The sequence below is a fragment of the Engystomops pustulosus genome, chromosome 1 (assembly GCF_040894005.1).
Source record: "Engystomops pustulosus chromosome 1, aEngPut4.maternal, whole genome shotgun sequence".
Classification (NCBI taxonomy): domain Eukaryota; kingdom Metazoa; phylum Chordata; class Amphibia; order Anura; family Leptodactylidae; genus Engystomops; species Engystomops pustulosus.
The window spans coordinates 144,529,406-144,591,286 of record NC_092411.1 but is presented as its reverse complement, the minus strand read 5'-3'; the positions used below and the strand labels follow the sequence as shown (position 1 = coordinate 144,591,286).

General features: G+C 41.2%; 1 protein-coding gene across 1 annotated transcript; it reads right to left on the bottom strand.

Annotated features, from left to right (window-relative positions):
* Positions 1-6,468: 6,468 nt before the first annotated feature.
* SLC49A3 (solute carrier family 49 member 3) lies at positions 6,469-42,500 on the bottom strand. Its single transcript, XM_072155383.1, has 10 exons — positions 42,115-42,500; positions 31,800-31,958; positions 24,136-24,355; positions 22,039-22,115; positions 21,817-21,954; positions 20,852-20,968; positions 15,204-15,356; positions 11,146-11,303; positions 10,414-10,526; positions 6,469-7,540 (listed from the first exon to the last, which is right to left on the bottom strand). Exons 1-10 carry the CDS (start codon positions 42,304-42,306, stop codon positions 7,401-7,403), a joined length of 1,467 nt encoding a protein of 488 aa, XP_072011484.1. The 5' UTR covers positions 42,307-42,500; the 3' UTR covers positions 6,469-7,400.
* Positions 42,501-61,881: the final 19,381 nt, after the last annotated feature.

Below are 61,881 nucleotides of genomic sequence, written 5' to 3'. Positions count from 1 at the left end.
GTAATTAAAAATGTAATTAAAAAATGTCTTGGCCTTCAGCAGTAATTCATTGCAGAGTCCACACCTACATAAAACATCTTTCCCCCACATAGGACATAGCTACAAGAGATTGGAAGCCTTATCCAGAGGCTAATATGGAATAAAATAAAATGTCAAACAGCACTTCTCACAACTACAGTGACAGGGAAATCACATATAAATAAACGGCCGCTGTCTGAAATGAAAGGGTTTTTCAAGGCCTAAAGGGGCACAAAATCTGCAATCTGTCTTCCTTCCCTTTGGCATACAGTTAATTTTAGTGTGTTCTCAGCAATTACCAGGAGCAAACTCTGGGTTCCTGAAAAATGTCTACTTCCCATTCTCATTCCTGTATGTGAAAAGCTTTTATCACGTGGCTGACTTGTGTGTATGTATGTGTGTGTGTGTGTCTATGTATACTTCTGTGACCCTCAAGGTTGTCTTTATTGTATATCAACTAAAGTATATTGTGCAAGACAGAAACCACTTTAAACATTCTTTGTATATTAATGTTTTTATTTCTTACTTTACCTGACCCGATGGATCTTCTATTTGAGGCATCTTCGTTTAGAGCATTGCAGACATTTCCTGACCGTTTAGGGGGTTTCATTGGTGGCTGCTTTTTAATACACTTATAGCAATATTGTTTTATGAGTAACACGGCTGTATACGCTGGCATACTACCTGTTCTTTAGAGTTGCCCTTACCAAACCACTGTGCCATTCTTTTGTGGAAGAATTATGCTGCCTTCATTTTTTTTTTGTTGTTGTATTCATCACACGTTTACTTGTGGTTTAAGCTTGAAAATTACTTCTGTTATTGTTCCCATTGTCCATCTTCTCATACCATTTTGAATTGTTACTTAAATGTAAATTTTGTATTTAAAAGCATCAAGCTTTAGTAGAATTTAAACCTAAAGACTGTATTTTTTGCAAGATGGCTTATATTTATGTATGTTTGTTTTTTTGTTTTAATTTGCACTGATTTCAGTCTTGTATTAAGTGTATATGATATCAGAGATCTATATTAAATTTAGGTGATAAATGATATTATTTGACTGTTATTTCTTTTTCTTCAAAACCGTATTTAAGGATAGTGCTTTGTCTTAAAGAGGACCCGTCACCCTTACTAAAGTAAGCAGCTCGAAGTGCTAAAACAAACTCAGCAGTGCTACAATGTGAGTTATCGGAGACCACTTTCAAAGCGGTGCAGCGTATTCATGAGGGGGCGAGATTAGGGCCGGTGACTACCACATGACACACGGCAGTCACTGCTGGCCTATGGAGCGAGCAGGGCGGTCCGGGAATATATTATTCTGTTATATTGTATATGTTTAAGTGCATTTACCAGTTCTAATATGGAACCAATTCATACAAAATGGCAAATAATCAAGTAACTATAGAGTAAAAAGCACAGTTTTCAGGGATATAAAAGGGAACCTGTCACTAGGAATGTCAATTTAGTTGGTGACTAGAGATGAGCAAAACCAACATATGCACATTCAACTGCGGGACCAGAACATATGGCCGGACTGACAAACAAACAATACCATTGTTGACATTCTGAATCAAGAATCAAGTATTCAAGAATAAAAGTATATTAGGATGAATTGAGACCTGGCAGTTTGATCTGCATCCCCTCTTTTCCCATGACTCTCTGGACGGTGCTGGCAGGAAGCCAGGTCAAGTCTAATACATTTTTATAAAGTACTGAAACACATTGGAGAGGCTATTGGAACCTGTCACCAGCTAAAAATTACATTCCTGGTGACAGGTCCCCTTTTGACTTAATTTTATATTCCAGAACTCCCACATAACAGCCTATTATATGGAAATCTGAATACATTGCTATCAATATATCATATACAGTTGTACTCAAAAGTTTACATAGGCCTCCAAAATTTTATATTCCATAACTTTATTGGCTCAATTACAAACATAAGTAACATCTCATGGACTTTACATATCTTTATATTGATACCATTCTATGCACATTCCACAAAAATACTTCTGTATAAGCCACTCCAAGATTAATTCAACATTATTTGTATTATATCACATGAATCCAACCTTACCCTCCCCTATCCCCCCCCCCCCAAGTACCGATGGAGAAAAAGAGAAAAAAAAACACACACCCTACTTATCTTGGAAGAGAGGCCTAATTTGATCTCCACTTACCCCAGATATAGTTCCACTTCTCCCCTCCTCTCCTACCCTGCTTGTAGAACCATACCTTCTCATATTGCTTAATCCTATCCGTCAGATTCAACCAATATTCCTTAGTTGGGGGTTCTGCAGTACCCCATTTCCTGGCTACACACACCCGACCCAGGTGAAACACCCTTTGGACCAGCTGTTGTCCTTCCTGATCCAATTCAACCCCTTCCAGATCCCCCAAAACAACATTCTTGAGTGTGAATGCAACATCTATCCCCAGGACTGCTATCACATGAGTACAGATTTCCTCCCAGAAGATTTGGATAATCGGGCAATGCCATATAACATGTAAGAAATTTGCCTCAGTATTGGAACATCTTAGGCACTTACTGTCAGCTCTAAGTTTCATTTTCGATAGATCTAAAGGCGCATAATAGAGCATATGAATAATGCTAAACTGTATGAGTCTATGATTCCATCCTATTGAGCAGCTCTTCAAATTCCTGTACACTCGCTCCCACCTAACCGGTGCATTCCCCTCCATCGCCCTTTCCCATTTTATACAAGAGTGATGTTTACGGTTAAAAGACACCCCCTTTATTATTTGTTTATAAACCTTAGAAATTATATTCCTATTGATTCCTTTATTTCTAACTACCATATCTAGACACTCATGTGCCACCACCCTCAAACCTATTCCCCTTTTTTTTTTAATAAGTAACAAGTGCGTGCACAACTTGACCATATCTCAGAAAATCCCCTTTCTTTAAGTGATAAACTTCTTCAAAGTGTGTAAAAGGTCTGATCTCCCCCTCAGACAAAAATTGTGATATATATTTAACCCCCAACCTTTTCCAAAACCCAGAATCCGGGATACTTAATAACTCTTTAATCTGATAATTTCCCCATAACTGTGTTTTTTCCAAAAAAACGTGAATATTCAACATTTTCTTTATCTCTATCCAACATTTAAATAATAAATAGGTAGTTCCTTCTTCTTAAATTCTTCTGTGCTCAAAATACCACTCTCTAACATCTCCACTACTGAGTCCTTTGAAAATCGTGTATCCCTTAACATCCCCAAAATTGCCGGATTCCCTTCCCATTTTACCAGTCTACTGATTTGTGATGCAATGAAATAACCCTTAAAAAATGGGACTCCCAGCCCCCCTTCCTCCACAGGCCGATATAGATGACAAATCTTTATGCGCACTTTTTTCCGACCCCATATAAGGTCATTCAGCATTGCCTCAATGACCCTGAACATCGACTCCTCTATCCAGACTGGGCTAGCTGAAAGAACAAATAAGATTTGTGGGAGGAGAATCATTTTTATAAGGCCGATTTTGTCTGCTCTTGATAGCGGTAACCTATCCCAGCAATGCATTCTTTCTCTTATAGCCTTCAGTAGTGGCACCAAATTAATTTCCACAAACCTATCCAGCTCTTTGGCCACTTGTATACCTAGATATCTGAAACTATCTTCGCAGATGGAGATCCCATAATCTGCTAATCCCCTTTCAACCTTCGAATCCAATGGGAGCAATTGTGACTTTGTCCAGTTTATTTGGAGTCCTGACCATTCCCCGTATTCTTCTATCACCTCTATCACTCTGGGTACTGCTGATACGCTGTCTTGTAGGTATAGGATCAGATCATCTGCATATAAGCACAGCTTATCCTCTTTACCTCCACATCCCCCTCCCATTATACGCTGATCCTCCCTAAGAAGAATTGCCAGGCCTCCAAAATTTTGACTTTCATGGCCTCTTTTTGATAGAATATGAATGATAACACACAAATGGTTAGTGGTTGGGTGAAGCCATTTATTGTCAAACCTACTGTGTTTTCTCTTTTAAAATCACAATGACAACCAATAACATTCGATTCACCTTATCAAGTTCACATACCCCATGCCATGTATTACCCCCTCTAACCTCAATGACAGCTTGAAGTGTTTTGTGGTATTTGTGATTGAGGCTCTTTATTTCCTCAGATGGTAAAGCTGCCCATTATTCCTGGCAAAAATCTTCCAGTTTCTGTAAATTCTTGGGCTGCCTTTCTTGAACTGCAAGCTTGAGATCTCCCCAGAGTGTCCCAATGAAATTGAGGTCCGGAAACTGAGATGGCCACTCCAGAATCTGCTGTAGCCAATGACGGGGCGACTCGGTCTTGTGTATAAGAACATTGACATTTTGGTCTCATCACTCCAAGCTACCTTGTTCCAGAAGTTTAGTGTCTTGTTTCTGTGCTGTTTGGTGTATTGTAGGCAAGATACTTTGTGGCCTTTGCACAGTAATGGCTGGATGAAGTTACCAGATGGTCATTGGCTGGATCAGTCTGTACATAAAAGCTGATGTTGCTGAACCTTAAGTAGCCGTTCAAACCCATTTGTGTCAACTTCTGTGCATATTATCAGACCCAAATCACCAGGGTATGTGAACTTTTTATCAGTGTCATTTGGATGTTTTTGGTTGTCATTCTGATTCAACCCCTTAATGACCTTGTCATTGTAGGGGGTTATACCTTTGTAATTGTTTTCTCGCCACACATTGTACTTTTAAGAAATTGAAAAATTTTGATATATTTTGTATTCTATTTTGTATTTAGTTATGAAAAAAATTGAACTCTGGCAAAAATTTCTAAATATTATTAATTTTCAAAGTTCAAATATTTCTGCTTTTCCGGCAGCTAGTCATAGCACCCAAGTAACTTTATAACTAACATTTTCCAAATGTCTACTTTATATTGACACAGGGTTTTTATGCATCCTCTCTTTTTTCTAGGTTGTTAGGAGGTTTAGAATTTTGGGTGAAATTTTTCAGATTTTTATGAAAATTGGCAAAACCCTTATTGAGAGGAACCTGCTCAGCTTTAAGTGAATTTCAGAGACCTAAATAGCAGTAAAACCCCACAAATTATGCCATTTTAGAAACTGCACCCTTCAATGTGTGAAAAAACAACTTTAAGAAGTGTGTTAGCCCTTTAGATGCTTCACAGGGGTTAAAACAAAATAGAGTTGTATTTACAAGCTGTAATTTTTTTTAGACAATATATTAATTTTGTCCAAAAATAAACCATCACAAAGTTTGATAACCAATTTCTCGTGAGTATGCCCCATATGTGTTGGTAAACTGCTGTATGGGCACACGGCCGGGCATAGAACGGAAGTAGGTGCCATTTAGACCAGATTTGCCCATAGCGGTCCCTCTAATTTGCCAAAAGAAGGACCCATCATAGAAAATAGTTGTGTGTATGCGCAAATTATAAATATTTTAAAACAAAGCTATTATGGGCCTAATATTGTGTACCCCTAGTGAAAATAAAATGTGAAATAGTCTCATGTGTATATAAGGCTTTAACATCAAATGATGCCAGCAGAGCATTGTAAGCTAGTTCAATATCCTGGATGGATATGCTATCACATCTTGGATGGGGCTAAACCATGGCATTTTGGGTGACATTGTCCAAGACTACAGGTCTCCCAGGTATTAGAAGCCTGCTTTATGTAGATTAGGTACTGCTTGAACTGTTACATTTGTCATCAGGAGGTTAAAGAGAACCCGTCATGCAAAATAACCCTCCTAAACTAAATATATTTTCATAAACTGCCATTAGAGAGCATTGCCTCTATCCCTTCATTGTCCCTCTACATGCCTGTAAACCTAAGAAATGAGGTCCTAAAGCTGTATGCAAATGACCTGTGAAATGTCCAATGAGTCATTAGCATATTCAAGCTGTCCAGCTTATTAATGAGTGGGAGGCACCACCACACCCCCAGTGCTTGACTGACAGCTGCTCCATGTAATGGCTGCTCCATGTGCTTGCTGGTGGCCACGCCTCCTGCAGCCTGTGTGTGTATAGGAGAGATACAACAGCTCCAGGCAGCCATGTAAGAACATGTCAGGTACTTGTGTAGCTGATGTCTGTGTCTCTGTGTATTAGGAGAATGCAGCATGTCAGCAGATACACTAGCAATGCTTTACTATACATTACACACAGACATGAGCAGGGAGAGGGGAGGGGTAACAGGGGTGACATCACTGCCTCTGACCATGTGACCAGCCTCATTTACATAATAAAGAAAGGATGATTTTAGAATGATTAATGTATGAAATAACTAGATAAAGGCTGTGATGGAATCCTTGTGAACTGCTCCAACAGGTAGTGGTGACAGGAATAGTGACAGAGACCTGATGACAGGTGTCCTTTAAAGATGACTATTGTAGGGGTACAGCTCACTGGTGAGAGCAAAGACAGTTCAGAGGCAAATAGGCAGATTTGTATTTCCACACTGGTTTGTCTACAAGTCTTTATTAGAAGATTAATTACAGGCTGAATATATACAGGCTCATCACGTGAAACAAAATACAAATAAAAGACATGCTCGTCTGGGCGCTAGCTATTACAGTAGCATTTTCTTTCTAGCTACTAAACACAGGAGATAAACATAAAGGCAGTCTGTACCTTGATGCTTGCTTTACTGAGCACAAGATCCAGCTCTGGTCAGAGACCCTCCCATGGTGCAGCTAGGGTTTATAAACGAGCAGCACTAAGGCTGCCCCAGAATCTGGATTTATCATCAACGGCAAACCCTTTACCAAGCATAGGTGAGAAATCTAGCTGGAACATAGATTGCATTGATGATTTTTCCAGCCACTGCCTTACACCTTGTATTTGTCTTGTGAGACAGTGTTCTTGTTTTAGCTTCCTCTTTTATTAGCTGATGTTCTTGTGTTTGGTTGCATCTTTTGTAATTGTCATATAAAGGTTAAGCCTAAAACATTTTCAAAGGCCTCTTCTTCCCTACTCACCACAGTTCATCATTAGGACTATTCATAGACTGGACCTTATGGAGGGTATAAATATCTTTCATCCAAGTGAAGTCATTAAATACAGGAGTAGGGATAAAAAAATTCACTTTTTCAAGAGTGAGATTTGGCTATTAGTTAATGTTATAGAGCAGAGATCATAGACCACCACTACTACTTCTTGGTATTGTATGTACATTTGTCCCACTCATGTAACTTCATACCCTGTGCTCCTCAAAAAGATGGGGACAATCATTGTAATCAATGCACACAATCATTACATTTTTGTGAAAGCGGTCAAAATGAAGTGACCCCGTTTACACTTATCCAAGTCTTTTCAGGATATTCAGTATTATATGATTCACATGATCCAGTGTCAGGACGCAGCAGCCTTTGCAGTCTATATAAAAACAGGTCATTCCTGGACAAGTGCATCTTCAGGTCTTTCCTCTTCTGTTCCAGCCTCTGCTTTTAACCTTTTGTAATCCGTATGAAAAAAGATGATAAATATGCAGGCTCCAATGCTGCAAATCCCTGCCATGACTAAAGTGGCCACTGGTTTTAAGAAAAAGAAAAGTGCCATCAGTAAGCAAGCAAAAGTTTGATGGAAATAACAATACCATACCTGAGTGAAGTTGCCCCCCCCCACCTTGTTCAAATCAAGCAAAATTGGTGTCAAACGTTTGTGCTACGTTTGTGCTGGTTTGTGCAGCAGAAATTTTCGTTTGTGCCGCTATCGTTTTTAAGATTTTAATGAAAGTTTCCAGAGGTCATCAGAGGTCAACCAGCCCCCCCACATTGCCCAAATGAAACAAAACTGGGACCGAACAATTCTGCTACGTTTGTGCTGCTCAAATTTTTGTTTGTGCTGCTTTTGTTTTGAATATATGAACAAAAAAATTAAAGTTCAAAAGTTCAAGCAGCCCCCCCACAGTAACCGAATCAAACAAAACTGGTGTCAAACGTTAGTGCTACGTTTGTGCAGCAAAAATTTTCATTTGTGCCGCTATCATTTTTAATATATTCATACTTTTTTGCAAAGGTCATTAGAGTTCATTTCTTCCAAAGTACAATGTGTTTGCTAGCTCCCCCTGGTGATCAAATCAGGGAAGTGTCACTAGGTTTGTTTTTTACCAGTTCATCCTAAACACCTTGAACACCTGAAGATACCGTAAAAATTATAGCGGCACAAACGAAAATTTTTGCTGCACAAACATAGCACTAACATTTGACACCAGTTTTGTTTGATTCGGTTAATGTGGGGGGGCTGCTTGAACTTTTGAACTTTAATTTTTTGTTCATATATTCAAAACAAAACCAGCACAAACGTAGCAGAATTGTTCGGCACCAGTTTTGTTTGATTTGGGCAATGTGGGGGGGGGGGGGCTGGTTAACCTCTGATGACCTCTGGAAACATTCATTAAAATCTCAAAAACGATAGCGGCACAAACAAAAATTTCTGCTTCACAAACCAGCACAAACGTAGCACAAACGTTTGACACCAATTTTGTTTGATTTGAACAAGGTGGGGGGGGCCAACTTCACTCAGGTCAATACCATAGCTGAGGGGATGTTCCCTTTATGACATAATTCTAAAATTGGAGAAATGAAATACATCGTTATTATATCTCAGAGCTTTCAAAACATTAGTACAGTGGGACATGTTCACTGACAGAATTCTGGTAAAATTTACAACTAAAAGAAAATATTCCTGGCTTGTCAAGAAGACGGGGAATAGGGTAACTTAGGTGGCTTATTTGAAAAGGGGCTAACTTAACTTTTAACAAAATTCTATAACTGAATAACGCAGATGATAAAAGTAAACTTTGAAATACACTTAAAGAAACACTACCTCCATCCAGGTTGGCAGAGGGGAGGGGGCTCGACTCTACAGTACTGATAACCAGGGGCAGACATCCAGGAGGAAGAGAAGGATGAGAGGTAGCGTATACGAGGAAGGCAACTGAGTTAAAGCGGTATTCCAGGAATATGAACGTCTGATACCAAAACCCATGATGCTATTAATAAATGAATAGAACAAAACTTAATGTTATTAATCACAAAATGGAGCTTAAATAGTTTGATTTTGTGATTCACAAAATGTTATGGCCTCTCTAAAGTAGGCAGAGTGATCACCAAGATGGCCGCCACTGGAATCCTTAGTTCTCAGTAAGTCCTCGCTTTTATGCTCTGCGCCCAGTGATGATGTAATAGACTGTGCTGCTCTGTTTACATAGTAATTATTCGGCAGAATTATCAAGCTTGTCTGAAAGTCAAAATATTTCTAGTTGCCCATGGCACTGGTAAAATGAAAGCTGAACTGTAATTGGTTGCCATGGGCAACTAAAAATATTCTGACTTTCAGACAGCTTGATAAATCTGCCCCTATGTGCGTAACTGCAAATACCTCACTGAGATGATGTCTCACCACAAAACTGGATTCACTGCAACCAACTACAAACTAACAAAGTGGTAATCACTTGACCTGCCCAGGCAGATGCAGGACATGTGATGTGGACATGTGACCAGCAGCCATCTTCTGTTCGGTGTCTGTTCTGCGCAGAGGAAATCAACGGACTGATTAAAGGGCCAGTAGCCATTTAATTCTTCATTACAGTCTATGTCCACAGCATTTTTCTGCTAAATGGAGCAAATTTTAAAATAACAATTAATTACATATTAGCTTATATTTTAAGTACCCATTTGTATATCAACTATGTTGATTCCTGGAATACCCTTTAAGGCCCCTTCCACACTAGCGAGTGTGATGCGATGAACTCGCATCACACTCGCAACGCAAGCTGCCGGGAACGCACGGCCCGAACGCTGCACCGCGGGAGTGAACTCAGCATGTCAGTTCACTCCCGCAGTGCAGCGTTCGGGCCGTGCGTTCCCGGCAGCTTGCGTTGCGAGTGTGATGCGAGTTCATCGCATCACACTCGCTAGTGTGGAAGGGGCCTAACTCTTTCAGTGGCCTTAGCCTAGTGGACCACAATTAAGTGTTTCTTAATGCATAGCCCACTGGGAATCCTCCTGGATGCAGTTTGCCAGTCTGGGCACTTGTTGCACAGTGTCTGACACTGGCCTCTTTTCCCACAGCGGGCGCCCCTGCCTGCAGCAAAAAAATCCAGAAATATTTTGGCACCTTTTTGTGTACACAGACTAAGCCAACTAATAGGTAGAATAGACTAAACCATCTAAAGATATACTTTGTGCCTATTACACACTTTAGGTTGCACTATAACCTGCACAAGTTGCTTGTTGATAAGCAGCGCGGCTTTGAACACCCCACTACATGCCCCTCCATGCAAACCCTAGTTATGCAGAAATACAACTTTACCAAGGCTTGTGTGCCAGCACAAGCCATGCTAAATGACCTCCAAAATATATTTTATTTAAGTTGACAAAGCAAACAGGAAAATACTTACTTGACCAGTCGTATATTTCAGTCTGATTCATGCCACATGAGGATAGTGGAGATACCGCATAAGGTTTGGTAAGTGACTGGAATACCACCATAAATATTAATCCCTGGACTTGACTAGAGAATAAAAACACATGTACTTATTAAAACAAAGCTCTTGATTTTTATTATATGTCAATACCCTCATCTCTTTTCAACACCGGCACAGCAACCGAAAGCCACTCAAACTGAAACCAGCCCCCACACCCCCTTTCCACACTCCCTGCTTCTTCCTAACCTTCCCTCCTTCAGTCTTACCATCTTAACTACTGCATATGTTAAAAGGTGAGCAAATGTTTGTCTTGCTGACAAGCTGTTGATGCGCAGTTAACAGGGTCCTGTCTGCACGGCAGTAGTCAGCTATGACTCCCGGCTTCTACATGCATTTGGGATGTTAGTCCAGAAGGTTGTAGTTTTAGGAGGAAATGGGGTGGCAGGAGTGAGTACACCCATAGCCTAATTTACATATGCTTTAAACTGCTATTTTTTCCAAATTGTTACTTTAGTATGTGAATAAAGGTAAGTTTGAGTTCAATGTGCTGGATGTCTGTAGCCTATATACAGTGTGAGGCCTATTTCATATGGACATATGCTGAAGAATACCACTGCGTGTTGGAGGGATGAGCACTGCTCATCCCTCTTCAAAGCGAGTAGATGTAGATATACAGACTCAGCAAGTGTGAACTATTCCACTTACCCTGATATAAAAGCCAAGCCTGTTGAGCTGCCTTCACCAACTGGGTATGAACATTCCACAGCTAGTTCCATAGCAATTGGATAAATTGCAAATCCAAAAAATCCAATTAAAGAACAGATAACCACCAACAGAGGAGCAATTTTCTTTAAATTAGATGCCTAAATGAAATAAATAGGTAAGATTTTTATACAATTATGAATCTAAGACACTAATGGAAATATATTTCATATATTTTATGTCAATTACGCCCACCCTCTCCATATAAGGTGGGCATATTGCAGTTACACCCGCAGCATTAAAAAGCCAGTGGCCATAGTGGCTTAGATCATCACTCCCCGTGACGTCATTGGGGAGCTGCGGTCTGTTACCATGACAGCCTCGGGTCATACAAAGACTATTTACACATTGTAATAGACGATGTGCAAAATCCCCATATACTGCTATACTGATTATGGTAGGACCAATTAAACTCTAGCAGTCCGGATCGGAACGGAGATGTTAACTCGTTCAATCACGCAGTCAATGCTGTGTGACCGTGGGATCAATGTACCTGCAGAGGGCTCCCTCCCTCTCTTCCTGGTGACATCTTCTTAGCCGGGTAGCTGGGGACCTAACAAAGGTCCCCGGGTCTGCCATCGGCACCTGCCTGCTCCTGGGCCGAGTGGATGCAGAGGCTGACATTTCTAATGCACTGCAATACATGGTTATTGCAGTGCATAAGTATGAACTAGTGATCACATGATCACTAGTTCATATGATAGTAATGTGAAAATAATAAAACACAAAAATAAAAGAATTTATGAAAATGAAAAATACATATAAAAGTAAAAAAAAAAACACAACAACATGTCAGATATCACCGCGTCCCAAAATATCCAATCAATTAAGATATAAAAATGGTTATTCACAGCGGTGAACCCCATAACGGAAATGCACTCAAATGTCCGCTCAACACTTTTTTGCTGCTTCGCAAAACATAAAAAAAACATAATAAAAAGTGATCTAAAGGACACACAGTCCCCAAAATGGTAGCAATGAAAATGTCAGCTCGTCCCGGAAAAAATTACACCTTAGCCAAATCTGTACTCCTAAGTATGAAAAAGCTATAGGAGTCAGAATATGGTAAAGGTAAAAAATTTTTGGGGAGTACATAAGTTTTAAATGTACACCTAATAAAACATAAATTTGGTATTGGATATCAGTGGCACAGGGTTAATATACCACATGATAAAAAGTTTACAAATTCTCTGGGATAAAGGTTTGTGGTTTCTGAGGCCACGTTCACACATGGCATTTTGGTTACGTTTGGAAAAGCAATCCAAAGGCTCCACTCAAGATCACATATTTTGGTAACATTGTGTTTCCAACACGTTAACTAAACACGAAGGAAATGCAATCTCACCTCAACGTGTGATAGCAGGTGGAGCCTTTGGAAATTGTGTTACAAAACGCAACCAAAATGCTACGTGTGAACATTGCCTCAGGGGGCTCTACAAACATGTCATGGCACCTGAAAACTATCCTGCCTACAAAAGCTCAATGGTGCTCCTTCCCTTCCGCGCCCGGCCATGTGCCCTGACAGTGGATTACATCCACATCTGGGGGGTTCTTTTACTCGGAAAAAAACTGCACAATATATTCCTAAATGAGTTTTTTTTTACTTTTATTCAGTTAATGTGGGTAAATTTTGCAGCTAAATGACTGTATTAATGATAAATATTAGTGAATTCCAAATCAAACCTTCATTTTGTTTGAATTTCTGTAAAATACATAAAGGGTTAACAAGCCTCCTGCCTGGAATAGTTTGAGGGGTGAAGTTAATAGAACAGGGTGATATGTGGGGGCTTCTATTAACAGAACTTCCAAAACCTCTATAGAAATGAAATGGTCCCTAAAATAATTAGTTCTAAAATTTTCCTGAAAATTTGAGAAAATGCTGTTCGATTTGTGATCTTTCTAGCATCATAATAAAACAAAAGGATACTTCCAAAATGTCACCAACACAAAGCTAAGATATGGTAAATGCTACTTAGTCATACTACCCAAATTAGTTACTATCAGTTTGAAAAACAAAACATTTTGAAGTTTGAAAATAGCTAATTTTTTTCTAAATGTTTACCAAATTCGCCTTTTTTTCATAAATAAATGTTAAATATATGAACCAAAATGTCCCACTATTTTGAAGTAGAAAATGTAAAGGAAAAACATACTCAAAGACACTTGGGTAAGTTAAAGCATTCTAAAGTTATAACTGGATAAAGTGACACATGCTGGTTTTGAAAAATAGGCCTTGGTCATCAAGGTGCAAATGAGCTTAGTCACTAAGGTGTTAACAAACATATCAATAAAAATCATAAAAATGCTAGGTATCGCTGAGCCCAAAATATCTATTAAAATATAATAACTGTTACTCTCGACGGAAAATAACGCTCAAAGTTGAAAATGGCACTTTTTTGCCATTTTGCTAAATAGAAAAAAAGTGATCAAAAGGCCATACAGTCCTCAAAATGGTAGCAGTGAAAATGTCATCAAAACAAAAATTTGACACCACCCACAACTCCGTACACCGAAGTATGAAAAAGTTATTAGTGTCATAAGATGGCAAATTGTAGATTGTTTTTTTTGTTCAGATGATTTTTTTTTTTTTTTTTATACATCATATGTATGAAAACATTATAAAAACTATATAAATTTAGTATACCCGTGATTGTACCGACCCGAACAGAGAAAGAGACATGTCATTTGGGGCGCTGAGTGAAAGCCGTTAAATCCAAGCGCACAAGAATATGGCGCAAATGCTTTTTTTCACCAATTTCATTGCATTTGGAATTTTTTTCCAGCTTCCCAGGACATGGCTTGGAATACTAAATACCATCACTATGAAGGGCAATTTAATACGCAGAAAAAAAGCTCTCACACAGTTCTCTACATGGAAAAATAAAAAAGTTTTTGATGGTGGTGAGTGAAAAATGAAAACACAAAAACAAAAAAAAGACGCAGCATTAAGGGGTTAAGTGGCATGTTTAGGTGCAGGGTAGGTATTGTAACTAAATTTGCAACTAAACTTTTGCCAAATATTTGCCTCCCCCCATTTCACTTTCCTTAAAATTTAGTGTGTCTGGGGTGGGGCTTACCAAGAGCGGAGGGGCCTCCCACAGGCAAAAGTACCAAACAAATAAACAAAGGTTAATATATATATAATAACTGTAAATCTGTAGAATAGTCTGCTTTTGGAGAATAAAAGTTATAACGTTTTATTTCACATTACCTGGCCTATGTGCATGTGTCTCAGTCTCCTCATGCATTCTTCATCTACTCCACACCATCCCACTCCCTCCCCTGCCTGTTTAATGCACATGACAGGAAGTGGGGAAGGGAGCTGGATGAGTGTGGAGGAGAGGAAGAATGCATGAGGAGACTAGGACACTGCAGCTGCGATCACCCCTCCATCCAGGGACTTACCACACGCTGCTGGCAGGGAGCCAGGTAATGTGAAATAAAGTACTCTAAGCTGCCGTACACTTCATATGGAGTTGTACTATTCTTTTTTAATACATTGAATGTGGTTGAAGAAAAGCTATTTTCCAGATAGAAATAGACATTTTTTTAGATAACAAATTACATAAATATTGGCAAAACTTAAGATCCATTGTGAGTTACCGGTATGTCTCGGAAGATCCATAGGTGTTTTTTTTTGTCTCTTTTTGCAAAAGAAGCACTAGAGTTTTACAAATGTAATATGCCTTCTACATTATCCCTCAGTAGATGCCTGGTCAAGGTGGGAAGGTAGTCATCTGACATATATTATGTGGATGATGTGCTCTTCTCTACTTGACTACTGTAATCGACCTTTACTTTTGAATAGGTTTTTATAAGTGGTGACCATAAGACAACTGGTTTCTGATGATTGCAAAATGGCTGTGAAATTACAGCAAATGTAAATTCCACAGCCATTCAGCTATAGCTTAACTGTGAATGTGTTGGAGACAGCCCCCGCAAAGGAAGTGTTGTTTCAGATTTCAAGCCCTTTTTATCTCAATACATTACTGTTTACTCACCACAGCAAAGGCAATGACAGTTAAAGATGTCAACGCAAAACAGATTTTCACAACTTCTGTGAACTTCTTTGTCCGGTCAACATACAATCCGCATAGTAAGGCACCAATAGCCCCAAACACAATGAAAAGTGCTCCACACAAACCTGCAATGAACTGGAAAAACACTGAATTAACACTTTTGTATATTACTTAAAAAAGAAAAAAGATTTATGCATAGCAAAAAAAATGAGTGATATGTAACACACTGAAAACAAACTGTGGGATACCAATATTCTGGAGCCACAATGTATTTAGTATTGGAGAGATTTGAACGCAATAGCCGTTGTTGTAATTCACAAGTTCTCATTGTTGCTTTTCTGTTTTTAAACAGAAATCACAAAATATGGTCACTTATTCCACATAACTGCTGGCATATTCTGCCACATAATTAAACAACCAGAAAACCCCACTGACCTTTTGTTTTTTTTTTGCCTATGTGTTGTATTAGGGATGAATTCCAAACCCATTGGCCCTGGGTGTATCTCATCTCTATAACCTGCTCATGAGGATATTATCATGATATGAAGAAAGAACTACATGCCAACACAACATGCCACAATAATCAAATAATTAGTCTTTTCCCTTCACCTCCACAACGGCACTGACAGGAGGGATTCTCCTCCCCCAGGGACAGGAAACGGCACAGAATCTGTAAAAGGAAGTGCCTCCTCTCCTACTTCAGTTGTTTCCTGTTCCTGGACACGGATGGAATCCTCTCTTATCAAGTGCCAGGTATTGTTCAGCCTACCTGTTAGGAGCCTGGTTGGAGTGTCACGGAGCTTCGGCTCCCTCCAGACTCCTGACTGTTAGTCCTCTGTGGTATAGGGGCATGTCTAGGCAGATTGTAGGTTTGATGCCTCCGATGGAGTTTGCTGCTAGCACGGCTTGTTGCAGCTGAGATGGGGCTGGAGCGGTACCTCTCTCCTCCTCTTTCTGAAGTCCGGTGTCTTCTACTATCAGGAAGACAGGAAGCCATGGCGGACGGAAGTAAGGGGCAGAGCTTAATGACGTCAGCAAGTAGGGGGATTTAAAATTTTAGGCGCCAGTGTCTCGGACGCTGGTGTGTGCAGAGTATTTAACTATTATTTCAGTGTACTGGATCTCAATATCCCACCTTTGGTAACCAGGAACAACATAGAGCTGATGAAACTCCAGATGCCCCTGCCCTGGTTGGTCCCTCCTCATTTTTTTACCATATTTAGCCTGCTTAAAATAGTTGAAGTGGTTCTAAAGTGGTTGTCATGGACAGACAAGTTATTTAAAGGTCTGGAAGAAAAGAGGACAAAAGTATTTCCAGTTCATGATAATATTTCAAGTATGATTAAAAAAGAGTGGAAAGACCCTGAGAAAATTCCTTTAAACGCAAACCCATTTGCTGAGGAAGATGCTCTGTGATGGAATAAGGTGCCAAAAGTGGATGCCTCAATTGTGGGGATACCTAAAAAAGCCTCGTTGTCTTTAGAGGATGAAGGTCTCTTAAAGGACCCAATGGATAAGAAAACTAAAGCCCTTTTAAATACCGCTTTGTTGAGACAACACCTGATTTCAGGTACTTCTATAGAAGACATTCTATCATCCCTACCACAGTTTAAAATGGTAAGCAACTATATTGCAGATGCATCAGCCGATCAAATAAATCTGCCAGAGCGTCTGCCTTGTCTAACTCGGCTAGAAAATATACTTGGTTAAGAACTTGGTCAGGGGACACAGGGTCCAAAAACAAGCTAGTAGGTATTCCTTGTGAAGGAGACAGGCTTTTTGGATCTGAATTAGATGATATTTTGGAAAAAGTGTCAGAAAAGAAGTGGTTCCCACAGGAAACAAAATTCTTCAACCAGAGAAATCCTTTCATAACCAGAAACATTTTCATCCCGATCAGTCAAAAAGAGAAGGTCAGACCAATTTCCAAACCTTCTGAAGAAAGAGCAGAAACATCTTTGTCAACAGGCCACAACAATCAAAAACCAGTTCCCAATAATGATGCCAGGCAGATGATGGGGGGCAGATTGAGGGATTTCTACCAGGCTTGGGAAAGAACAACATCCTCTGGGTTCTAAATGTCATCAAATGGGGTTATCGGATCAAGTTCCAGGCTGCTCTCCCTACGGACATTTACAGCATCGTTCATCTAGGCCGTCTAGAACAACAGGCTATGGAGATGGAAATAATTTCCCTGATTCACAAACAAGTATTAATTTAGGTACAAGAAGGTTTTTACTCATCAAAGTTTCTGGTAAAGAAACCAAACGGCTCATATCACACAATCATAAACCTGAAGAGGCCAAACAAATTTCTTCTGTACAAAAAATTCTGAATTGAAACGGTGAAGACAGCACCAATCTCATATCACAAAATGCTCAGATGGGGGACTTTAGACTTTGAAGATGCATACTACCATGTGCCGATTCATCCTGACTCTCAAAAATTTCTCAGAGTGGCAGTATTCTTAAAGGGCAGGCTAACCCTTTTAATGTTCAATGAATATATTGTAAGATGAAATTTAATTTCTGTCATTTCAGTTTCATTTATTTTTCACCATCATGAAACACTCATAGGGTTAACAAACTTACCAAAGGTTGTTTTGAATATTTTGAGGGGTGTAGTTTGTAAAATGGAGTTATTTGATTATGATTTATTGTACATATTGTTACGGATGCGGCGATACCAAATCAGTGGGTTTTTTTTTTGTGATTTAGTGGTTTTTGTACTTTATTACTTGTGTTTAGGGAATTGTGGTGTATGGGGGACTTTCACTTTCTTTTATTATTTAATTTTGTTTAAAAAAAAAACCTTTATTGTTTTAACTTTTATTTACATTTAGTAACATGTGAGCTTAAACAAGTGATCTTCTGATCACTTGTTTAAGCTCAGATACAGCTTACACAGTGCAATACACATGGGGGAGGGATGAGGGGTCCGATCTACGTCAAAGCACCTAAAGGGGTTAACACCCGTGATCGGTGGAACCTCCGGCTGCGGGGATGTTAGACAGGTGTCGGCTGCGATATGCAACTGAGACCCGTTCTGCATTTATCCAGGACGCCAAGCTCTAATGTCTGCAGGGGTTTCACCTTTTAGCTCAGAATTCAGACACCGTCTGCTTGCTGTGCTACAATCTCCATCTCTTGTGCAGTCAGGCAGAGAGGATGGGAAGGGGCTCCCAGTTCTCATCTGTTCTGTGATTACTGAATGGAGCAGAAACTGCAGTGCTACCTGTGCCTCCTCCTCCTTACATGTTAACTGCTCTGAAGTTAACATGTAACAAGCCCAGAAGACCTCCGCCTCCACTACCAGGGGTAATTGTAGGATAGTAACTTTGTGCACAATATAAGGGTGTCGGATGTATTGTATGTGTCTGCAGTATTAGTGTATGATATGAAAAGACATGAGGACATATGAAAAAACAAAAAAAATATTATTTAAAAATAAAACATAAAATTTTCCCAATAAAATGAAAAAAAAGTCCCCCACTACACAATGAAAATCATTTTCATAGGCGATCCGTTTGTCAAAATGAGAAACTTTAACCCCTCAAAAATATTGAAAATGAAAAAAGGTCCTTTAACATTTTATAATTTTTAGCTATCCCGGTCACAAAAAAAATATGGAATGCAGATTTTTTTTTTATGTGGTTCTTCCGCCTGCATTTTTTTTTACCTGTTTTGTTTAACCTAGTGCAGCTTTTCACTATCCCAAAGACTTCAATGGCCAAAAAAACTGCGAGGACACAAAAAGGAAAGTAACTAGATCCTCATGTTATTTTCCGCACTGAGCAGCAATTTCCACGCCCAAAAAACATGAATCATCTTCATTAATTTTTCCAAATCACATGCATTTCAATGCTGCTGTATTACGCTGCAGAATTTCCGCACCAAAATATGTGTGTAAAATTGGCCAAGCTCCTCTCGCACAGTCTTTAAATTGCATTTCAAAATGCAAGTCAAAGGCTGTGTGTGAATGCAGTCCATGACAGTCCAAGGAGATATAAAAATTGGTGGACACAGCAGCAGAGGGTGTATTATGAGTTTCTGCAGCAGCTGATGTATGAATTACAAAGTTCTGCAGGTGTTGAGATTTTTGTATTGTGATGTTTTGTAGTATCCGTGGTGTGTATTATGAGGTTCTGTAGCAGCTGAATTATGTGTTGGGGGGGGGGCTGCGCTTTGAAAAAAAAAAACATCACTAGGCTCTCACAATGGGCCATAACTGTGTCACCAAGGATTTTCAAGAGGTTTTTTGTTCGGTTTAGATCAGGACTCTGGGCCTGACATTTCATTGTTCCAATGTTTCAAGGAACTGCTTTACCGGTTTGCTGTGTGGCTCCAGAAAACTTTCCCCAAACCATTACACTTTTCCACCACCTTTACGTCTTCACACAATTTGGGTGCAGTCTTTTCCCAGAATGAACAGAATATTTCCCATCAGACCCAAATGATTACCAAAATTACTAAATTTATTACTTAAATGAACTGTGGACCACTTCCCTTCTGTCCACACAACATGCTCCTCACTAAAGGTGAGTCTAGACTTTTAATTATTTCTGCCAATGAGAGGTTTAAAACACAAAATTAAATATGTGGGCCTGGATGTGATAGGGTTATTACTGTAATCAAATATATAACAAGGGCCAAAAGGGGCTAACTTAACCCTTTTATCACTAAGACTTAACTTTTATAACATTCTATTAAAATGGATAAAGTGCTCTTTCCCCAACAATGATATAAAACTAGCAGCTGAGAATAGATTTAGGCTTATATATCAAATGTTATAATATGAGAGCAAGGTATAGCTGCTTTTTCTTTTTATCCTGATTATGTATATAACAGCGAGAAGAAGCCTAATGATACCATTTTACTTCAGTAAATTAGTTAATACTAATTATTGGCCATTAATGAAGCAGTCAAGGTCTGAATCAGAGGAGAAACTGCAGCTTACCAACTCCACAGCCCTTCAACTTTTAACTAACCCAAAAGATGGCTGTAAATTGCTTAAATTTACATATGATATCTGGTGTCCATGGTAGAGAAAGTGCTTTATGCAATGCAGAAATAGACTTCTATTACTAAAAAGCCCACTATTGTCCACAATTGAAGGTGAACAATAAAATGGTCACTAATTTTTAAACAAACCATGTCTGAATCAGTATAAATGACTCCAAGAAAGTTTGCAATATATCTTATAAGAGCAAAGTGCTTCATTGTGCACTTGAACTGACAATACTTCATGCAAGTTTGTTAAAATACAAGAGATAAGAGTAAAAAGATCAGCACTCACTTGTTCAAATAAATCGTGGAATTTTCTTTATTTTTTCAGGATAAAAGTTGTACAGTCATATCATCATGAGGATTTACAGTGCCATCTGACGCGTTTCAGACCTATTGCGGTCCTTTGTCAGATGTATCTGTGTCATAGATCTATGACTAAGGAGGTCTGAAACGTGTCAGATAGCACTTTATATCCCCATAGTGGTATGACTCTAGTGCTTTTGAAGAAATAAAGAATATTTTATTTACCCCAGGGCGTCTGGGGTAAAGCTGATTTTTCCCCTGTCTTTTAAGCAGTGAAAAACAAGAGACACTTAAATAATAAGAAATAAGTGTTATGCTTACATTAGAATAGCCATTGAAGCACAAAATTTGTTCAAGGAATGCAGAGAAGGCTGTGAAAATGCCAAGACCACTTCCAAAGCAAATCATTAATATAATGTAAGCTCTATTTTTCATGAGCTGCAAAAGATAAGACAAGTGATTAAAATGCAATATTTACTGTATATGTACTGTGAATGTATTTCAAAGCAGTTATGTAATATGTATTAACTTCTTTCTTATTCCTTATTCTTTCTTATTTGACAGTTTTGTGCAGCTAATTAATTCCTTCAATATGTATCACAAAAGCTAATGGTCATTAACCTACAGGAGTTCAACATTTTTTTGCAAATGATAGCTCACTGACAAATACTTTTCTAATATTTTGTGATGACAATTTTGAGCATCTTATATGAAAACGTTCAGCCTTTTATCTCAGAAAGTGGAGGAAATGGCTTGCCTCCATTCTGTGCACACAGGGGATACTCCTTTTTGAAATGTATATGTGCAACTGCTGTATAGGAAACTCATCCAGAATTAGTGTCCGTCTATTTTTAACGAAACCTGTCATCAGGATAAAACAATTTCACCTAATGAATGGTTCCCATAGACATATTAATACTAATTCTCAATCTACTTTTATCATTATCAAAATCAAGTCGGTGGCAAAGGTACAGAATTGTATAGCAATAGAATGGTCAGTACACAGAGCAGGAGTCAAATACACAAAACAGCAAACAATACATAGCAGAAATAGGTCTGACTAACCAGCACCCTCTGAAGGAACTGGGCAGAATAGGTTTTATAATGTTTTCATAAAAATTAAAACCTCCTGTACAAAAAAGCCCTTAGAAAGCACCATACACAGAAAAAAGAAGGGGAGCAAAAAATGGTAAAACCAAAAAGGGCATCAGTGGGAAGGAGTTAAGAGCTTGTTTTACAAGAGACATACTTTAGATAGAAAAACCGCTTGTGTCTACAGTGCTTACCTGTTTTAAACCAGTGAAGAAGGGCTCAGTGGCAGAATTGACTGCACTGATTGAAGGCGGGGTCAGTGGGGCTTTTTCATTAACCCCTGCTGTGGCTAAAATGCAGGCTATTACAGCAGGGATGCCATAGACACCATGCTGTAAAACAAAAACACATATATGTTAATTTTAGGTGTTGATAATAGATAGCCTAAAAAGATGTAAGCAAATCATTGTACTTACTAATAATGGAATGTATTTTTCTTGAGATGCAATTACTGGAGACAATAAGTTTGCTAAAAATATGCCAAATGGGTTGGCTAGAAAAAAAAACAGGGATTAAAAAAGAAAATTAGACTTCTGCTTATAGATATATACTAGCCCTCAAAAGTTTGGGGTCACTTAGAAATTTCCTTATTTTAAAAAAAGGACATTATTTTTCAATGAAGCTAAAATTAAATGAATTATAAATACCCTATATACATTGTTAATGTGGCAAATGACTATTCTAGCTGCAAACGTTTGGTTTTTAATGCAATATCCACATAGGTCTATATAGGCCCATTTCCAAAAACCACTACTCCAGTGTTTTAATGGTAAATTGTGTTTGCTAACTGTGCAAGAAGGCTAATGGATGTTTAGAAAGTACTAACAAAACCATGTGATAGCACAGCTGAGAAGAGAAGCTATAAAACTGACCTTCATTTGAACTGATTGAGAATCTGGAGAATTACATTTGTTTGTTCTATGAAACTCTCACAATGGCCAGAACTCATGTAAAACTCAACCGTATATTCTAGTTCTTAGAAATGAAGGCTGTTCCATGCAACAATTTGCCAAGAAACTGAAGATTTCCTACAATGGTGTTTATTACCTTCAGAGGAGATCACAAACAGGCTTTAACCAGAGTAGAAAGAAATGGGAGGCACCGCTGCACAACTAAGCAACAAGACAAGTACATTACAGTCTCTAGTTTGAGAAACTGACTAGGTCTTCAACTGGCAGCTTCATTAAATAGTACCCGCAAAAATGCCAGTGTCCACCTCTACAGTGAAGAGGCAACTCCAGGATGCTGGCCTTCAGGGCAGAGTGGCAAAGAAAAAGCCATATCTGAGACTGGCTAATAAAAGGAAACAATAAATGTGGGCAAACAAACACAAACTCTGGTCAGAGGAAGAAAGAAAAAAGTGTTATGGACAAATGAGTCTGCAGATAAATATAAGAACAGTAGAACATTTGAGAGACGCAGAACAACTAAAAAGATGCTGGGAGAGTGCCTGACGCCACCTGTCAAGCACGGTGGAGGTAATGTGATTATCTGGGGCTGCTTTGGTGCTAGGAAAATGGGAGATTTGTAAAGGTTAAAGGGATTATGAATAAGGAAGGCTATCACTCCATTTTGCAACACCATGCATACCCTTTGGACAGAAAAAAAGAGAGGAAAACTGATTGGCTACTGCTTTAATATTAGTGAATCATTGTTTCCCGTATAAACAGATTTTTTTGCACTAATGAAGACAAATGGGAGCAAATAAAGTGTTGTCAAGGTTTGTGCTGTACTCTAGTAGAACTTCTCAGTATGCAAGCATGTGAGAGAATGAAAAAATGGAATCGCACTCGCCTTCTAAAAACTTTGTGCCCGACATAACCCCATTGCAGGGAGGGAGGGAAGGAAATCATGTGCAGGACATCACAAACAGACAAAACGACGGACGTTTCACGCTGAACAGCACTTCTTCTGGTGCACTCGTGTTTTTTCATTCTCTCACAATGCTTGCATACCCTTTGGACAGCCCATGATTAGAACCAATTTCCTCCTAAAACAGGACAATTACCCAAAGCACACCAAATTATGCGTGAACTATTTAGGGACAAATCAGGCAGCTGGTATTCTATAGGCAGTGGAGTGAACAGCTCAGTCACCAGATCTTAACCCCATTGAGCTGTTGTGGGAGCAGCCTGACAGTGTGGTAAGCAAAATGTGCCCATCAAGCCTATCCAACTTGTGGGAGGGGCTTCTGGGAGCATGGGGTTAAATAATTGCAGCAAGGGGAGAATTCTTTAACGAAAGCAAAATTTGCAGTAAATTATTTCAAATTAAAAAAAAATGAAAACTTGTCAATGTCTGGACTTTATTTTCTATTCATTTTGCAACTCATTTGAAATATAAAAGTATGAGTTTTCATGCAAAACAAAAAATTGTCTGGGTGACCCCAAACTTTTGTGCGGTACTGTAGATTTTGTTACAATCACAAGAACACAGAAAAGGATCTAGGTCAAAAAGGGATACCTTTATATAGGATCATATATGATGAAGTGAGTTAAATAAATAATACTTACACATGGATGCAATCATATTTGCTGTGGCACGTTGGTGTTCAGGAAACCACACAGCAGCAAGCTTAGCAGGAACAAAGAGCACAAGAGGCTGGGCCACAGCACAAATACTCTGGCCCACAAATAGGTAAATCAAGTTACTTCTCCCAGAATTTAGAAAATTGATCTCACTGGCAGAACGCACAATGCTGCCAGTCATATTTAACCAGGAACCGATAATTATCTGCAGGGACAAGAATGATATGTTCAAATAAGTTGTCAGAATTTCCCCAAAACATCTTACAAATTTTACCTTTTTCAAAATGACTCAAGTGTTCTAAAGGAACACTAGACATATGTTAAAATTCCCAACCCTTCCTACCTTTTATGTTCTTTTTCCTTATACCTGTTTTTATTTGTATGAAATGTTTCATTGAGGTGCACAATGGAGGAGAGGTGCAGTGCACTCTTTCTCGCACAGCTTCAGTTTCAAGTACCTTCCACTCAGCCATCATGGACGATGCCCAGAGTAGGATCCATTGACACAACATGTATAATGATGTGGTTCATTGGATCATATCTACAGTTGTGGCTGGTGCATTTTTAAGTACACTTATATGTGCAATGGTTAATCAGGAGAATAGGACAAGTGGCTAGTGAACAGCAACCTGCCCCGTGACAGTACTAAAGGCCCGCTAGCGATGTTCTAGGGTCATAATACCATATCAAAGCTGAAGGGCACCTACAACTTTAAGGATGCAGTCTAGTTTTGGCAGCAATTACTGCATTACAAAGCTCAACATGGCAAGGGTGGTGCATGTACTGAAAAGATATTAATAAGGCCTCTAGCCTACAAAAGCTGCAACTTTATTTCTAGATTGATGAATATGTATGTGGGTATATTTATTTAGCATCTAGTCATCATAATTTATTTAAAAAATATGTTTTTAGGGGAACGAAACAACAATAATAAAGTCTTCTTTATTGATATCATAATTCACTTCTTGTATGGCAGTGTGAAGTACACAATAAAAAATTTGTCTGGAGCTACAATTATAAAATATACAGTTTCGATTTGCATACAAATTGAACTTAAGAACAGATCTATGGAACCTATCTTGTGCATAATCGGGGACTGCCTGTATACATAAATGACATGCAATCTTCACAACTGTGTTACGGCTATATACATAGTATTTGCACATGCCCCTTGCAGATAGCACATACAGTATATACACATCAAGACAGTGTGGACATGTCTCCTGAAACGTGGCACCTAGGAACACAATTCCAGTGTCCTCTTAGAGAGGAGAATCTCCTTTTTTGCACCGTTAAAGTAGAGGTAAAAAAAAAAATCAGATTTTTAAATACAGATTTCAATTACTGACTGTAACTTTCACCTAGAAACACAATGCTTAGAACTGTGATTGATTGACACTGTACATATTCTGTTTATGTCATATTTTGGCAAACGTTTATACAATTTTACGACTTCACTGGGACTTCAATTGTCGCCCATGAAATGGTAAGTTAGGGGCCGTGCAGCACCAGGACACTATAGCAGTTGGCCCTCGGGCCACGAGTTTGAGACTGGACAATGGCTGGACATTAAGGCACCAATGACCCTCAGTCACAAAATTACAATTACATGAAAAGAATATCTACATAATATATTAATTTTACACTTAACAGAATAAATAAAAATCTTCTTTTCACACATGACGAGAATGTAGAATCTGACTATAAACTGCTAGTGATCTGCATGTAATACATGCTGCTTTGTTGCAGATTATGGACTGAATATACCTTGAAGGACGTCTATATCAGAATATATTTAAAGATATAGTTGAGGTCATTTCTCACCTCACTAAAATCTTCAACCTCTCTCTCTCTTCTGGTGTTGTTCCACTTCTTTCAAGCATGCGGTTAACCCATTACTAAAGAAAACTTCCCTGGAACCATTCAGTGCTACTAACTACAGACCAGTCTCTAATCTCCTTTTCATCTTCAAACTCCTGGAACATCTGGTCTATTCTTGACCAACCCGCTATCTCTCAGCTAACTCCCTCCTTGACCCCCTACAATCTGGTATCCGTACTCCACTGAAACTGCTCTTTCTAAAGTCTCCAATGATCTCCTTACTGCTAAATCCAAAGGTGACTATTCTCTCCTCAATCTCCTTGATCTCTTGGCAGTGTTTGATACTTTGGACCACCAGCTCCTCCTCAGGATGTTTCGCTCCACTGGCCTAAAGGACACTGCACTCTCTTGGTTCTCTTCCTATCTCTCTGACCACACTTTCAGGGGGAGACTTATCACTGTTTCCACACCATTGATAAGTGAAATTTGCTATTAAAATCACGAAGACGCCAACTCAACCCCATGTGGACCTGGGGTGGGTGTAAAGGGCCGCGGCGGCCGGTGGAGGAGGCAGGCATGGCCTGTGCCTGCTTTTTTTTAGCAAAAGCAGCAAACAAAAGTTTGCCGGTTTTTACGAAAGACTCACCGGCAGCGCCGCTCGCCTGCCAGATATATCAAGAAGCTTCAAGCCTCTTGACGTATTCAGTACGACTTGCGGGAAGTGGCCACTATCATACGCCGGCACATGGATGCTGGGGTATGATAAATCTCCCCCTCAGTGTCTCTTTTTCTGTGTCTCTCTATTCTCCTAGGGGGCTGGCTGTATACTACTAGGGGCTGGCTGGCTGTATACTACTAGGGGCTGGATGTATACTACTGGGGGCTAGCTGGCTGTATACTACTGGGGGCTTGCTGTATACTACATGGGGCTGCGTGGCTCTATACTACTAGGGGGTGGCTATATACTACATGGGGGCAGGCTGGCTATATACTACTGGAAGCTGGCTGACTATATACTACTGGGGGCTTGCTGGCTATATACTGGGATGGGGCGGTGACCAGTGCATTTCCCACCTTCGGCTTATACTCGAGTCAATAGTTTTTCCCAGTTTTTTGGTGGTAAAATTAGGGGTCTCAGCTTATACTCGGGTTGGCTTATACTACTCGTATATATATATACGGTAATTGGTCTTATACTCACTAAGCTCTCTCATCTACAATCTATTCTTAATGCAGCAGCCAGACCAAATGCTACATGGATGCCGCCAGTCTATGCCAGCCACTGCACTGGTTGTCCGTTTCCTTCAAAATACAGGTTAAAATAATCACCATCATCCACAAAGCTCTGCATAATGTTGCACCTCCCTTCCTCTCCTCTCATCTCAGTCTATTGCGCATCCCTGCCAGTGATCTTAGATTAACCTCTTAGCGCGGAGATGCTACTACTGTATGAAATGGGTGAGCCCTAGTCTAATACTAATAGCCGCAATTGGTTGCATTAACTTTTTGATTGCCGCCGGCTGCATTTAAAAGGCAGTGGTGTGGCAGTGGCGCCGGCATCTTTGTTGAGATCGTGCCATGACCGCCTTAGGTCTTAGTAGGACCCAAGGCTGCTTGGCTTCTACAGATTCACATTGTGATGAATCCTTTCTAAAAACGCCATATATTGCATTACAGTAGTATTGCAATATATAGGAGCAACAATCAGACCATCTTGGGTTAAAATACCGTAGTAGGTCTAAAAAAATTGTAAAATAAATAAATAACAAAAAACCTAAAAATTCAAATCGCCCACTTTCCCTATAACTCATTTAAAACTAAACTGTAAAAATCACAAACATGTTAGGTATTGCCGAGTCCCAAAATGCCCGATCTATCAAAATATAAAAACTATGCTCGTCGGTAAACCCCATTACGTATAATTCCGCTCAAGTATCCTGAACGCCACTTTTATGCCATTTCACATCACATTAAAAGTTTACCTTATATACTCGAATATAAGACGAGGTTTTCAGCACAATTTTTGTGGTGAACAACTGTGACACGACAATTGTGCGCTGGTCGTGTGTACAGAGCTGCGTGGACCTGGAGCCGGCACCCGCAAACAAGAAGATAGCAGAGGAGCTGCCTGAATGGTAAGTACTCAGTTAATTTATTTATGTACTGGCCAAACTGTGGGCTGGCTGGCTATATACCATAATAAAGGAAGCTGGTTGGCTGTATAATACAGGGGGGCTGGCTATATACTACTGGGGGTTGGCTGGCAATATACTGGTGGGCAGGGCCAGCTGGCTATATACTGGGGAGGCTGTGACCAATGCATTTCCCACCCTAGGCTTCTACTCCAGTCAATAGGTTTTCACAGTTTTTGGTGGTAAAATTAGGTACGTCGGCTTGTACTGAGGTATATACGGTAATAAAATGTGATAAAAGGGTCACGCAGTCTTGAAAAAGGTAGCAATGAAAACATCGGCTTATCTCACAAAAAATGACACCTTACACAGCTCTATATACTGAAGTATAAGAAAGTTACTGGCGTCAGAAGATGGTGAAACAATTCTTTTTGTGCACATTTTCATTTTTTAAAATGTATTAACTCCTTGTCCGAGAGTTATGAAAAAAAAACAAAAGGTGGCCGGGAGGGTGCTGCTTAAAAAAATAAAGATGCACCTTCCGACGGCCTCCGCGCTTCTGTCGCTCATGTGAACAAACATGGCCGCCGGAGCAATGCTGGATTCAGGTTCCTCGCCCACTCATCCCTATTCATAGCACTGTGTATGCGGGTTGTCAGGTCCAGCTGGAAGCTGAATCCATGTTTACATGACGCGCGGACCGTAGCGACGCGCAGGGTTCGGCTATCAGTCACAGCCGGCACCCCGTGTATCCCGATGCCAGTTCGGCTCAGATTTTGAGCTGGACCGGCATCAGCTCAGCGTCCGATATATCGGACACTGAGTGCCAAGAGGTTAAAACACAATAAAACCTATATAAATTTGGTATCATCGTTATTGTACCGAACCAAAGAATAAAGTAGATGTATCATTTGGAGTGCACAGAAAGTAGTAAAAACTGCCCACAAAAATGGATGAAAATGTTTCACCAATTTTACCACATTTAAAAATTTTTTACAGCTTCCCATTACACGGCATGGAATAATAAATAACGTCACTGAGAGGTAAAATGTATTACAAAGAAAATAAGCCATAACAGCTCTGTACACAGAAAATGAAAAAGTGCTAGATTTTTGAATGAGGGGAGCAAAAAATAAACCTAAGGCCCCTTTCACACGCATTTTCTGCGCGTGCTTTTGACGCGCAGAACTTGCATTGCACTCTGACCCATTGTAAGCAATGGGTCTTTTCAGACTTGCATTTTTTTTTCACGTGCACACACGCGGTTTTTTTAACACGCGTTTAAATCTCGACATGCTCTACATTTGCAAGTCACACGCGTGAAAAACGCACCATACAAGTCTATGGAGATGCATCAAAAACGCATCGCACTCTGAGACACACGCAAGTGCAATGCAAGTGCAATGCGTTTTTCACGCATCAATTGCCATAGAAAAGATAGAGCTCAGCCCGGAGTCCAAAAACGCATTGAAATTGCATTGCAATTGCATTGAAAACGCGCATGAAAAACTGAGACACTGAACAAACTCTGACTGAAAACTGATTGCACTCTGGTGCAAAATGTGCGTTTTTCACTGACCAAACCCTGATCGCACCCTGATCAGACTCTGACATGATCTGCAACGCAAGTGTGGAAGGGGCCTAAGACTCCAGACTGTCATGGCACCGATTGGCGCTCCTCAATGACGTCACATGGAGTGACCATCGCAAACAAGATGGCGGTGTGTCTTTTAAATTGGCTAAAGTATTAAGTATTAGCAGTGGGTGTTTGCTACAATATACAGCAAGCCCCATGTCTGTATGACGAGGGCTCACCCCATGAGCACACTTCATACAGCATTAGCAGCTCCACGCTGTACTGTTACGGCTCAGAGCGCTAAGAGATTAACCCATTTTTTACTCCAGAATTGTGGCACAGGCTGCCAAAAAGGTGATACATATCCATAGAGGGCACTGCAGCCTCGTATTATCTACCTGGGAATGGTAAAGTAATGCATGTTTCCCATTTCTATTATCTCATTGTGTAACCTTTGTTTACCTCTTAAGTAGCAACGTACTTTCACACCCATGCAATATGTATATTTTTCTCTTCATTGAAAGGAAGTCTGTGATATTGTATGTGATTCTGTTTTCACAAAATTCTGTCAAGTGTCCCATTTCTAACACATTTCTAAAGTGTTGTAAATGAAAACTTTTTCTGAATAAACACAACAAACCACTGCTCTATCTCTTCTTTGATATGTGGTCTAGCTGGACTTTCATCAATAGCATGCACATTCTTTTCAACAAATATCTATGGGTGAGCATTATTCATGCTTGTTCATGCCACTGATGATATGAAAAAAAAATGGCAACAAATGATTCAAATTGGTATTTTTGGCTTCCCAAAAATGAGTGATTGTAGCCATGTGGTTATTAGCAGCGTTGCTCCAGTCCTATCCTAATAAAATTAAAGGGCATCTATCACCAGATTACTGTTGGTAGAGTGTCCTAATTAAGCTGCTTCTTCAGTCTACAGCAGGTAGATGCGCTCAGGCAGACGGCGCCCGAGCACCTCTCGGCTTCCCCAGCTTTTAATTTATGCCCACCGTCGCTGCAAGCCACCTCCTGCTCTCGGCTGGGGAACTAGGAGAGAGCCCACGCCCCTCCATGCCCTGGCTCTGACGTCACCGGTTGGATCAAGGTGTAAGTAACTGTTTAGTATAAAATGCATGAAAAATTTCACCCATAAAAGAAACAGGGAACAAACAGTTGCAAAAAAAAGAGTAATGATTTACCAAAGGGAAATCAGTCCTAAAATAAATCTAAGTGGCAGAAAAGTTTTGGATAAAAACACACTAATCCTGCCTAAAAATGAATCACCCAGTAGTCTTTACTTGTCTCCAGAAGTAAAGAGAGTTAAGTTATCACAATCTGTCTACAATATACATAGTGTAACACTGACAAACTGCTTTCTATATAGCAATGGGTAGAAGAAGCTTCTCACTTCATGAGTGAACTTATTGCCGAGGGGGAAAAGTGTACTCAACCACAGCCAAAAAAAGCATGTTAACTCCACCTTCCCTTGATATGGAGTATGAGCAGAAAATGGGGTTCATTTATTTCACAAAGGAGATCAAAACTCCATTCACATGTAAGAGATTAAACATACTGCACATTAAATTTGATCATTTTAGGTCAAATTTAGGTGGTAATTCGCAAGGGCTCTCAAATCTTTAACAGCTGCAAATGGATTATAGCTATATCATTATCCATTTACTTATTCTAACTGTGAATTTGCAATTTGTATACATCAGTAATATATCACAAATATGCATTGTGTATTTTGCCACCTTGTGTCAAAAATGTGTATTGCATGTTCCCAGCAAATATGGATGTCAAAGGGAACCTGTGACCAGATTTTACCTCATTAAACTACTTTGCTGGTTCGGTCGCCTGGACTTCATTCCCCCACCCACCCCAGTAAATGTTGCTGCCAATATTTAAATGCGTTTATATGCGTGCACGCAGCCATTTTCAAGCCCCCATCGCTGTCATTTCGGGGAGGATTGGCGCTCCACAATGACATAACACGGAGTGCTCATTCTCCCTAAAATGGCAGCACACAACTCACCAGATCTATTTAAATATCATATAATGTATCTATTACTCTTTGATACTGATAGAAAATTAGAAAAATTATTTTATTGAACTTACGGCATAGTTCAAGCCGAGTGTGTCCAGCAGCCAGGATGCCAGAAAACCAATTGGTATTGATATTACAAGATACACAAGGGACAAGTAATTGACAACATCTAGAGAGCACTTCAAGTGTGTGGCAGTCACATCAGCTACTGGAGCAAAGCTGATCCATAACTGAAACATAAAAAGAAAGGTTTTGATAGGTTTAGTAGTATAAATGTTTCCAAAGTAAAGGAAAAATCATGAAAAACAACGATCTACAAATATTTACAATCCAGCATGAGATTGACTTTCCGCCAACTTCTTAGACATGCCTAGTTTATAGAAGGATCTTATTACTTATCCAATCGAAGCAGCATGTTGTTGTATGATTATGTATGAACATTTGTGTCTCTGAAATTAAAATTTTAACGCTGGACAGTGAGGAGAGTTAGTGCTTAAAGGAAAACCTGTCAACAGAAACTTCCCTAACAAACTCTTACCAGTATATTGGTGCACATTTACTTATCCGTCTGGAGGGGTTCACAGAAATTGCATTGTCCGACAATCATGTACTCTGCGGCGATTCACTAAGATCGTACGCCTGATAACGGGCATGTGATGCTTCCCTGCTCAGGTCTGCCCGGGTTCACCTTATTCCTGGTGCATGTAAGTGCATTGTCTTGTGACACAATTTGAAAGTTAAATCCCGTGCTCAATCCGAATCAGTTGCATTGTCCGACCGCCCGCCCACCCCCCATTTCTGTTGCATGAAAGCCAGTGCAGCTGCGCCAAAATCCAATTGTGTGCAACACAATCCCCTGTTAAATATCTGTCACGGCCGTGCAAATTCTTTACTGACCCAGTGTGGTGCCATCATCCAGAAAATCTACTTTGAAGTGAAATGTAAAATGGTTGTATAAAGTCAGAGAGGCACAGAGTTTAGCAGTGAAGTCAGAAAGTCTCCTGAGCTGTGATTGACATCATGCACTGGACCTCGGGAGAGACGGTTACTGATGTTCATTGATGCAAGTTAAAGCAAAGTAGAAATTCTGAAATGGGGAGAACTTGACTTCCCTCTGTCATGCCCTTAGCACCCTTCCATAGTGAATGGGGATTTGCAATGGCAGAACCATGCACTTTTGTTCTGTGCTGTTTTTAATCATTCTTAAAACAATCAAAATGTTAATTGTGAATGTGAACAAAGCCTTACATAATGATGATACCTCTTACCTCTGGATGCAGTCTTTTTGAGATTACTTATGTTTCTTCATCAGACATGACAAATGTGTACACAAAAGAACAATGGAGAGGTGTCATAAAATAAAAACTAAATAACAGAATTAGCTAAGAACAAAGTCCTTAATGTGCTTACAGATAAGCTGTGTGAAAGTTTCATTGTCTTTTTCATGTGACCCCAGATAACCTCAGTCCTATTTGATGTTTTTCAAAAAGAGTCATAGGGGAGATTTATTAGGGCTTGTATGCCAGCCACGAATAATCGCAATTTTTTGCGAACTCCCTAGTTATAGGCTTAGTCTGTTCAGGCATAGGTTATAGCGCAATTCTACGCCAGGCAGGACTTTGTGTACAATTGTAGGAGCATCCTGATGTATCCTATGCAGTGGAAGGTGACCAGTTTAAATCATTCGGTAATGCACAATAAGCAGGCGTATGATAATTTCCCCCACTAACTTGTATTACCAGACTCTTGTCTCTTTGGAACCCAAAATTGCCCATGCATCATGATGCATATTTACATTAGTAGCGGTTGATTAAAAAAGATATTACAATACTGTTGTGGTACAGTATATTGTATTAGCGATCAGACCCCCATAGGGACCAGAAAATAATTTTTAAAAGTACAAAAATGATTTTAATATATAAAAAAAATGTTTACAAAAAAAAAATAATACAATTTCCTTGAATGCATACATAAACAAATAAAAGCATAAGATATAAGGAATCCTTGCATCACGCATGCACAGAACGCCAGCTTTGAAGAGGGGACCGTGGACATCGATAAAGGAGGTGCCGGTAGGAGGGATCACACAGGTTACTGGGACGTGGAGTAGCCTTTGCGACTGCTCCCTCATGAGGCTACTCCATGCCCCAGTAGCCTTTGATGATAATTTGCATAAAGATAAAATTATCTTTTTTTCTGTTTCTACTAAATTAAAAGATTAGCCAGGGACACTATAGGGATACAGCAGAGAGTAACAAACTACCCTCGGATCTACCTTATTAGGTAGATCCCTAATAGTAGGTTTCCTATAAGAGAACCTGTCACATATACATATACAGCTAGTGACAGGTTCCTGTAGAGCCCTATTAACTAACTGACACCCTTCTTTTAGCAAAAAATGTTTTCCCTTACATCCCCAAAAATCAACTTTATCTTACATTACCTGGCATCAGAGAAGGCTTGTTCTGCTCAGCCGACCCTCAAGTCTACTCCTCCCCATATCTTATTATGACTCTTATTAGCATGCCATGTTACATAGTTTAAATGGTTGAAAAAAGACATAGAGTTTAACCAGGGTAACATAATCGCAGGTCCTTTAGTCTCTAAACATTAGTAAACTGTACACCATGTATGTATCTGATCACGTGAAATCACAGCAGCCTCCATGGACATCTGCTCGTCTCCATCCTCCATGGACTTCTACTCCTCCCCATCCTCCATGGAGGCTCAAGTATTTTTATGTCATCAGATGTAGGAGGGCCTTAGATTATGTCATACCTGGTCACTTGACTTTAAGTGCCCAAAAAGCTCTCTTTCAATGTTCCATACATCAGAGTACCATAGCCCTGAGACCTGTCAATCAGGAACAAGGAGACAGGGAGATGCAAGTAACTCATGAATATGCGTGACCAGGACCACATGTGCCATGTGGCGAGATGAAAATATTGCCTCAGGCGTTAGCTAAATAAATTGCGCCTGTCTCTTTAAGACACAGGCGCAATTCATATGCGGAGCGACGCAGTGCCTATCCGGCTGCTGGCGTCGCTCCGTTCTAAGCAGTGACACAGGCGTCATGACGTCACGCCGCCTGTGTCACTGTGTGGAGCCGCGGCTCACAGAAGAGCAGCGGGAAGACCGGAGCCGCGCGCCGAGGGAGCAGCTGCCTGCAGGTGAGTATGATTTTTATTATTTTTCATGTAATTTCATTAATTCTATGTGGCTAAACAGTGGGAGTAAGGAGGTGTTGTGTTATACTGGGGGGAGGGGGGTTACTGTATATACTATATGTGTCCATGATTGCTTTATACTGGGGGGGAGGGGGTACTGTATATACTATATGTGGCCATGATTGTTTTATACTGGGGGGAGGTGGTACTGTATATACTATATGTGGCCATGATTGTTTTATACTGGGGGGGAGGGGGTACTGTATATACTATATGTGGCCATAATTGTTTTATACTGGGGGGGTGGGGGTGCGGTATATATTATATGTGGCCATAATTGTTTTATACTGGGGGTGGGGTGCTGTATATATTATATGGGGCTATATTGTTATATACTGGGGGGGTGTTGTATATATTATATGGGGCTGTAATTGTTTTATACTGGGGGGTGTTGTATATTGTTTTATACTGGGGGGGGGGTTGTATATCTTATATGGTTCTATATTGTTTTATACTGGGGGTGGCGATGCGGTATATATTATATGGGGCTATAATTGTTTTATACTGGGGGGTGGGGGTGCTGTATATATTATATGGGGCTATAATTGTTTTATACTGGGGGGGTGCAGTATATATTATATGGGGCTAGAATCATTTATACTGGGGCAGGCGGTTGCTGTATATATTATATGGGGCCAGAATAATTTTATACTGGGGGGCTGTATATATTATATGAGGCCAGATCTTCTTTTCCTGGGGGGGTGTTATATATTTATATGGGGCCAGATTTCAGCTGGGGGGTATACAGTATATTACTAAGCTGGGGCTGTGTATGGGATACAATATATTACTAAGCTGGGAGGGGGCTGTATATGGGATACTGTATATTACTAAGCTGGGGCTGTGTATGGGATACAATATATCACTAAGCTGGGGGGCTGTATATGGGATACAGTATATTACTAAGCTGGGGGGATGTATATGGGGTACAGTATATTACTAAGCTGGGAGGTCTGTATATGGGGTACAGTATATTACTAAGCTGGGGGATGTATATGGGATACAATATATTACTAAGCTGGGAGGTCTGTATATGGGGTACAGTATATTACTAAGCTGGGGGATGTATATGGGATACAATATATTACTAAGCTGGGAGGTCTGTATATGGGGTACAGTATATTACTAAGCTGGGGGGCTGTATATGGGATACAATATATTACTAAGCTGGGAGGCTGTATATGGGGTACAGTATATTACTAAGCTGGGGGGCTGTATATGGGATACAGTATATTACTAAGCTGGGGGGATGTATATGGGGTACAGTATATTACTAAGCTGGGAGGTCTGTATATGGGGTACAGTATATTACTAAGCTGGGGGATGTATATGGGATACAATATATTACTAAGCTGGGAGGTCTGTATATGGGGTACAGTATATTACTAAGCTGGGGGATGTATATGGGATACAATATATTACTAAGCTGGGAGGTCTGTATATGGGGTACAGTATATTACTAAGCTGGGGGGCTGTATATGGGATACAATATATTACTAAGCTGGGAGGCTGTATATGGGGTACAGTATATTAATAAGCTGGGGGGATGTATATGGGGTACAGTATATTACTAAGCTGGGAGGTCTGTATATGGGGTACATTATATTACTAAGCTGGGGGGATGTATATGGAATACAGTATATTACTAAGCTGGGAGGCTGTATATGGGGTACAGTATATTACTAAGCTGGGGCTGTGTATAGGATACAGTATATTACTAAGCTGGGAGGCTGTATATGGGGTACAGTATATTACTAAGCTGGGGGGATGTATATGGGATACAGTATATTACTAAGCTGGGGGGATGTATATGGGATACAGTATATTACTAAGCTGGGGGCTGTATATGGAATACAGTATATTACTAAGCTGGGGGGGGCTGTATATGGGATACAGTATATTACTAAGATGGGGGGCTGTATATGGGGTACAGTATATTACTAAGCTGGGAGGCTGTATATGGGGTACAGTATATTACTAAGCTGGAGGGCTGTATATGGGATACAGTATATTACTAAGATGGGGGGCTGTATATGGGGTACAGTATATTACTAAGCTGGGAGGCTGTATATGGGGTACAGTATATCACTAAGCTGGGAGGCTGTATATGGGATACAGTATATTACTATGCTGAGAGGGCTGTATATGGGGTACAGTATATTACTAAGCTGGGAGGCTGTATATGGGGTACAGTATATTACTAAGCTGGGGGGCTGTATATGGGGTACAGTATATCACTAAGCTGGGAGGCTGTATATGGGGTAGAGTATATTACTAAGCTGGGGGGCAGTATATGGGGTACAGTTTATTACTAAGCTGGGGCTGTATATGCGGTACAGTATATTACTAAGCTGGGAGGCTGTATATGGGGTACAGTATATTACTAAGCTGGAGGGCTGTATATGGGATACAGTATATTACTAAGATGGGGGGCTGTATATGGGGTACAGTATATTACTAAGCTGGGAGGCTGTATATGGGGTACAGTATATCACTAAGCTGGGAGGCTGTATATGGGATACAGTATATTACTATGCTGAGAGGGCTGTATATGGGGTACAGTATATTACTAAGCTGGGAGGCTGTATATGGGGTACAGTATATTACTAAGCTGGGGGGCTGTATATGGGGTACAGTATATCACTAAGCTGGGAGGCTGTATATGGGGTAGAGTATATTACTAAGCTGGGGGGCAGTATATGGGGTACAGTTTATTACTAAGCTGGGGCTGTATATGCGGTACAGTATATTACTAAGCTGGGAGGCTGTGTATGGGATACAGTATACAGGCGGTCCCCTACTTAAGGACACCCGACTTACAGACAACTCATAGTTACAGACGGACCCCTCTGCCCACTGTGACCTCTGGTGAAGCTCTCTGGATGCTTTACTATAGTCCCAGACTGCAATGATCAGCTGTAAGATGCCTGTAATAAAGCTTTATTGATAATTCTTGGTCCAATTACACCAAAAATGTTGAAACTCCAATTGTCACTGGGGCAAAAGAAAAAAAATTGTCTAGAACTTCCATTATAAAATATACAGTTTCGACTTACATACAAATTCAACTTAAGAACAAACCTCCAGACCCTATCTTGTATGTAACCCGGGGACTGCCTGTATTACTAAGCTGGGAGGGGGCTGTATATGTTGGACAAGATTTTATTTAAGCTGTAGGGAATCTGTATATGGGAGTTGTATATAATTTAATTGGGGGGGGGGGTGCTGAATAATGAGGCCTTTAAATATATGAGGCCAGGGCTATATAAAAATAAATTATATATATACAGGTGGTCCCCTACTTAAAAACACCTGACTTACATACGACCCCTAGTTACAAACCGGCCTCTGGATCTTAGTAATTTGCTGCACTTTAGTCCTATGCTACAATAAACAGCTATAACAGTTATCACACGTGTCTGTAATTAAGATTTATTGTTAATTCTGGTTTTTATGACAACCCAACATTTTTAAAATCCAATTGTCACAGAGACCAAAAAATTTTTGACTGGGGTTACAATAATAAAGTATACAGTTCTGACTTACATACAAACTCAACTTAAGAACAAACCTACAGAACCCATCTTGTACGTAACCCGGGGACTGCCTGTATATTTATAGTATATATTCATTAGGGGGTTCTATATATTTACATTGGTCAGGGGAGTACTTTATGTAAAATCATTTAACATAATAACAGGGTGGGATATATTAGTTATATATCATACCATAGATTACTTTGCATCATGTAAACCAAATGTTGGGGGGGTCTGTATTAATAAATTAGGGGTGTTGTATATTGATTGGTGGCTGTGCATGCTATAATTCCAGTAGAATATATATATAATGAAGAGATGTTTTGTATGTGGGGAGAGTGTGGTCAGTTGTGTTGTGAGGGATATATATTATTTAGGAGCGCAGTGTTGTTATCCAGGAGACTTTATACTGTAAGTGACTTTGGTATTTTTAGGGACCCCGGGTGGAGATGTGCTGCACGGAGCTGAAGACATCCGGCCGTGAATTCACCTTTGATACTTCATGGATTGGAGAACCCGGAATAAAGTCCTCCTGATGGAAGAGATTGTCATCTATAAGGTACTAGATGCCACTAATAACTCCAAGAACCTGTAGTCAGTCACACAGTGTCAGGGAGCTGCCTGTGGGGATGTTAATTGTTAGTAAAGTTTTCAGCATTTACTTAACAGGGAGCGGGGGGCAACATTTTAATATTCGCCTCAGGCAGCAAATATGCTAGAATCGGCCCTGTGCGTGACTCAATGTTTACAAATAGATTTTGTAATATTGTAGCCATGGAAATGAACCATTTTAGGAATAAGAGCAATGCATCTTAAACATAGTTTTTAATGAAGTCTTTATTTTGGGTGGGTTAAGTTATCTAGACTGTCTTATTTTATTTGTAGACTTCTCCCTAGATTAGCATCGATGACCCAGGTCATCATTATTCATGACTTATGTGTAGAATTGCTCAGCAATTTTAGATCTATAGAGGTGTGGCATCCTCACTAATTAGCTGCATCAAGTATCAGAAACATAACTCCGAAAACTCCAAAATTCTGTAACTTATTTTTAAAGGGACTTTTCCGCGAACCAAGTTAGGCCCTTTCTGTGCATGACCGTTCTACTCCATACATCTAAATGGAGCTGACAGAAATTGCAGAGCACTTAACTTGGTTTGTGGGAAAACCCCTTTTACTGCTCTGTCCTGTCACAGCTTTCAATCGTATCATCATCTAGAGAACAACTACACATAGTAGGATAGAAGAAACTATACGTAGTATATTGTAGGAAAAAGGTGGGCAAATTCTGATTATCATTGTAGCTTCCACCCAGGTTCTCTTGAACAGGAAGAATCAGAAAGCCAGGAACAGGAGCCACAATGATAATCCAGCTCAGTCCTCACTTTTTTGCCCCTCCATTACTCCCAGGCAGTCAAGGATGTCCAGCTCTGTCCCCAGCTTCTCACTCCCCCGGTAGTCCCAGGAAGCCAAGGATGCTGGTAGATTCCTTGTTTGCTGAACTCTCTGCAGGGGTGATGGTCCTGGACCTGGGCTCTAAGTGCTGCCCCTGGCAAGCGTGCCATAGGTTGGCACAACTGTTTTAGGATTTATCAGGTTTATTTCCTTATCAGAATTTAGTAAAAAGACAGTGGGAAAGGCATTTATGTCCAAGTATGTGAAGTTCTTTCGCTTTTATTTACAGGGAAATGAAAGTAGTTAGATTTTTTTGCAGAAAAGTAGCACTAAAGTAGAAAATTGCATAGTCAGCAATAATTAAGCGGAAGTAGTAAAATTGACTAAATAACATGCAACCAAGACACTTATACGTACTCATAGTCCTAATTTCTATACGGCTGAAAGGTTGGCTTGTCACATCCAATGTAAAATAAAGACAACCCCATAACAGACTACATAATTTTTAATGAATGTTGAAAAACCTGTTTCCACGAATTATACAAAGTGTTTCCTCTTAAAACAACTAAATAAAAGCGATGTTTTAGTGCTATTCTGACCACTGGGTCTCAATGAGGTCTTTTAGACCTTTTTTGGTAAATAAAGGTTTGAGTATATGGACCCAGTCATTGTTTGTCCACAATCTTTGGGTGTCAACCATGACACTTAAGCCCCTTCTACACTGGCGTTTTTCACGCGCGAGTTCTGCGCGTGCATTTGACGCGCAGAACTTGCATTGCACTCTGTCCCATTGTATTCAATGGGTCTTTCTTCATTAGCGTTGTTTTGCACCCGCGTGCTTGCGTTCGTTTGCACGCGCGTCAAAATCGCAGCATGCTCTATTTTTGCGAGTCACGCGCGTTTTTCACGCCCCATTCAAGTCTATGGAGATGCATCAAGAACGCATTGCACTCGCAATCATTGCAAGTGCAATGCGAGTGCAATGCGTTTTAAACGTAAGGGTTGCTAGGTGACCAGAATAACAGTATTTCCCCTGCTCGCGAACGATCATTTAATTAAAAAAACACAGTGAAGAACAGTGAAGAATAGAATAAAACCAGTGAACACAGTGACCACAGGATCATTTAAGTGAAAAAGACAGTGAAGAACACAGTGAAGAATAGATTACAGATGTTCGCCACATCTGCTTACTTGTCGGAAGATACGCGCGGAACGGTGCGGCCAAAATAGCATGTGAAGAAATGTTTAAATACATCTGCAATGTGTTCTTCACACATATATATTGTTCTTCACATGCTATTTTGGCCGCACCGTTCCGCACGTATCTCCCGACAAGTAAGCAGATGTGCCGAACATCTGTAATCTATTCTGCACTGTGTTCTGCACTGTGTTTTTCTCTTAAATGATCCTGTGGTCACTGTGTTCACTGTGTTCACTGTTTTTATTCTATTCTTCACTGTTCTTCACATCTGCTAACTTGTCGGGAGATAATATACACGGGGAACAGTGAAGAATAGATCGCAGATGTTTGCAACTTGTCAGAAGACATTATTTTTCAATTAAATAACACATTTTAATCCCAAACCATGGTCCCTTTGAAAAATGCTCGATTCTCCCATTGACTCGCGCGTGAAAAATGCACCGAAAACGCAAAAAAAGGCTAACAACACGCGCGTGAAAAACGCAAAAACGCTAATTACTCCAAGGAAAAATGGAACAAAAACGCAGCCAAAAACGTCAGTTTTTCACGCATTGCACCCTGACGTGAAACGCAACGCTAGTGTGGAAGAGGCCTTATACTACACAAACATGAGAAATGAGATGTCTGTTTTCAGATATGATTTCCCTGCAGTAGGGAGGCAAAGCTTCAATTCTGAACGTTGAATCTGCAGCAATAACTAATGAGGTTTGTACTTCAGAAAGTGAATGGGGTTTGCATTAATCCATCCACCATGTCCCGACTCTGCTGCAGAAAACAGTAAGTACATGTAGTGATCCTGTGCCATAAAGCTTGAGGGGAAATGAATGTGCTTTTCAAAGTGTATACAGGCAATGGGCAAGTCCTTGTTTGCCACATTCAAAACTACAATGCTTTTTATATGTATGTACAAAAATACAAGCTGAATGACACATTTCTAGCAGGTACCCGTTCATCTACAGCTTGTTACACGTCTATGTACACATAGTCCAGCACTTATGTACAAGCAGTGTACATACATGGCACTTACCATAGCATTAGAGGAGTTGAGCAAACACACTACGATAAGGATGAACCACCTCTTCTTGTACAGCCTGATGTGGCTGAGCTTCCTCAGTGTCTGGCATCTGTCGGAGTTTGGGTGTTCCTCAGTGACTGGTAAGAGCAAGGCATCTTCTGGGGCACCGTGCTCCGGGTCCTGCACTATGTTAGGCTCAGCCATGTCTCTTAGGGTAAATACCTCATGTCGTATATATGAATTACCACAGAAGAGCAGACTCGGTGCTGCCCTGCCAGGACAATGTCCCCTCACAGTCACACACACAGGCTCAGCACTTGTGTCCCCGGACTGATCAAGCCCCGCCCACTGCACCCGGCACCGACAAGGAACAGGAAACTCCACACAAACTCTGAGAAAACACTGTACAATGCAGTCTCATGACACAGACAAGCCCGGCCCACAGGCAGCACAAGGAAACATACAGCGAGCTATGGTGTCTCACAGACACTGACCTGTACAATGCCTCTCCCATATAAAACACCTGATGGAAAGTGGGAGAATTGACTAACCTTCTCTTCACTAGCAGCACCCGACCCTCGCATATGAAATGTCCCAAAACTGAAGGAGCGGACCAGCACTACTCAATATTATGTAATGTAGTGACCATAGCATGCCAAAAATTACCATATAATAACATGCAACAAGGTCAGAAAAATACAAGAACCTTTATTAATCAATTTACACCACAAGTCAAAAAAAAATAAAAGCATTTAAAAATGTGAACACCAATGAATCAATCCCCAGGACGAAGCTCAACACATGATAATGCTGGCTGTCCTAGTACCCCTTCCTAAAATTCCAACACTTTTCTCCACCAAAGTGGAAATGAGAAAAGAAGAGTCACTTTTAGAGGCTGCAAGCAGGACTGTCACTTCAGGTGCCCCTATTTTCAGTCCTATTGAACAAAGAAACATTATGGTGTCATGTTAAAAATAAGAATCTCATCTTTAGGATCACAACAGACTTCTATTCTATGATTCTGGTAGCTTAAGACATTGGTGGAGATTTATCAATTCGGGGTTTTCATTTTATAGAAATGAAAACTTAGCTCTGATTGGTTGCCATGAGCAACTAGAAACGCTTTGATAAATCTCCCCCACAGTTCGTAATGTGAGCTGCATATAAAAATCCAATTCCTGTCCTTTCTTTTACTGCCTGTATCTCACAGGACCACAAACCTGATGGGATCTAAAAGATGAGATCTAATATCACACCAGGATCTAGTTTCTAGATTATATAGAAAGGTAGGGGCATCTGAAGTAACAGTTCTTCTGCAACCTCATTTTCACACTACTTTGAAGGAGTTTCTTAACTCCTTAATGACATGTGACATAATAGTACGTCGGCTGCCGCTGTATGGAAAAGTCTCACGGACTGAGCCCTCTCTGAACAAAAAATCCAATTGTCACAGAAACCAAACAAAAATTGGTTGGGGCTACAATTGTAAAATATACAAATTCAACTTAAGAACAAACCTACAGGACCTATCTTGTACGTAACCTGTAGTATGGCAGTGTATGGTAGCATCAATCAGACATCCTAGGGTTTAAGTACTCTAGGGTGTCCGAGAAAATAGTAAAAAATAAATGAATAAACAACTAAACATTTAAATCACCCTTCCCTAGACTTTATATAAATATAAATAAACAGTAAAAATCATAAACAAGTTAGGTATCGCCCCATCCCAAAATGTCTGATGTATCAAAATATAATAATGGTTATTCCAGGCGAACATACCACTTTTTTGCCATTTTGCTAAATATTAAAAAAAAACTTTTAAAATTACACCCACGCAGCTCTGTACACTGAAGTATGAAAAAATTATTAGCGGCAGAACATGGCAAAATGAAGAATTTTTTGTACAGGAGATTTTAATTTTGTCTGAAAAATCCTGTATAAATTTGGTACCCCAGTGATCACACCTACCTAAAGAATAAATTGGACATGTCATTTGGGGTGCACAGTAAAACCCAAGCCCACAAGAAAATAGAGCAAATGCATGTTTTTTTTACCAATTTCACTGCATTTGAATTTTTTTATTTTTTTCCTGCTTCCCAGTGTAGGGTATGGAATATTAAATACTGTCACTATGAAGTGCAATTTGTTACGCAGAAAACAAGCCCTCACACAGCTCTTTACATGGAAAAATATAAAATTGATAGATTTTTGAAGTTGGGGTGGGTTAAATTAAATCAACACACTAATATAAAGTAAAATGAAACTATACATACTCGACTATCGCCCTTAAACCTCGACACGCTGGGATCGCTGAAAAAAAAGAGTCATAATGGCGCTCCAGCTGTTATTATTTACACCTCCTGCGCAATAGATACCTACCTTTTTATGACTTTTTGTTCAGTGATCCCAGCATGTCAATCTTGAAGAAGACCAGCACGAGGTCGGTAAGAAGAGGCCGATATGTTGGTGAGTATGTTTAGTTTTATTTTACACTAGCTGTAAATCCTGGCTCTGCCCATGATAGGAAATAACTGCTCTTAGCTATATTAAAGTATTTTCTATGTATATACTGCTCTCTCTGATTGTCTCTCTCTCTCTGACTCTCTCTGCGTCACTCTGACTGTCACTGACCGTCTCTTTCTCTGACTGTCTGTCACAGTGACTGTCTGTGACCATCACTGACCATCTCTATGAATAACTGTCACTTACCATCTCTTTGAGTGATTGTCTCTGGACATCTGCAACACCCTTGCCGCTACAAGGCAGAGGGGTTGTTGCGAATATGTCCCAATAAGTAGCTTGCAACCTGTGTGGAGTCTGATCAACTCCACAGCAGGTCACTACACAACACGGGGAACACTGCAGTGGCAGATCCTGCCTGGTAAGGCAGGAGTTAATTGTTTAATGTGATGTCATTCCATCAGCCAATTACACCTGTTATCATATTGTATTGTAAGCTGGGATGCAATTGGAGGAGTAACCACCACCTGACCAGTGGGAGTAATAAAACCTCTGGTCAGGAAAGTTCTAGAGATCAGTCTCTGAGAGAAAGCAGAGAAGAAGACTGGAGTTAATCCAGTCAGGTTAGTCTGACAGGAGTCAATAAACACAGCATGTGTAGGGGACAAAAAATGGAGGGTTAAAGTGCTAAAATATAACTTTTATTAGGAAAAACCATAAAAAATCTAACACTCAAGTGTAAAAGTTGATGTATATGTACACACAGCAAGAACCAAAAGGTTCCCTTTTGGGAAAGCTTGAAACGCTTAATTTCCTCAATTTGTGGGAATTCTGTGACACTTGATCCTCCTCTCCTCATCCACCACCATTGCGACGTCCCCACGCAGACATACAAGAGATCTCTACTACGCTTTCTAATAATTGCGGCCCGGTCCTGCATCCCAGTGCTCTGGAAACAGACCTCTCCACCGACGGTCGTGATGTGGATTGCCAAGGTAAACGATATCATGCGCATGGAAGACCTTACTTCCTCTATACATGGCACATACGCTAAATTCAACAAAACCTGGCAGCCATGGATCCTCTTCCAACAATCTACTGAATAGAGACAATTTATCTGACATACATCCTATCGTGTTTGCTAGTTTGCCTCCTGACCTAGACGCTGCCCTGCATTCCCCGTCACCCATCATCCTTACTAGCCTCTTTTCTCCTCCCTCTGGTTGTAGTTATGTGTTATTTCTAGGAGATCTTCAGGGACCATCTCTGGAACCTGGAGACTCCACCGTAGTTTTCATTCTCAATCCACTAAATGGAACATGTGTTTGTAGAGACTTGTTTGAATTGTTATGTTACAATTATTAACTTATGTGACTCCCGATTGATGTATCATTGATTGATGTATCATAATGATAAGGACTATGTTCCTATTGTTTTTTCTGTGCTCCTGCTTTTAATAAACCAAATTTAAAAAAAAAAATGAACCAAAAGGTTAATGATTGGTTACTTAGCGGAAATGTATGTCAGTAATGACAAAAAGAGCATAGACGTCAATCAATGCAGAGTATAATATAAGACAGTCGTCTCCTACCATGACTCAGGCGTCTTCAGCTCGATAGGGTGGGTAGAAGGGGCACTAGGACTATTCTGTCCCTAAAAGACCCCTTTAACTCCAGCCCTCACAAGGGCAGTCCACATCTGTCCCTGTCACAAAAAAATGCTGCATGCCCCCTGTCATCGCCACCTTCCCTGACGCGTTTCGTCACTTGACTCCTCAGAGTCATATACACCTCTCGCTTTCAATCCCCTCCTTCTCAGTCAGATGTTGCACGTTAGCTGTTTCTTTGGACACGATAACGTAGCCTTATGTCTAACCTGATGCCCGCTGCTCAGACACCGCTATTTCACATAATGGTACATAGCGTCCACTAGGGACGGGACGCACCTTGTGTCTCCTTGGAGACGAGGTCATGTGATCATCCCCGCGGCATCCGCGCATGCGCTCCTCCGCTCAGGCCCGGGCCGACAGGTTTTCACTCAGGTCCACCCTAACAGGTGGTTACACAGCGGTCCGCCGTATTTCTGTGGCAATACCGCGGCATCCACCTATCGGAATGCTGAGCTGATGGAGGCGCGCCCAATCACATAACAACGTGGGCGGGGCTATTGATCTTTTAAGGCGGAAATGGCGCTAACACTTTGGCGCTAACACTTGCCAACCTGCACACTGAATCTCCGAGGCCACCACCAGGACAGGAGATGAGCAGCTACTTTAGAAGCATTGCACACAATATGCTTCACCATTACCGCATCCTACTTTATGCCCTATGAACGCCAATCCAGGTGAAAGGACGGCGATTCTCAGCATTTATTCCCTCTGAGGAGTCAAGTGACGAAAGGGAAGGTGGCGCTGACAGGAGGCATGCAACATTTTTTGTGACAGGGAGAGATGTGGACTGCCCTTGTGAGGGCTGGAGTTAAAGGGGTCTTTTAGGGACAGAATAGTCTTAGTGCCCCTTCTACCCACCCTATCGAGCTGAAGACGCCTGACTCATGGTAGGAGACGACTGTCTTATATTATACTCTGCATTGATTGACGTCTATGCTCTTTTTGTCATTACTGACATACATTTCCGCTAAGTAACCAATCATTAACCTTTTGGTTCTTGCTGTGTGTACATATACATCAACTTTTACACGTGAGTGTTAGATTTTTTATGGTTTTTCCCAATAAAAGTTATATATTAGCACTTTAACCCTCCATTTTTTGTCCCCTACACATGCTGTGTTTATTGATTATTGGAGGTATCTGTATCTGGGCCATACCTACTATTTTGCTGTGTCTGTGTCTGACAGGAGTCAGTCAGAGATCAGAAGACTGACAAGTGTCAGTCAGACAGTGAGTTCAGTCAGGGTAGTGAGGAGAGACAGAGAGCGCAGTCAGTCAGGAGTCCAGTCTGACAAGAGTCAGTCAGAAAGACTAGTCAGTCAGACCAAGCAGTGAGACAGTAGAGCTCTAAGGAGTTAGTGAGAGAAAAAGGGGATCATCCTACCTTCAAGGGTGATATCTGAAGTAACCTAGGACAAGCTGAAGCATCCTACTAGGACACGGCTATCTCCCAGCCTGCCCCTGCATCCAGGCTGGTGATCAATCCCTGTGGTTCTCTCTCTCCAAGTGCATCCCCAGCCTTTTACCATTGTTAGGATTATCACACTTTATCCACTGTTCCTGTTGGTTCCAATAAAGAACTGTAAGTTATTTTTAGACAACGTCTGCCTCCGTCTGATCCCTGCTACTACGGCTGTCACCATCACGGGCACCCTATCCACTACACAGGGACTCATACTCCATACCCCAAAGGGTTGCCCCAGGGAGAACCACTATAACAGCCTCTCCCTCATCATTTCTTGCCAACACTACCTGCTGGAGACCTGGCAGGCTGTAGGACAGCCCTCCGGTCCCCATACCAAGCACCGTGACACTAGCGTGCCTAGGCCGCAACCGCCAGCCACTCCGGTATTCCGGGCCCCAGCTGTCTCCAGGTCCCAAGAGAAAAAGGCTAGGCCCCGGTGGGGGATGTTGCACATCTCTTTGCGTAACTGTCACTGACTGTCTCTTTAAATAACTGTCTCTAACCGTGTATTTCAGTGACTGTCTCTGACAGTCACTTTGAGTAACTGTCAGTGACCATCTCTTTGAGTGACCATCACTGACCATCTCTTTCAGCGACTGTCTCTGACTGTCTCAGTGAGTAACTGTCACTGACCGTCTCTTTAAGTGACAGTCTGACCGTCTCTTTCAGTGACTGTCTTTGTCTCTGACTGTCTCTTTCGGTGATTGTCTCTGACCGTCTTTCACTGACTGTCTCTGTCCTTCTCTTTCAGTCACTGTCTCTGTCTTTCTCTTTCAGTCACTGTCTCTGACCCTCTCTTTCAGTGACTGTCTCTGAATCAAAGCTCAGAACTCATATTAATGACCTGTGGCAGAATAGCAACCAATCACGGCTCAGCTAATAAGATTAATAAGTGTAATGAGTGTATTTTGGAAAGCGTGGAGTGTAAATTTAGGCTCAAAACCTAGTCTATGAACCTCCATGAGTCACAAAGAGCAACTACGCAAAATTTGGTGATTGTAAATGCGACAGTGCAGAATCCTTTATGGACATACAGACACACACACACACACTCAGCTTTATATATTAGATTATATTAGTGGTAGATTTCCTTTAATAGGTAAACAATCAAGATATCACAGTTGAAATTCTATAAGGGATATTACATACCCTACCTGAGTGGGCTGGTAGTTTAATGGAGTAAAATATGATGACAGGTTCCCTTTAACCCCTTAACAAATCATGACATACTGTAACGCCATGGAGCCGGGCTCACAGAGTCCACTCCATACGGCCCTGGTGTTTTCCAAATAATGTTTACCCACAGAAACTGCTGGTAATGTCAACCCTTTAATTGCCCCATGAAAAACCATCTTGTCTGAGATCATTGCCTACAAGATTCCAGGGTCTGTTATCTAGACAGATGAATGCAGATCATGTTTAGAACTGCCATACACTGCAATATTACTGTATTGGAGTCAGGGGCGGACTGGCCATAAGACTGGCCATAAGATTGGTTTAGGGCCGGTCCGGGGCCAGTCCTGTACTGGTGGGGCCGGTGTAAAAATAAAAACACATAAAACTCACCTCTCCGACGCCCTGACGCTGCTCCCCTGCTTGATCCCAGTCCGGTCGTGTTGACAACAACGTATGCGCCGGCGTCGCACAGACCATGACGTCGGCAAGTGGCTGACGTCATGGTCTGTGTGACGCTGGCCCGTACGGAGCTGTCACCGCGTCTGGACTGGGATCAAGCAGGGGAGCAGCGTCGGGGCGTCGGAGAGGTGAGATTTATGTGTTTTTATTTTTATGTACTGGCGTGGGGGTGGCTGTATACCAGGGGCAGGCTGTATAACAGGGGCTATAGGCTGTATACCAGGGGCTGGTGCTGTACAGCGGGGGCAGGCTGTATACCAGGGGCTATAGGCTGTATACCAGGGGCTATGGGCTGTATACCAGAAGCTATGGGCTGTATACCAGGGGCTATGGGCTGTATACCAGGGACTATGGGCTGTATACCAGGGGCTATGGGCTGTATACCAGGGGCTATGGGCTGTATACCCTGTAATACCGGGGCAGTCTGGCCTGTAATACCGGGGCACGGGCAGTCTGGCCTGTAATACTGGGGCACGGGCAGTCTGGCCTGTAATACCGGGGCACGGGCAGTCTGGCCTGTAATACCGGGGCACGGGCAGTCGGGCCTGTAATACCGGGGCACGGGCAGTCGAGTCTGTAATAACGGGGCACGGGCAGTCTGGCCATATACTGGGCAGACTGAATATACTAGGAGGGCTGGCTGGCTGTATACTGTATACTACAGTGGGCTGGCTGTATACTTGGAGGGGGGTGGCTGGCTATATACTGGGGGGGGGGGTAATGGCTACTAGTAATAGTAGCTATATTCTTGTACATAGGGGGCAGTATTATAGTAGTTATATTTTTGTACATAGGGGCAGTATTACAATATATTTTACTTAGGGGCAGTAGTATTATACTAGTTACATTCTTGTTTATTGGAGAAGGTATTGTAGTATGTTTTTTGTGTACATATATGGCAGTATTAAGCTGTGTGCTCTTAAAATAGAAGTGTTATTCCTTTACATGGAGGCAGTATGAGTGTCTTTCTCTGCGGTGTACATGTTGATTTAGACCATCTATTAACAGTTTGCATGAAGTTTAGTAACTCCACCCATATAACAAGGCCACGCCTACTTGTTTTGACTCACAGAATGGGGCCACTTTTACAGTTTTTTCCAGGGCCACTTTAAATTCCCAGTCCGCCCCTGATTGCAGTATATGGTAAGAGCGATCAAACCCCTTAGGTTTCAAGTACCCCCGAGGGTCTAAAAAACTGTAAAAAAGAACATTTAAAAATTAAAACAATTTTAATAAAAAAATTGTAATCACTCCCTTTCCATAGAAATGACATAAAAAATAACCATATAAAATCATAAACAAAAGACCCGCTCCATCAAAATGTATAGACGATTATTCCCAAAATGGTAGCAATAAAAACATAAGGTCATCTTGTAAAAGAATGACCTATTACACAGCTCTTTATACCATATGGTAAAGGTACTGGTATCAGAATATGCCAAAATGAACAAATTTTTTTCCTTGTACAGAAGGTTGAAGGTTAAAATCTACCATATATAGTCAAGTATAAGCTGAGTTTTTAAGCACAAAGAATGTGCTGAAAAACCCTAACTCGGCTTATACTAGAGTCTATGAGAAAAGCAAACTCTGTACGCCCCCCGCAGGTCCTCTTCTTTCTTCTGATGTTCCGGCTCATTGGATTGGTATTGGGAAATGGGATCATCTTGATCAATCTTGATCATCCAACATTGTCAGGGGAAGCTATTGCCAGCGGGTTAGTTCAGTGAGAATCTTATTTACAAGGGGGGGGGGGTATGTAAGTGTGTATCATGAGTTTGGTGTTTGGCTAGTGTGGATGCCTAAATATGTCAGATGGGAGCTTACTAGTTTGAGGTGGGGGGGGGGCAGCTAGGCAGCTCAGTGAACAGATCTAACACTTCGCTATGAAACATTGAAATGGAAGCCTGCAACGTTTCCAAAATCTCCTATATGGTTGAGCACTGTCTGAAGTTGGCGCTTAGGATTGAAGATGAAGAGAATGACATCATCTGCAAACATCGCCAATTTCACCTCTTGTTCTCCAACAGTAATACCATTAAAGAGCTCAAAAGCCTCCAGGGCCAGATGAAAGAGTAGCAGGGACAGCCTTGGTGTGTGCTTTTTTAAAGTTCAAAGGGGTCAGAGAAGAAGCCAGTGGTATGTATGCACGCTTGTGGCTTGTCAAATAGGCCTCTTGGAAGTGTGCAAAATGTCCCTGAGATGCCAAACTTCTCTTGGACCACCCACAGCCAGGGCTATCTGATGTTGTCAAAAGCTTTTTCAGCATCTAATGTGGGTTTTCCTCCGGGTCCTCCCACAATCCAATTGGGGACAGGGCCTGATTTGGCAAACTCTATGCAGCGTTGCGAATTCTGTGCGCTATATAAATAAAGGAATTATTATTATTATTAATTCCACCAGAACTGGAAGTTTTCCTGGCTTTGCACTCTCTCTAGAACAGTCAGGACCTTCCTGATATTTGTCATTGCTGTTCTCCTTTTAATAAAGCCCACTTATTCTATTTCTTACCTATATCCTAGAACAGCGATGGCGAACCTTTTAGAGACTGAGTGCCCAAACTACAACAAAGACTCACTTATTTATCGCAAAGTGCCAACACAGAAATTTAATTTGTGGTTTATACTCCCTTCTCTGTCACAGTTTTCATTGATACCAGCACCCTGAGGACACCAATAAAGCAGAAAATAGTCCCAGTTCCAGCTATCACTTTAAAATACCTCTGTGCACAGCAAGTCCTGGGCTGTCTGTGACTGCAGGAAGATACCTGGAGTCATCTCTGGTGATGGCCTGAGTGCCCACAGAAAGGGCTCTGAGTGCCACCTCTGGCACCAGTGCCATAGGTTAGCCATCACTGTCCTAGAATATGAGAAGGTCCACTGGGTCAATCTAATAAACCAATATTCCAAAAGTGCGAACAGGTGTTAGATCTACCAGATCTTTCCTCCCAGATACATGATAGAAGGGCACAGGTTAGGTATTCAGTGATTTGTGACAGGTGGAGGGACAGCCACTTTATACATAAACTCCTCACCTAGCCTCACCTCACCAACCAATTGCATACCCTTAAAGGGGTTATCCGGGTTTTAATAATTACTGAGGGCAGGGCTTGGGAGGGATATTTAAAAATAATAAACATGTACTTACCTCATCCGGGGGCGCTGATGTCCCGCGCTGCGGCCGGTCCTCTCTGTGCGCCGGTTTCATTACAAGGGTGCACAGGGAGCTTCCGGCCAGCTGGAAGCTCCAATCTGACACCATCTCTCACCGCTTTCAACACTGAGAGATAGGGACGGATGGGAGGAGCCGGCCACATCGCGGACTGGAAGTTCCCTGTGCACGGCTTCTGTGCCCCTGTAAACAAACAGGGGCACGGATCGAAGGGACCGCGGCGCAGGACATCGGCGGCACCGGAGGAGGTAAGTACAAGTTTATTATGTTTAACTAGCCCACCCCAGCCCAGCCCTCAGTAATTTTTAAAACCCGGATAACCCCTTTAATGCAAAACACTTAAAACTGACCTGTACCATAGCATATGGTCTTGTCCCTAGTAACAAACTCTGTGGGCCCAAGTGATTGCCCAGCTGGTTTTCTGTCTGACTTCACGTTCTTTTCAGTGCAAACTGCTTGGATGTGTATTTAAGAAGTGTCCCACACCATATATATGCGTCGTATGCAACCCTTTTGGTGCATTCTGTCTGTAAATGTGCCCCTATGTGTGATGGTCATCTCTGTTCTTTAGTATTTTTCTCCACTGTATGTAGAAGAGTGTTTTTACCTGTGTTTTTGTTGCTTGTGTTTTTGCATTACCTACTGGTGTTTTTAAGTCTCAGCTGTATTAATGTATTATCCTATTAGGAGTAGTCTGGGTCCATTTAACCGGTTCACGATCAGTGTCCGATATATATCGGACGCCAAGCTGATGCTGGCCCAGCTCGAGAACGGAGCCGAGCCTGCATTGGGATAAACAGGGAGTGGGCTACGATCGCAGGTGTTTAACCCGGTAAATGCTGTGGTCAGTGCGACCGCAGCATTTAATCTGCCTATGAGGGCTCTTTCCTCCATGATCCCCCCGCACCATCTTTGGGGGGCACCGATCGTACTCATGGCAGCCCTGAGGTCTGATCAGGACCCCAGGGCTGTCTGCAGGCAGTGCCTGTAAGATGGCGTCTATGAAGCTATGCTTGTGCATAGATGATTGCTTGTTCAAGTCCCAAGGTAGAAGAAATAAAAAAGTTCAAAAAATGTTATTGATTAAAAAATACATTAATAGATGAATAAAAATGCCCATAAGCCCCATGACATATGAAGAGACATATAATGCACAAAAAATTCTAAATCATAACACAAACCCCAAATATATAGTAGCACCGTGTCCGTAACAACCCGTAGAATAAAAGTAAATAATTATTGAACCCCCACAATAAACGCCGTAAAAAGGACTGTTAAAAACCTGCCAAAAATTATGATTTTTACCTATTTAATCCCACAAAAAATGCAATAAAAAGTGATAAAAAACATATGTACTCCATGATACTGTTGCAAAGTAAAACATGTCCAGCAAAAACCAAGCCATCAACCAGCTCTGTAGCCAAAAAATTAAAAACGTTATGCCACACGGCAGACGTTAGACTATACAGTGAACACCAAAAAGAAAAAATTCCAGTACATAATTGATGCTTTCCTACTCCTGCCCTCAAAATAAAAGTTCATAAATTTTCAATCCCAAAATGGTAACACTGAAAAAAACATCTCATCCCACAAAAAATTGGTATCACATGGCCCCAATAACAAAAAAGCTAAAATTTTATAGCCTACAAAAGGAGCCAATAAGAAAACAAAATCCTGGCTGCTGCAGGGCACTCCTTCCCTTCTGTGCCTCACTGTACGTCCATAAAACAAGTAATGGCCACATGTCGGGGGTCTCTGTACTCAGGAGAAATTGCATAACAAAATGTAAGATGGGATTTCTCTTTTTATTTTTTGGAAATGTTTAAATTTTAGGGCTAAATTAACATATAACCAACAAAATTTGACCATTCTAAAATTCGCTTCCATTTTGATTCAATTACAATGAAGATCTGAAGGGGTTAACAAACTTCCTAAAGGTGTTTCTGATAGTTTGAGGGGTGCAGATTTGAAAATGGGTTGATTATGCAGGGTTAATTCTGAAAATACGGAAAATCAATAGCCGTGTGACATTAATACGAACCACGGATTAATACTGCCATGGATACGAACTTTGTTGGTGTGCATCAAATAGGAACCTTTTGGATTTCCAATGTTCCTTGTTAGCAGTAAGAACCAGCCTGTGGCACCAGATTAGTGTAATGGGTGTGTGGGGGGGGGGGTTACAGTACCACAGTATAAGGGCTGGGCTCGGGGGCAGACGGCTACATCTTTTGGCATGATGCTTGGGAAGATAAAAGGGAAGCAGAATAGTGGGCTTGGTTGGTGTTCCAGGCCTCCCCCGGAAAGGTCCCATGATCCTTGCGAAACCTGGCTGTATATGGCTAACTGGTTGGTTGATGGCAGGTATCAGTAGGCAGGGAGACAAGGTGCTGCCCCTGGACCAGTGAGGCCAATGACCATTGGGTGCACTCACATCTAAGCTGCACTCCCCTTAGACTTTAGTGGCAAACTGAAGTAGTGGGTGTCCTACTGAGCTGATGCATGGGTGGTTGGATGTCCCACCATAATGTTGGTGCTGTCAAATCGATTACATCCTCATGCCATCTACCTTTGGGGCCCCAACAGGCATTGTTGTGTTTATGGCTATTGGGACTTTATTACAATCTTGCACAGCATTGCTTCATTGACAATTCATTTATTTCTTCAGAAATTGTTTTGGAACATTATCTCAGGACTTGCAATATAATGGGCCTATTTGGCCTGTAAATCATGAGCAATCTAGTGTAAACAATCCTGAACAACTGCACATATAGAGGAGATTTAACATAAGTCTCTTAAAGTAGAACTGTTCTAGTTGCCCATGGCAACCAACCAGAGCTCAGCTTTATATCAATGAAGGATGATGCACTACAATAAAGAAAACCCGATGCTATGATTATAATCACAGGTGATTTCAATCATGCACGTCAGAGCTTAACCCCTTAAGGACGCAGCCATTTTACAGCTTAAGGCTCAGCCCGATTTTTTGGATTCTGACTTGCTTCGCTTTATATGGTTATAACTTTTGAACACTGTTACTTATCAAAACGATTCTGAGATTGTTTTTTCCCCACATGTTGTACTTCATTTTAGTGGTAAATTTTGGCAGATAAGTTTTGCGTTTATTTACAAAAAAAAGAAAATGTGATGAATTTTTTGAAAAATTTGCCATTTTCGAAATTCTAAATCATCACGTTTTCAGGCAGATCGATTTACCAGCTAAATAAGTTGCTGAATAACATTTCCCATTTGTCTACTTTACATTTTCATAATTTCTGAAATGTCTGGATAATTTATTTTGACGTCACGCGGCTTGCAAATAGAATATCGCTTTTCCGGATTTTCAGAATTGACTATTTTGGGGATAAATACAGTTTTGAATGAAATTTTACATATTTAGCATCAAAACCCCCTATATAACCAACCCATTTTCAAATCTGCACCCCTCAAGCTATCAGAAACAGCTTTTACGAAGATTGTTAACCCCTTGAGATCTTCATAGTAATTGAATCAAAATGGAGGTGAAATTTAGAATGGTCATATTGTTCCCTTATACGTTCATTTAGCACCAAAATTTACACATTTCCAAAATATAAAAAGAGAAAACCCACCATACAATTTGTTCTGCAATTTCTCCTGAGTACAAAGACCCCCCACATGTGGCCGTTACTTGTTTTATGGGGGCACAGCGAGGCGCAGAAGGGAAGGAGCGCCCTGCAGCTGCCAGGAATTTAGTTTCCTCATTGGCCCCTTTTGAAGGCTATAAAATTTTCGCTTTTTCGTTATTGGGGCCATGTGACGGCATTTTTTTTGCGGGATGAGATGCTTTTTCCATTGTTACCATTTTGGGGTTGGTATCACCTATTGTTGAAAATTTAGGAACTTTTTTTGAGGGCAGGAGTAGAAAAGCATCAATTCTGTACTGGATTTTTGACTTTTTTTTTTTTGGTGTTCACTGTATAGACTAATAGTCATGTTATCTTTATTCTATGGGTTGATACGATTACGGGGATACCAGACATGAATATATTTTCTTACGTTTTACTAAATTTGTCAAACAAAACCCTAATGTGGGGAAAAATCTATAATTTTTGTATTGCCATCTTCCAAGTGGCATAACTTTGTTACGTTTTTGGCTACGGAGCTGGTTGATGGCTTGTTTTTTGCGGGACATGTTGTACTTTGCACCAGTATCATGTCTGAGTACATATGGTTTTTTGGTCGCATTTTATATCATTTTTTGTGGGATTGAAAAGGTAAAAATCATAATTTTTGGAGGGTTTATAACAGTTTTTTTTACGGCGTTTATCGTGGGGGTTCAATAATGATTTACTTTTATTCTACGGGTTGTTACGGACGCGGTGATACTATATATGTGGGGTTTGTGTTATGATTTAGACTTTTTTTTTGAGTTATATGTCTCTTTATATGTTTTGGGGGTTTGGGGCATTTTTAGTGATTTATGACTTTATTTTTTTATTGAATAACTTTTTTTTTTACTTTTTCACTTTTATACCATGGGACATGAAGAAGCAATCTTCTGATTGCTTCTTCATGATAATATTCTGCAATACTCATGTATTGCAGAGTATTATCAGTGTCAGCCTATGCACTTGCATAGGCTGGCACTTTGCCAGTAAGATGACGTCACAGACGCCATCTTACTGGCAATTCTTGCTAGTAACTCTGGGGTCCAGATCGGACCCCAGAGTTACTATAGCAACGATCGGCGCCCCCCGAAAACGGTTCGGGGGGGCCGATCGTGGGGGAAAGACCCCCCAGATACTTGTTAGATGCCGCGGTCGCGCTGACCGCGGCATCTAACGGGTTAAGCACCCGCGATCGGAGACAACTCCGATCGCGGGTGTTACACTGGGGTGCCGGCTATTAGTTACAGCCGGCACCCCGTGTTTCCCGATGCCGGTTCGGCTCTGATCCAGAGCCGAGCCGGCATAGGAGCCGTGGCGGATATATCCGCCACTGAGCGCTAAGTCACTGCGCTCCGTGGCGGATATATCCGCCGCGGAGCGCGAAGGGGTTAAGGTTCCAACAATATGTCACATGTAAAACTAGGGTGGAACGCACTCTCGATTTATTTTACTCAAATGTAATGTGTGCAATATTATCCTTTGGAGAGGTCTGATCATAATTTAGTATTACTTCAGTCTAAATACAATCCGTCTGCAGACGTCCTGTGGGGATAAAGGATGTACAGGTGTGGTCGAAGGAAAAGGAGGAAAAAAGACAATGGGGCAGATTTATCAAGCTGTCCGAAAGTCAGAATATTTCCAGTTGCCCATGGCAACCAATCACAGCTCAGCTTTCATTTTACCAGTGCTCATGAATATTTTAAAGGGGAGCTGTGATTGGTTGCCATGGGCAACTAGAAATATTCTGACTTTCAGACAGCTTGATAAATCTGCCCCAATGTTGTTTTGAGAGCACAGATTGCTTTATGTAGGGATATTGATTCGGATCTTGATGGTGCAGTCCATACAGTAACTGATTATATATACTTTTGCATATGTAGTATCATCCCAGTGAAGAAAGTGAAGATTTTTGAAAATAACAAACCATAGGTGTAATGAAAGCGGTTTTAAATAAGGTTTTTCAAACATGGTGATGCTGTGAAAAGAAGCTCGTAATGTGCAGAAAGAATTGAAAAACAGGATTACAGAGTGTTAAGAGTCGTATAAACAAAAACTTGAGAATAACTGTTATAGAGTAAATGATTTTAACAGTTTTTTTATTCAATCGTTTGGCCAAAGAGGGGTTGAGAATACAAGGATTTTTTGTTCTACAACTGTTAGAAATTCAGAATGCAGGGAGGTTGATTTAGTGATTAGAGAGGATGATGTCAGTTTTTATCTTCAGCGTATTCCATTGAAAATATCTGGTGGGCCGGATGTAGTAAAGTGTTACATTGTTGTGCTGAGCAGTTAGCTGTCATATTTAGTCCTTGATTTAATGCGACCGAGAGTACCAATTCTTTGGAAGTCATCTACTATTGTGCCATTGGTGAAAGGTAATTGTTCTGTAAATTGTAAGGTTTTTCGTTTGGTAGTTTTAACACTGGTGGTAATGAAGGTTTCCGCACGCCTGCTGTTGTGTCAGCTTTCAAATGCGGTGGGACCGTATATGGATCTACTTCAATTTGGCTATAGAAAGGGTTTTGGAGTTGACGCCTTGTTACAAATGTTGCATAGGGTATATACACTCAAATAACACATGCTAGATCTCAGGGGATGTTCAGGTAAAAGCAGTATTCCTTTATTACGAATCCACATAAAATCCATACATGGCAAAAAGTACAAACGTGTGATGGCCCAGGTATGTGACCTGGGCCATCACACGTTTGTACTTTTATGTGGAGCCCCAGATGGATTTTATGTGGAGCCCCAGATAAAAATCAGACTAGAAAGACAGCTGACAGAAAATTGTCACAAGGACCTTAGTAAATGTGTCCCATTATCTCACAATTATCCACTCAATACAACACTAAGCTTGGTTTTGGTTCTGTTTTTGGTTATGTATTTGTCATGGGTGGTCCCGCGATCCCCGTCGCGGGTCGTGGGCTCACCCGTGCCTTCAGTCCCCCGCCAGCGCACCGCAAGCGCTACTCACAGGTCCCGGCTCCTGTCCCGCCGGCATCGGCTCCGTCCACGGCTGCTCCGTCCCCTTCGGCTGTGCACGCGCGTCCCCGACAGCTAGGGCGTCGACGCGGCAGGTTCTGCGAATTTAAAGGGCCAGCACGCCACTAATTGGCGCTGGTCTTTCCCCCTTAAACTATTTAACCCTGCCTCTTCCTGTTACCCTTGCCGGATCTTTGTGCCTTGCGCCCTAGAGAAAGCTGTATTTGATGCCTTGTGCTGTTCTTGAGATTTCCTGTTGTGACCCCGGTTCCGTTTCTGACTACGCTCCTTTGCCGCCTGTCCTGACCTGTTGCTACGACTCTGACTATGAACCTGTGCTGCCCGTCCTGACCTCCTGCCTGTCCCCGACTACGAGATTGCCTGCCGATTCTGTACCTCGACCTTGGCTGCCACTGCGGACAAGTCACGCCTGTGGAATGACCTGGTGGTACCACGCCGCAGCAAGTCCAACCCGCTTTGCGGCGGGCTCTGGTGAAAACCGGGTGGCACTTAGACTCCGGTCCCAGGTAGTGGCTTGTGCCATTGTCCGCAGTGGTTCAGAGCCTGACCTCTAAGCCTGACAGTACTTATGCAAGTCTGTGTGTGTCTGTATATACAAACAGTGTCTTGCGAAAGTATTCGGCACCTTGAACTTTTGTACCTTTTGCCACATTTTAGGCTTCAAACATAAAGTTATAAAATTGTAATTTTTTGGTGAAGAATCAACAAGTGGAACACAATTGTGAAGTGGAACAAAATTTATTTCAGTGAGGTTCGATGGAGAGCATTTGTGAACAGCAGTTTTCAGCTTTTCCACAGATTCTCGATTGGATTGAGGTCTGGACTTTGACTTGGCCATTCTAACGTATACATATTTATAATTTATACATACATGGCCTTCATGATTAAATGGGTTGTCCAGGCTTTTTTTTACCAGTGGAGTGGGGATGCTGTAAAAACAAGAAAGCAGTTTTACTTACCCCCTCTGGTGTTCCCGTCCAGTGGCGTCCCCCATCACCCCCAGTTCATCAAATGTATATGTGGTATGTAAGTAGCAACATGTGTTTTGTCTTTTAACATTAAAGGTGTTGTCGGATAGGCAGGGCTGGATTAAAGGAGGGGCTCCTGGAGTGCGTGTGCCAAGTCCGCCACCACTTTACTTTTAAAGAGCCCCCACCAGTTGGACAATGACTGTGGCTGTGTGCACCGCCCGAATCGCTCATGGCAGCTGTGTCAGTAACACACAGCTACCATAGATGGGAGAGATCACTGAACCACTCTTTCGGCGGCAGCATGTAGTGATGGGACACCGGTGGTAGCGTCACACCGACGGCGTCCCATCAAAACATGCTGCCGCCGAAACAGTACTTCGGCGATTTCCCCAATGGATGGCAGCTGTGTCTTCACAGAGGCTGGCAGCTGCCCGACAGAAGAACAAGGGGATGGCTGCAGCATTATGGGAGCACATGTAGGGAAGGTGAGGTGAGTATATACTTTAATTATTTTATGGCTATCTACTGCAGGGGGCTGGCAGACTATATACTGCAGGGGGCTGGCAGGCTATATACACTACCGGTGGCTAGCTATATGCTACCGGGGTGGCTGGCTATATCTTACTGGGGGCAGGCTGACTATATACTACTGGGGGCTGGCTGGTGCTCGGCAATCTCCGCCAGCTCCATAGAGATGAATGTAGCAGAACATGCGCGGCTGCCTGCTACATTCATCTCTGGGAGTGACGAGGGGTCCGACGGAGGTAGCTCGTATCTCCGTTCCCGTGTTCAACACTGAGACCCCCACCAATCAGCACCATGATTGGTGGGGAAACTTCTTTAAGTATTTAAATGTGTGGGGGCTCTTTTCAATGAGGTATTTACATGCAGGCAGTATATACATTAATAAATTAGAGGGGTCTGTATGTAAATGAATTTGAGAGGGGCTGTAAATAATATACATAATATATAAATTAGTCAGGGTTGCACTGTATATAAGGGTGTTGTATGTAAATTAATAATAGCAGGTTAGGGTATATTATTAAAAGGACTCATTGCACCAAGGCCTGAAATTTGTCCGAAGACACGTCACCTAGTTGGCATAAACATATATAGTACATAAGGTACACATGGTATACCTGCCGTCTGACGGTCTTACCCTAATGTGCAACGTTTAGACACCCCGGCCCCTAGAGACCTTAGGTTTACAGAGGTCACATAAGTACTGAGCTTAGGTTTTAGGCGTAAGCCTGCAGTCAGGATTTAACAAATACAAATGGATGGTCCGACACAGTCTTATCCACAAAGCTGCAAAGCCTGTAAAAATGTTGCAAACTAACATTTAGTATAGTTACCATAGTCGTGAAAACATCATATTGGCTTTAACAGCCCAATGGGTACATCACTTAGAATGTTTCTGTGATAAATAGGACCAGGTGGATGGAGACCTTATACTACTTGTCAGAATCGGAGGTCGTGGATCCTCTGAACCACCGCGGACGATGACACAAGCCAACACCTGGGACTGAAATCTAAGTGGCACCCGGTCTTCACCAGAGCCCGCTGCAAAGCAGTATGGTCTTGCTGCGGCATGGTACCAGTAGGTCGTTCCACAGGCGTGACTTGTCCGCAGTGGCAGTCAAGGTCGAGGTACAGAAACGGAAGGCAATCTCGTAGTCGGGGACAGGTAAGCGGCGCAGGCGCCGTGCCAGAGGGCATGGAGGGGCAACGGTGAGCCCATGAACCGCAATATGGGTT

Coding starts and splice junctions, on each gene's coding strand:
- SLC49A3 (XM_072155383.1), bottom strand. CDS start 42,306: ATGGCTGAGCCTAACATAGTGCAGGACCCGGAGCACGGTGCCCCAGAA. Junction 31,959..42,114: donor TCAACTCCTCTAATGCTATG/GTAAGTGCCATG, acceptor TTTATGTTTCAG/TTATGGATCAGCTTTGCTCC. Junction 22,116..24,135: donor AAATATGATTGCATCCATGT/GTAAGTATTATT, acceptor TTTTTTTTCTAG/CCAACCCATTTGGCATATTT.